Below are 60,000 nucleotides of genomic sequence, written 5' to 3' on the forward strand. Positions count from 1 at the left end.
ATTTTCTGAGGAGGAAGAAGAGGGTGGAATCTCGAGGATTTGCAGCTTTGAAAGCTTGAGCAACTTGGAGGTTAACAAGACTGGTAAAAACTCTCATGATAGGGCAAATAATGTGTATTTCAGGAAAGGTAAGGTTGGAGATTAGAGGATCATCTGACTGATGAAATGGCGAGGAGACTTAATCAAATTGTCCAGGAAAAGTTCAGAGGGACAGGACTCATGTTATGATCAGATCCCATCAATCGGGCTGTTAATATATTACGATGTTCATCTTAAATTTATTATAAGGTAATATCTGTTTTATACTTTTTTACAGAGTCAATATCCCACTAATGGAGTTCGATCCTGAACTTCTCCGGGGAGCTACATGTGTCATCTTAAATTAATATTTTAATGTTTAATATTTGTCTGTTTGCGAGTATTAGTGTATGTGTACTGTTATTTAATTTATATTTACATGTTGTATATATGTTGTTTTTTGGATTAAATAAATTATGTACTGTTTTTTTTTTTTTTTTTGAAAGGGAAATTATATATGTATTGTTATTTATATTGAAGTGCATATTTATTGGATCTACAATGGGAGACATCAAATTTATACACATTTCTTATATGTTACCCAGATACCCATTTAGGTTTAAGGGCTTACCATCCATTGCATAAAAAACTATTGCTAGTAGTGAAGGCGCAATTTTATTTTTGCCTGTATAACTATTTAAGATATAAACCAACAAATTGTAGGGTTTACCCATGGGGATGGACTAAATTAACAGGCAAAACATGTTTAAATTCATGCACTACCGCAATTAAAGTTTATTCATATAAGTTCAACTTAATAATATAATGAATTAATATAATTTCATCCTAAATTATGCATTGCTAAAGACATAATAAAAATGCTTAATTTAAAAACATAATATTATGCTTAGGAAAAATATGCATAAAATTAAACATTAAATTCATGGCACAAGTGTCAAATAGGCCTATCTACTACTCCGAAGTGTTCAATTCCCACCATGAACTAAATTAAGTGTCAAATAGGTCTATTTACCAGCTAAATTTGTTCAATTGACTTTTTTTACAGGTTATCAACAGGTTGCCTATTTAATTATTAAAATAAATAAAATAAAATAATTAAAAAAAAAAAACATAACAGCCACCGGCTGTCCTCGCCGGACAGCCGGTGGCTGCCCTTTCAAAGACAGCCGTTGCCGTCTAATATGAGGTCCAGATCTCTGGACCTCAAAGGCCTGCCACCGCCCTCGTTCCCGGCCTTTGAGGTTCAAACATGAGGCCCAGATCTGGACCTCATATTAGACAGCCACGGCTGTCTTTGACGCCGGACAGCCGGTGGCTGTTCTTTTTTTTATTATTATTATTAAAAAAAAAATTTATTTATTTTAATAATTAAATATTCAACCTGTTGGTAACTTGTAAAAAAAGGTCAATTGAACAAATTTAGCTGGTAGATAGACCTATTTGACATTTAATTTAGCTCAAAGTGGGAATTGAGCACTTCGCAGTAGTAGATGGGCCTATTTAACACTTGTGCCTAAATTCATATATTCTAAACAATAGTTGATGCCTTTTCAGTTGTGTTGCCTCTTAAAATAACGGTAGAACTGCAGATGAAAAGTTAGGCGTTTTGTCCCATATTTCGTATTATTCGTATAAATACCGTAACTATATGTGCTATAGCTTCCATATAGGCATAGTATTTGGTTGAAGAACAACTCCTAGTCATTCAGTCGAACCAAACTACTAACTAAATTTAATCAACCTGCACCGTACCATTTAAATTAAGACAGTTAATATAATATATCTACTATATACTATACTAATATAAGAGCCCAAGAGAGTTAGGCCTATAATGGGTAGAAAAAATTGCGGTCAAATTTTTTAATCAAATGAATGGCTCAGATTGATCAAATTATAATTTTTCCTTAAAATTTCCTAATTTATCCTTAATGAATATGATTATCAGTTAACTTTTCCGTTAAATATTATTTTTTCCGTTAATTTCTGTTAGTTCACCATTAACTCACTCATTGATTTCAATAAAAAAAGGTCTTAGGTTCAAACCTCATCCCAATCAAAGTTGGCATAATTAATACTCTATTTTACTCTTATTAAATTAAATAATAATTTAGTAGCTACAACAAAAAATAATACATATGCATTTCTTTAATTTAGAATTATGTGTCTACAATGTCTTTATTCAAAAAAAAATTATTCATTATCAATAAATTAAATAAAAGAAATAATTTCATTAGTTATATTATCTTTATTTTTCTCCAATATAAAAATTCTTTACATTCAAATTCATCAATTGATTATATTCGTTACATTTCCCCCTACAATGTCTTTATTTAAAAAAAAATTATCCATTATCAATACATTAGTTAAGAGAAATAATTTTATTAGTTATATTGTCTTTATATTTCTCCAATTTAAAAATTCTTTACATTCAAATTCATCAATTGATTATATTCACTACATTGTCTATTATCTTTTTTGTGCACTATTTTTTAATTAAATATCAAAGTTATAATACAAAATAATGTTATATATTTATTTACCAAGTATTTTATTAATACAATGAAAAAATTTAAAAATATAATTATTAAATCCAATCATATTAACTACTTGAGGGATTTGTTGACAAAGAAAGTATTCAAATCACACAACAAATTGAAGTAAAAACTATCTCGCAATGTTCTTGTTTGACAAGAGTTTATGTCTATTATATATGTTAAGAGTTTATTTGTATTCAGTTAAGAGTTTACGTGTATTATGTTATGACTTTATGTGTATCCAGTTAACAGTTTATGTGTATTATGTTATGAGTTTATTTGTACTATGTTAAGAGTTTATGTGTATTCAGTTAAGAGTTTATGTGTATTATTTTATGAGTTTATGTGTATTATTTTATGAGTTTATGTGTATTATGTAAAGAGTTTATGTGTATTCAGTTATGAGTTTATGTGTATTCAGTTAAAAGTTTATGTGTATTATATTAATTGTTTATGTGTATTCAGTTAAGCGTGGGTCTTCTTCCCCGGTAAAGACTAGAGGTCTATGGTTTGAAACTTGTCGGCCAACGTCACGGTTCCCATTCGGTGGTGGCAGAGGGCGTTGCTCAGAGCCTGCGTAATCTGAGTGAGATGCTAAAGGTTCTGAGCTAGCTGTTCGTTCGTGGGCGTATCCGGAGTCTGGGCACGGTGACGAGGTGGTGCCATTGTAGAGTTCTACAGAAGCAACACGGCTACAGCAAGAGAGGAAACGAAAGAACTTAAACTAAGCGAAGACAAGAAAGGAAAGCACAACAACGGTAAAGAAACTCACACCTCACCGCGCGTCCTATGATTCCTAAGTTCTAAGCTCTTAGTCATTTAGAGTTCAACCTTAAAGTCTTAGTTCAAACTTAACTTCTTAGAGTTCAACTATTAGCATCCTAGGCTCAAACCTAGGCTATGATACCAACTGTAACACCCCCGATTTTAAAACATAAAATTTCAAAACTTAACTATAAGGATAAACTAATCATTCATTAAAACCATGCGGAAGCTAAAACCAAGTACGGGCTAGAATCTAAGTCAAAACCAAACCACAGTTAAATATTTATATGTCTATGCGCACAGGCCACAAAACTAGAACTACGGAAAACAAGCTACGCTATCTCAGTCCACATCTAGCGCGCTCTCTTGATCTTACTCAAAACCTGTAAAATATAAACGATAGAACCCGTCAGCAAAAAATGCTGGTAATCCACCAATACGCGTTGAGTAACATATAATATAGATATAGAGAAAAGCATTTGAGACTTTGGGAATTGCACTATATAATCATTTAAAACGAGGAATAGAAACATCATGAGACTCATTATAATTCACTCTTAAATAAAGACCAACATCAAATGGTTACTCAAAAATCGACAAGAACGACAAAAGCAACATGCTCAACAACAAGATATATCAAACGATAATCAATCAAGAGACAATCATAAGTCACTTCTCATGAACCATGGGAAACAAGAATCACATTCAAAGATGAGTACCAAGTTCCAACCTTATGCCCTGTTCCAACAAGTTCTCTCCAGGCCAACCTTATTACAGTTCCAACATTTACCTCCTAGTGTCACCCTGTACACCGTGTCCAACCTTATTCCTCCGGAGCGATCTGCCCCTCGCCTGCATCCGCCAACTTTAACCGCCAAACGGGAACACTCGTAGTGTCAATAGTCATATTGAATATTACTAATCACGTGATAGTCTATGTCTTTTCATTATTGTCTACCAATCGTTCAACATTACATAGCCCTCATCATAGAGGATTGAGGCTCATCAATAGCCCAATCAAGTATCAACAAACGTGTACAACACATGTACAAGATCACATCAAGGAATACAACCAATAGATTTCAATGAAAGGCATGAATAGGCCATCAAAGCAACGATACATCAACGATAGAATTTAATCCAAAGACTACCATGATTGGCAACACAAGTTGCCAATCCTCATTAAGAACAAACGAACAACACATACTAGCATCAACAACATTAGGACTAGCATGTACATCAAAAGGAGAAACATAACGGTTCATCCGAACCTCAATGACTTCACATTAATCCAACGAATCACAAGGTTGGACCATAAGTACGATTTAAGACTCATAACCCTATCATGGATACGTAGGACACAGTTCTAGACGTACAAAACATCAAAGGAGACACACAAATGCACACGATTCAACAAAATAGAGGCCAAAGCATCACGTACCAAAGGGTGGAACCACAAGTGGACAGCCACCCGCCGCCTCCCCCGAACATGTTCCAGCGGGTGGAACCACGGGTGGGCCTCCACCCGCGGCTCTGCCCACTGACACAGCCCACATCCACAGCGGGTGGAACGGCGGTAGGGACCTTACCCGCTGTTCTGCCCGCTACCTCCCCTGAACCAACAATAATTTCCCTTCGGGGAAAAACATCAGCAACACCAAGTTCAAGTCCAAAATACCCAAAACCTCACATTCGACAAGGAAATGACTTGAACACATGAATAGCTCAAAAGAAAGCATTTAAGAACCCTAGATACAAGCCCTAAACATGCACAATATCAAGAATATGAATCAAATCTCACAAGAACATCAAGAATATCAAATAGAATGTCAAGAATCATCATATCAAGTGTAAAATAGGTTTTGTAAAGCATGCGTTACCTTTGTAGACCAAGATACACTTTCTTTTTAGCCCCTAGACTTCTCCTTGAAGTTCCTCCTCAACCAAATCTTCTCAACACAACCAAGCAAACAAGGAAAAACCACAACTTACATAAAGACTAGGTAAAGCTACTCAAAAACACCAACTAAGCTAAGATCTTACCCCTCCTATTGCTTTGATGGTGGAAAGGTGGAATCTTGGAGTGATCCCTTGCAAAGTTGAAGAAGGATTTTACTTGGTTTGGAGAGAAAGCTAGCCTTTCTAGAGAGAAGGTAGAGAAATTGTAAAGAGAAGTGGTAATATTAGAATGAATTTGTTTTCTCTTGGTTGGGGTAGGGTTTTTAGGGCAAAAATCTGAAAAGTAACATAGATAGGTCCCTCTTGAGTCAAATAAATGCTAGGGAGAGGTTAAAGGCTTAGTAGAATGCATAAGCCATCATGTACACTTAGTTAACTAGTGAATTAGTCAACATTTGGTCCCCCAACTATTTAACTAAGGAATTATAAGGGACCATTCACAAAGAGGGCTAGGATTAATTACATAATTAATCCTATTTAGGGAATCGAATTTTCGGGGTATCACAGTGTATTACGTTATGAGTTTATGTGTATTCAGTTAAGAGTTTATGTGTATTATAATAAGAGTTTATGTATATTCAGCTAAGAGTTTATGTGTATTCAGTTAAGATTTTATGTGTATTTAGTTAAGAGTTTATGTGTATTATTTTATGAGTTTATGTGTATTATGTTATGAGTTTATGTGTATTCAGTTAAGAGTTTATGTGTGTTATGTTATGATTTTATGTATATTAAGTTATGAGTTTATGTGTATTCAGTTAAGAGTTTCTGGTATTATGTTATCTGTTTATGTGTATTCATTTAAGAGTTTATGTGTATTCATTTAAGAGTTTATGCGTATTCAGTTAAGAGTTTATGTGTATTCAGTTATGAGTTTATGTGTATTCAGTTAAGAGTTTATGTGTATTGTGTTAAGAGTTTATGTGTATTCAGCTAAGAGTTTATCTGTATTATGTTAAGAATTTATATGTATCATGATAAGAGTTTATGTGTATTTAGTTAAGAGTTTATGTGTATTATATTATAAGTTTATGTGTATTAAGTTAAGAGTTTATGTATATTATGTTGTGAGTTTATGTATATTCAGTTAAGAGTTTATGTGTATTATCACTAGTCCAAAAAAAGGTTTTAGAGTCTCACATAAAACACTTTCCGAGTCACATGTACAGCTCACTCGGATCTTGGACACTGTGAAAGTCCTCTGCTTTCCGAGTCACCCGTAAAGGGTGACTCGGAAAGCGAAGGATGAGTTTTTTTAATTTTTTAATACGGACTTTCCGAGGTACCTGCTCTGCTGCAGGTGCCTCAGATAGTCCTTTATTATTATTTTATTAATTTGTTTTCAAGACACCTACTTACAGGTGGGTGCCTCGGAAAGTTACCATTTAAAAAAAAATTATATATATATATATATATATATATATATATATATATATATATATATATATATATATATATATATGTATGTAGAATTACATTCAGGTAAAAACACTCATTAAAATGCAAACGTGTGGACTTAGTGTGGCCGTTGGATTTTAATTTTGGATGGTTATGATTTGCTCGATCGTGTCTTTGCGCGGATAGTGTTATTTCATTAGTTTTTATGTTAATGGGGGTATTTGTGGTATTTGACTTTATTAGTAACCTAGTCAATGTAGTCTACTACTTCCAGCGACGCGCTCAGTCTTCTGCATTCCTTGATTTCGTTCGCTCGTTCGCTCCCTGCTCACAGGCGGTGTGGAGTTGCGTGTTGATTTCTTCCTTCATTCTTCACTTCCACGTAGCAATTGTCGTCAGTGCGGATCGTGGTACAGCGAAGCGGCGGGAACCATCCATTCCAAGTGTCAGCCGTGGTACGTGCCTCGTCTTTTATTCCCGATTTCTTAATTTTTTGGGGGGGTTCTTGTGTTTTGTGTTTTTTTTTTTTTCATCTTCGTTGGAGGTTAGCTTGTTTGTATGCATCCTAGTCGGTTTGTGGGGTGGCGGGGTTTGTGGGTTGCCGGATTTTGATCGGAATTTCTAGGTAGGGTTTTTCTCTCTCTCTTTTTTTTTTTTTTTTTTGGATTAATTTAAGCCCAGGGTGTTTGTTTGTTTGTTATGCGGGGGTTATTTCTAGGCCAGAGGATGGTGGAGGGCTAGTGGTGTGACTAATTCCGACGGTGGTGGGCGGGTGGGTTCTTTTGCTAGTGTTCTGTTTTTTTTTTGTCCTAATTGTTAGGACGTTCAGGGGTTGTTTGTGGCAATTGCGTGGCTCTTCCATTTTCAAAAGTTGTTGTTTGTATTCTGGCCACGATTTTTTTTTTTAAACTCTGCCATGGGGTTGGTTGCTTGATGTGATGATTTTGTGGGCATAGGTGTGTCTATTCATTATCATTGTTGTCTGTTCGCCTGTTATACTGTAATTTTGTTTTTTTGGTTGTGTGCATTTCCTTTAGACTTCCTATTCTATGTTTAAATTGTAGTTTGGTTAAACCTCATTGGTGTATTAAGTAATGAATTTGACCAATGAGATTACTGTGTTTTGCCAATTTTTCATGGGTTTAGTACTCCCTAAAATGTTTGGCATGAAACTGAATGTTAATGGATGGGGTACTATTACTTATGTGAAGAGGTGTGTGTATTGTTTATTCTGTTTGGGTGCTTGGTAAGTGATGTTATCACATCTTAGCTTGTTTTTATAGTTATTTTGAATCATCTTAGTATTTAAGTTCTTTAATTTTGATTATTTAAAACATGTTTTCCTTGCTATTATCATTTAATTATGGTTCACACTTGTTTTGAATGTTTTACGGTGTTTGTTAGTGTTTTTGAACCATTGTAGGTTAATTCTATGAGCAAGGGAAGTTCAAGGATGAGTTTTGAGCAATTTTGGACAAGTCCGGGACCCAGAGGACTCGACGCGTCGAGCCTTAATTCGACGCGTCGAGAATGACGCGACATGCAAAGCATCCAAATTCCAAATTCCAACTTCAATTTTAAATTAAATACGGCAATTTCTTTATTTAAATATAGGAATTATAATTTGAGTCCAATCTTGTACAAGATTCCTATTTCATCTCAACTTTGTACCCACTATAAAATCTCCCCTTCCTCAACCCTAATAGGAGACACCGAGAGAATTCAGAGATTCGGGGAGACAAGAAGGAGAGAAATCAAGAGCCACAAGTTGTCTTGGAAAGCAAGAAGAAGACTAGGGAGATTTGGGAAAATCGTCTGGTTAATTCTTGTACTCTTTGATGATTTGTAATTCTTTATTTATATTTGCTATGTATAATTTAGTCATGCTTGGCTAAATTCTTTAGAGATTCTTGGGTAAAAGTGTTTATGAACCTATGTGCCTGAGCTCTCAGTTTCTTTAATATATTATTATTTGGGTTTAATATATGTGTTGCAATCGTGATAATATTGTTTGATGCTTGTAATTAATGGCCATAGTTACTAGCTTCATAGCCATGTTTGTGTCACCAATGGGAGTTGGGGCATATATTAGGGTACACACAATTGCACCTAATGGTTGGACCTTGGGAAAGGGGAACTTATTAGGGGAAATTTATTCTAGATTGTTGCCAATCGGGAGATGGTAGTAATTAGGAATAATTGAATGCTGATCTTCGATCTTATTGGGTGTTTAAGTCACGGGAGTGGAAATTCACTAGGAATAGAGATTACGGGAGTAATTCGATTCCACTTTGCATTCCCACACAAATCTTAATTCCAAACTAAATATTGCAAACGATAATTGGCACTAGGTGATTAAATACTTGAATCCCATGAATCTTAACTTCTCTCTAATTGTTTTCAAAATCCTGAACCCTCTGTTTTATTTTATTTATTTTATGCCAATCAATCATCTAAGTAATTGTTAGGATTAGCTCTAATGAATAAGTTAGTAACTAGTGCTTGATACAACCACTTCCCTATGGATCGATAACTCGTACTCCGAGAATTATTTGTTTGCAAATATACTACGCATCAGTAAGTTAATGGAGGGGTAAAATTTCGTATGTTAAGAGGTGTGTGCATTGCTAGATCTGTTTCTATGCTCGATTTGTTACCACTATATGTATTGTCGGGTTCTCATTGTTTCATTGCATTGGGGGGTTGGTGTGTGCATTATTCGGTGTGGCTGTTTGCTCTGTAGTTAATGGAGTGGTACTATTATGTTTGTTAAGTGGTGTGTGCAGTGTTTTGTTCTGCTGGTGTGCTCGGTAAGTTAATAGGGGGGGGGGGGGGGGGGGGTTCTATTACGGATGTTAAGTGGTGTGTGCATTGTTTGCTCTATTTCTGTGCTCGATTGGTTACCGCTATATGTATTCTCGGGTTCTCGTTCTTTTTGGGGTGGGGGTGGTGTGTGCATGGTTTGGTGTAGCTATTTGCTCTATAGTTTCGTAGTACTATGGTGTGGTTAACTTTATTTTTTTTGGGTTTCGTTGTGTGTCCAACATCTGGATGTTATTGTTGTTTTATTTTCCAGTTAAGAAGTCAAATGTGTGTGTTGGTTCGTTTCTGCAACTAAAAAATCCAAGCGCGCCAATTCAGATGCTAGTCCTTCATGAATATCTAAGGATGATAGTGACTTTGTGTCGCCGCCTAGGGTGGTCCTTTCCAACATTCAGCCACCTTGTCCTCGATTATGGATATTAAATAAATAAATTTCGCGGAAGTGGCTAGTTGAGTATTGGCTTATATTGTTTGTAAATGAATACGTGGATGCACATAGGCGTTAATTTGTGTGCACACACATTGTTGATAAAATGTATGCATCGTCAGCTTAATAAATTTCAACCATGTATAGTAACGAAATGATTTTTTCGCAACTGACTATTGAACTATTAGCTTGTAGGCTTAGTTAATAAACACGTGTGTGCACAGTTGCACTGAATTCTGTGCATGGATAAAAAATAGATATATTTCACAAAAGAGACTAATTCAAAAATCTCTTATACGCTTAGTTTTTAATATGTGTGTGCATAACTAAAAAAAATTCCAACCATGGATTAAAACTAAATAAATTTCACATAAGTGAATAGGTCACTATTAGCTTATAGGCTTCGTAACTACAAACTTGTGTGCACAACTGACTATTGAACGATTGGGTTGTAGGCTTAGTTAATAAACATGTGTGTGCACAGTTGCGTTGAATTGTGTGCATGGATACTGAATAGGTAAATTTCATAAAAGAGACTAATTCAAAAATCTCTTATACGCTTAGTTTTTAAATACATGAGTGCACATTGATTTTAATTATGTGCGTGCACAACTAAAAAATTCAAACCATGGGTTAAAACTAAATAAATTCTACATAAGTGAGTAGTTCACTATTAGCTTATAGGCTTCGTAATTACAAACGTGTGTGCACAATGACGTTATATAGTGTCCAAAGCTCTACTAAATAATTACCAACCATGGGTAAAGTTCAAAACAAACTAGTTCAATATTATCGTATACGCTTAGTCTTTAAATACGTGGGTGCACATTTGTGTTAAATAGTGTGCACAGCTCAACAAACTAAATAAATTATGTCCGTGCACAACTAAATACATTTCAACCATGGGTAAAAACTAAATAAATTTAACAATACTGAGTAGTTCACTATTAGCTTATAGACTTAGTAATAAAAAACGTGTGTGCACAACGATGTAAAACAGTGTGCATAGCTCAACAAACTAACTTCCAACGATCAGTAAAATTCAAAAGTTTGACGAGTATTTAATTCCACTTCAAATGAAGTTAGTATTCGTATTGTTTTAAACCATAAGGGGTTATTCGTCTGATAAGTCTATTTGGTCTGAACAATTCCGACAGTCTTGGCATGGCCTGAACGTAACGTACCTCTTATAGTTGTCCACTCCTATAAATGGTATAGAGACAAGCCTGTATCTGCAGAGCCAATATTGTTTGGTTATTAGTGTACACACAGAATAGTAATAAAAGCCAAAATTTTTGTCCCACCGCAGTTATCAGTAAAAATTCAAGAAACTAAGGGATTCATCCATGCACACAGATTTACTTAGGCGTGCACCCAATAACGAAAGACTAAATAAGATCACAATCATAAAAAGTAAGGCTTAATAGCTCATATATATGCATCCAGTATTACCTGCATTGTCATCATTTTTTTTTTGGAGTTAATAGTGCACACATATCTGGTACGTATAACACAAACGTATATAATTAAGAACAGACTGTGAGACTATGTGCGTATTGTATATTCTGGTCAAATGTACACACTTACAATATAAAGAATGCACACACGTTACTACTATTTTAGATCTGCCTAGTTCTACGGTGCGCACACGATAATCAAAACTCGTGCATACACGCGGAATCTAAACAGACCAATAACTCAACCATTCAAAATAATAATTTTACCGTGGGGTGTAGGTCTGTTTGGCTTTGGTCTACTCCTACTATAATTACTATTCTTTAATTTAGATTACATATCAAAATAATAATTTTACCGTAATTAGACTACCATTCAATTGTCTTAATTGCCCTTTTATTCTTAATTAACAATCCTAGTATATATTTTTCCTCTTAAATCTCAAGCATTAATCTAATCTAATCTACTTCTACCCAAACACTAAGGACAAGACAACCAACACAAAACACCACTACCACCACAAAGCTAACTAAGCCACAAGGCTCCAAACAAAGCAAGCACAAAAGCAACGTTAACAAGCAACCAACAACGGCGTCAACGCCTAAAGAAAAGAAACTACAAGGAAGAAGGCGAACAAGGTAACCACAACTACTAGAAAGACTCGCTCTCCGACTCCTCGGACTATTCCTCGTCTTCTCCTCTACGGCTCGAGCTGGCTTCGATCTGGTCTAGCCGATGGTGCACAGCAACAAACTGCGTCCTCAAGAAAGCAAAACCCTCCTCTATCATGCGGTTTTGCTGACGAAGCAAAGCAACAACACGCTCTTCGTGCGACGTGGGGTCGTGCTCCCTCTTGGTACGAGCTTCCCTTCTTCGTCGGTTCTCCTCACTCTCCGAGTCGCTTTCCTCAGCTTCAACGGCTTCTGGCGCTCCCACCTCTTCCTCAAGATCGGCTTCATCCTCGGCTTCTTCATCACCTCCCAAGCTCTGAACAGCGAGGCTCAACTTCCCGGCATGGATTCCAAGCTCAGCTGCCAACTTTGCTCGTTCTTCAGGTGCCTTCCTTGCCACTTCTTCAAGCGTGATGTACTCACCATCATCCAACTGAAACATGTGACAACTCCGAAGGTTGGCGGCATCCAACACTAGCTTTCCCACAGCCTTAGGAAGACAACCATCTACACTGACGCCCTTCCTAACCAAGATCCAGCTCAACACCATCCTATAAGGCAAACTCTTCCGATTGTGATCCCGGAAAAACACCATGTGTTGCAACATCAAAGCAGGCAAGTTGAACTTAACCATATTCTTCAGACAGAAAGCAAAAGTGCACTCCAGCTTACCCAACAACTTGCTCTTGTTATTGTTTGGCAACAAACAGTCCGACACCAACATCACCAAGATCATTTGCTCTGCAGACAACCACTTCTTTTCCGGCCTAGAGGCTTGAGTGAAACCACTCGTACGGCCTAACAAGTAGCTCAAGTAGTCACGGTACCCCATGGTATCCGTACTAATCCAAGAATGACCACTGTACTGAGCCACTCTGGTAGCAGACAAACTCAACAACTGAGCCAACCTCTTCTCAGAAATCACAACCTTTACACCTCTCACCTTAGAGGTGATCTCAAGCCGTTCACCCTCCTTCGTCACAACCATGTGACGGTAAAACTCTTTCACCAAACTCGGGTATGTCTTGGCCCTTATGGTGAGAAACCCATCCAACAAACCTTGATACTTAAGCATATCCAACAAGGAACTAGAAAAAGATTCCGGATCAAAAGCTTTACCATCAAGAACAAGGTAGTGGGCATCCACCCATTCCGCTTTTCTAGCCAAGCTTGACCTTCTAGGCATGGTAGGAGATGATCCAAAACTCAACAAACAAAGCCCACAACTTCTACCTCTTCACACTCGCTGCCTCTCTCTCTCGAGCTCTCTCGAGCTCTCTCTCGCGCTCTCGGCGACGCAGCGACAGCAGACCGGCGACGGTGGCGGCAGCTCCGGCTGTAGCGACGGCGGTGTGGCGGTGGTCCGACGGTGGTGGGGCGACGGGTTGGTGGTGGTGGAGCTACGGGTTGGGAATGGGGTTTAGGGTGTTCACGGGTAGAGAGGAAGAAAAAGAAGAAGGAGAGAAAATTTTGGGGATTTAGGGATTTGGAAGAAATTGGGGAAAAAGATGATTAAATTTGGGGATTTTGAATAAAGTGGGAATTTATGGTTTAGAAGGAATTAAAATTGGATAGATTTTAAGAAAGATAATTAGCTCAAGTGGTTTAAAAGTTGAGTTGAAAAGGAATAGGTTTGGGTTTGAAACTCAAAGGTTACAATTAAACTTTAAGCTTGAGTTTTAAGATACACAAGAAGGAATTTTGGCAAGAATTTTGCTATTTCCAAATTCAAAGAATACTTGGAAAATTTAGGAAGTTCACACGGAATTGTTGTAAGATCAACCAAGTGTAGGGATTGTAGAATTGGTCTAAGCACAAGACATTCCAAAGATAGATGGCTATTTCACAATAAGACTTAGATGCCAACTAAAGAAGTCACTTAGCAAGAAGAGAGTTTACACTAAGCTCCAAAGAATTACTAGCAAGAAAAGCATGCTAAGGATTACCAAGCAAAAGACAACTACGAAACTCAAGATAACACTCAAGGCAACAAAGAACACAACACTCTCGGGAAAACAAGGATAGACTCGAAGACAATGGTTACCTGCCAACTCTTCTTCCACCAAACCCTTCGACTCCGCCTGCGAACGCGCCATCACGAAAACTCTTCCAGGTGGCCTTGCTCCAACTACTCCACGGCCCGAACCAGCTCCCGGTGCTCCTCCGGCTCCTGGGGGTGGCGGTAACGCTCTATGGCCGGCTAACTGGGGACACTCCGCGACTCTGTGACCACGATCTCCGCAACGAAAACACCTGAACGCAAAGCCGTTGCAACTCAGAACCCACATGCATCTTCCCACAACGCTGACAAAGAGATGCCTTAGCTTGGTTCCCGTGCTCCGTCCTGATAGGTCCTTGAGAAGAAGATGACACAACCTTGGCCGGGAAACTCAGTCTTGATTTCTTGAAGGTAGAAGGACTTCCGCCCTCAGATCTCTTCCTAGCTTGCTCAAACGAACCCCTCTGAAGCTGTTGCACGCGATACAGATCAGCGGCACATACGTAAGCGTCCTTAAGAGAACTCGGCCTACTCACAGTCAAAGTTTTTCGCGCCTCATAATTCAAACTGGCCACGATCGACTTTAGCGAGTTCTGAAGGCACAAGCATCCTCGCAAAACGTGCCAGCTCCAAGAACCTCTTGTGGTACCCAACCACAGACATGGAGCCTTCCTGCAGGTGAAGGAACTCTTCATACATGGCTTCACGCACATGTGCTGGGTAGAACCTCTCACGCATCCGGTCCTTAGGCGCTGTCCAGTCGAACTCTGGTTCCTCGAGAAGAGTCGGGCCTTCGTGAACCCACCACAAGTCCGCTTCTTCAGGGCAGCCCACCACGGTGAAGATCTTGTCAAACACCCGTAGCCACTCTTCTAAGACTACAGGGTCTTCCTCGCCGGCAAAGGTTGGCGGCCGATGACCCGACACTAAACGTCCTACGTCACGGTGCCCAGCAGGGGGAGGAGGCGGCACAGCGTGATTGTTGTTCAACAGAGCTTCACTGAGCGTCTGCATGGTCTGGGTCAGCTGATGAAGGTTCTGAGCAAGCTGCTCGTTGGTCGAGGTCTCTGGGGTGCATGCGCGAGGACGAGGAGGCATCGCACTTCTACAACAACAACACGATAAGAGAAGCAACAAACAAGGAACAGAAAACAACACACAGCTCACCGCGCAACCTAGAGTCCTAAGCCTAACACTTAGCTTCTTAAGGTCGCTTAGAGGTCTCAAAACACAGTTAACCACTTAGAAAGTCTAGACTTAACTCTTCCTAGGCTCAAAACCTAGGCTCTGATACCAACTGTAACACCCCCCAAACACGACCTATATAAAAGTCCTTAACACCTGCAGATAATACACAAAACTAGCACAGCGGGAGAAGATAAAAACGAAAACTGGATAAAAGAAATCCAAACCGGGTGTTATGCCACGTCTACCAAACACGGTAAACGCTACGGCGATCAATCTGCAAGTGTATACATCTATCCCAAAAGGTAACAGTCTAACACTACAACGGCACACAGGCCACAAAACAAAGGTAAAGGTACTAGACTACCGGCCACTAACATCGCGCTCGTCTAGACATCACCTGAAAGACACAAAGATAAACATAGGGACGACGCCCGGTCAGCGATAATGCTGGTAACCCACCAATACCTGTTAAGTATCATACATAGGTAGGATATATACAGAAATCATTTCGAAACAGAATATATATATATATATATATATATATATATATATATATATATATATATATATATATATATAAGTGTAAAACCGAGAGTAAACACCAACTCAAGACTCAACACTCATCAATAAACACCACGGGAACACATCCCAAGACCACAATGGATAACGACACCACAAGGATAAAGACACGACAAACGAAAACACATGTCTTTGTGACTACACATGTCACAAGAGAGAAAACACAACCACGGCTACACAAGCCCTCGTGACATCACCCACCACGAGTTGATATGCCTTCCTTATGCCTTGTTCCAACCTTATGGCTACCCCCAACCTTATATCTAGTTCCAACCTTTACCTCCAGGACCCCTGTACATACAGTCCAACCTTATTCCCCCGGGAATAGTCATTCCCCCTCCAACAGACCTCCAACAAAAACCACCGACTCATAGTACACGAGGTACCGATCACACACATGGAACACATGCCCGGATAGCACATGTTATCCCCCAAAAACGTGAACCTTACACAAAGGCCACAACTCCATAATCACCCCACGGCCACCACGAGGACCGCTGCAATACCTTGGTGACTAGTGTCCCATACCACTAATCGTGTAATCCAGGTAAAGCCACACACGCACCACAACTCAACAAGAGTCAAACAACAGATCACAACGAAGGTATGAAACATACTCAATCAAGGAACGGGTCACAGCCCAACAACAACAACGATGAATAACGCAAGTTATCGTCAACCAAACGGAAGGTACAAACCACACACACGCTAGCATTAAGACAATAAACTAGCATGCTTAACAACGGAGAAACTCAAGATAGTTCCGAGGAACACACAAGACACCTCACGGTCCAACGAAACACAATGCTGAACACTTAGCACAATTCAAGACACCAAAGTCCTACATGGATACCTACCATATAGTTCTAGACATACGAAACATCAAGAAGACGCTCAAATAGTTCCACAAAAGAACATCAGGAAGTCAAAAGACCAAGTACCGAGTCAAACGAAACACGGGGAACAAATCCCATCACAACACCAACCATGTACCCGCGGGTAGACCCACGGGTAGTGCCCCACCCGTGGTTCCGCCCGTGGGAACATCATCCCACAAGGCTATGTACCTGCGGGTGGTGCCCTGCCCGCCGTTCCGCCCGCGGGTACACTCTTGTACCACAACAAATCCCTTCGGGGATTTTCTTCTCCAAACACAAATTCAAGTCCAAAACATGCCAAATCTCACCCAATACAACAAAATGACTTGAATCATGTAAAATGCCAAGCAATGGCACAAAGGAACCCTAAACACAAGCTCTAGATATGCATTTTCACAAGACAAATGCATAAACCCTCACATTTCATAGCAAAGCACAAGTAGAATCTAAGAAATCACATATAGGTAAGCAAAATAGGTTTTAGTAGAGCACGGGTTACCTCTTGTAGACCAAAAGACTTCACTTAACACCTCACAAGCTCCTTACAAGGCTTACTTTCCAAACCCACTTCAAGATCAAACCAAAAGATCATAAAGATCCTACCTTTAAGAAAAAGACAACTAAGATGGAACCAAAAACACAAGATGAACTTAGATCTTACCCTCCTAGATGCCCAAATAGGTGAAAGGTTGAATCTTGGAATCTTGACAAGGGTCTCAACTTGGCTTGGAGAAGTCTTCTAGGTTAGGTTACAATACTAACTCTTGGTGAAAAGTCAAGAATACCCTTACTAAGCTTTAGAAAGTGTAAGGAACAAGGGATCTCCCCTCAAAGCTCAAGGTACAACACAACTTAAAGATTGACTAGTCAAATACTAGTCCTTGAGTATTAAAAATCAGGATTTTAGGAATTAATTCCTCAAATGAAATAGGATTAATTACTCAATTAATCCATGGATTGAATGTGGATTTTCGGGGTGTCACATCCTCTCCCCCTTCAAAGAAGCTTCGTCCCCGAAGTTGGGGTACGACGAATTAGAAACAAGCGGTGGTAAGAAACAACATTGTGACAAGAGGTTCAAGAACGAATCCTTTTGCTCAAACTCAAAAGGCTCCACAAGGATTTCAAACAAAGAAAGGGCATAACAATTCAAAAATTGCCAAGAACATAACAAGGAGTAGATTGAGCATCACAAACTCTATTCTTAACACCAACATCTACTTCTACCCAAACACTAAGGACAAGACAACCAACACAAAACACCACTACCACCACAAAGCTAACTAAGCCACAAGGCTCGAAACAAAGCAAGCACAAAAGCAACAACAAGCAACCAACAACGACGTCAACGCCCTGTAGCTTGTCCACAAAAACTAGATACTACTTCAGAGTGTAATCTTTAGAGTTCCCAATTGCAACCTGCATAGCCTGGACCAAAAATAGATCAGATGAGTAATTAGGGAAAAAAAAAATAGTAAAACAAACAGAACAAATATGTTATATTAATTGGTTCAGTTTGGTTCCATAATCATGCTGTTTCTCTTCAAATTATTCCAATCAAACAATCCCATTCTTTTTAAATACTTTGTAAATGCAATTTGCTTTCCCAGTAAAAGTATAAAGTAAACAGGTTAATTATAGAGAATTTGATATAGTATAATTTTAAATGCTATAAATTTTAATATATTTAATTTAAACAGGTCAATAGAGAGTAGCCCATTAGCCTTACCCTTCTCTGTTTCTCAGCTTCTCCACTCTTCCACCGGATTCCGCCCTCGTTTATCGTCTCTCACAAATAGTATAATTTTACTTCATCAGACATGAATGGCGCAATATCAGGGGTGTAAACAGCCAGAACAGTGGTGCCTCCATTTGCCTGAGTTTCTATTGCATGAGCTTGGTGAGGTTCGGATTAGGGTTCCGTTGCCGGAGGAGAAAAGGGAGTTCGTTCTGGTAGAAGGCATCGAGAGAGAAGAGATTAGGCTTTTTCAGGGCCTCGATGCTCTCGGGAAGTCATCACCAGGAAGAAATCAGATCTGGGAGATCAGCACCAGGGTCATTGTCAGCGACGAGGGGTTTGGCAGCACTATCTCCAACACCAGCGGTGGCTGAGGCAGGCGTTGTGTCGACGGTGGCGGTAGAGTGTGGCAGGGGCGTCGACGGTCGGCGGAGGAGACAGATTTAAGAGAGTGAGAGTCAGAGGTTGTGGCAGTGGAGGCGGTGGTTGCGTCGGGTGAGAGTGAGAGAAAAAGGGAGAGGCAGAGTGAGAGCGGAGAAGATGGACAGAGTTTAGTGAAATAATTTAAGTTTTGGTGTGATTTTCCAAAAAAAAAAAAAAAAAAAAAAAAAAAAAGCTAGAGAAACATATCAGAATTGGATAACTTTCCGCGAAACCTTCATTGGAGAAGGTGCCTCGGGAAAATTAAATAATAAAATAATAATAAACTTTCCAAGTCACCCTCTCTAGGAGGGTGACTCGAAAAGTTTATTAAATATTTTATTATTAAATTTCCTGTGGCACCCCTGAGAGAAGGTGCCTCGGAAAGTTAAATAATATTTTATTATTTAATTTTTCGCGGCACCATCTTCCTGGAGGTGCTACGAAAATTCCGAAAATCTTTTTAATTTCTTTTTTTTTTAATTGAAATTATTTTTCACTTCACCTTTAAAATAAAGGTGTAGTGTATTCTTATTTGTTTCAACTATTCACTACACCTTTATTAAGAGGTGTAGTGTAAAGCTATACTTATATGTTCATTTTTGTAGTAGTGTATGTTAAGAGTTTATGTGTATTATGTTATTAGTTTTTATGTATTCAGTTATGAGTTTATGTGTATTCAGTTAAGAGTTTATATGTATTATGTTAATAGTTTATGTGTATTATGTTAAGAGTTTATGTGTATTCAGTTAAGAGTTTATGTGTATTATGTTATGAGTTTATATGTATTCAGTTATGAGTTTATGTGTATTCAGTTAAGAGTTTATATGTATTATGTTAATATTTTATGTGTATTATGTTATGAGTTTATGTACATTCAGTTAAGTGTTTATGTGTATTATATTAAAAGTTTATGAGTATTATGTTAATAGTTTGTGTATTCAGTTAAGAGTTTATGTGTATTATGTTATGAGTTTATGTGTATGCAGTCAAAAGTTTATGTGTATTACGTTATGAGTTTATGTGTATTCAGTTAAGAGTTTATTTGTATTATGTTAAGAGTTTATGTGTATTCAGTTAAAAGTTTATGTGTATTATGTTATGAGTTTATGTTTATTCAGTTAAGAGTTTATGTGTATTATGTTATGAGTTTATGTGTATTCATTTAAGAGTTTATGTGTATTATGTTAAGAGTTTATGTGTATTCAGTTAAGATTTTATATGTATTTAGTTATGAGTTTATGTATATTCAGTTAAGATTTTATATGTATTTAGTTATGAGTTTATGTATATTCAGTTAAGAGTTTATGTGTATTCAGTTAAGAGTTTATGTGTATTCAGTTAAAAGTTTATGTGTATTACGCTATGGGTTTATTTGTATTCAGTTAAGAGTTTAGGAAAATACACAACAATGAAATGTAAAAATACACCAAAAAATACACAACACACCATAAAAATACACCATATAACTCATCACCCCTAATGGTGCATTTCCGAACACTGTGTGATACTTGTATTCATACCTAATTGTGCGTTTTTGGTGTTGCGTACCTAATTTGTGCATTTTTTGTTGAGCATATCTTAACGTTGATGGTGTATATTTGCATAACTATTGGTGCGACTGCACTGACCGCACCTGAACTCAACTATATATATATATATATATATATATATATATATATATATATATATATATATATATATATATATATATATATATATATATATATATAGTAAGGTTCCAATGAGAACACTTGCTTAGGTGAGAACGTGATAACAAATCGTGTGCATCCATCTAATATTTTTTAATGGTCTAGATTAGATTAAGTGTGTGCGAACGCAAATTAAATGTGTTCAAACGTACTTAATCTCGTTTGCACACATTTAATTCTTGTCGCGCACACTTAATCTAATCTAGACCATTAAAAAATATTAAATGGATGCACACGATGGGTTCTCACCTAAGTAAATGTTCTCATATGATCCTAAACTTATACATAAACTCATAACTGAATACACATAAACTCATAACTGAATACACATAACATGATACATAATGCACAGAAACTTTTAATTGAATACACATAAACTTATAACACAATACACATAAATTTTTAACTGAATACATATAATGAAGTTTTGACCGTTTAGACGAATGGAGTTACGTGAATAATTAAAACGCGTGCATTTTGTGCCTAAGCGTACATTGCTATGTGCACCGTGGTGCACGATATAAATTGTCATTGGTTTTCATGAGATAGACCGACGGCCGCAGTTTATGGTCATAATAAGGTGAATAATTAATTTTGTCATTTGCCTCAAAAAAAAAAAAAAAGAATCTAATTTTGTCCTACATGTAACTTGTTTTTTATTTTCATCAAAAGTCGTTATCAATAAAATTCTAATATATCACAAATGTTGTACAGAATAAAATATTTTTGTTGAACATAATGGGCGTCGCACTACGTAAACTAACCAAAAAACTAATCTTTTTAATTTCCCCATGCATGATGCATCTCGATGAAAAATCAGGAAACGAATGGACTGCTTTGGCACATATTATCACAGCAGTGATAGGGTCTGCTTTGGCACATATTATCCCGAAGAAACACGTTTTTGAAATTGACGAACTAATTTTTCGTTTGAATCCCGGAGAAACACGTTCGATTGCTTTGTATCAGGGCTGGTTTTTAAGTTTTTGTGGCCTTGTTCGGGTAAATAAATGAGACCCTATCAAAATCAAAATTTTTGAAACTAATTTCATAATTTTTTTTAATCTATACTATTCTAATGTAAAAACGATCACCCATGTCCGTTTTTGCTCATACAAAAAATTTCAGTAGTGTTCTGCATTGATACGTATTCACACGTATTTGAATGAATATTTAGCAAATTTTGAAAGGTTTAAAGAAATAGTAACAATTTTATTATCTAAATATATAATAAAGAATTTTATCTGTGCATCGCACGTGCATTCACGTGCACTGCACGGAATTAGACAATTATTTGCTCGAATTCAAGCCACGATAATATCAGAAAACATAATCGATACAACCCATTTCATCAATTCCACATATTTTTCAACTGCTCTTCTTCCTTCCTTTGTATAGTTATTCGAACTCCCGACCCAAACAGTCCGTGTCAAGTGGTCAGAGGAAACTAAGGAAGATCCAGACTCAACTGCCTATAATAAAAGTCGGTCCACACACATCCAAACATCATATATGGTTTTGTTTTTGTTTCACTAATTCATGCATATGTATTTGCTCCATGATCATGACATGCAACGATTTGTCAAATAAAAAAATAAAATTACCACCAAATTCTATTTCTTGTAAGTATGTACCACCTATAAACATCTCATTGTTGTTTTTATTCTCTCCTACCTACAACAATCAATTTAGCAATAATACAATATGACCCTAAAGTCTTCCACCTCTATCATCACTTGTTAATCATTTAACAATATATCAACAAGGAGTTGTTTTCTCATGGATCGTCTTTTGATAAGTGGGTCGGGGTTTTGACAAAATTAAGGTTGGTGGTAGCGAGATGTATAAAGAGTGTTGTGAGACGGAGAAAGATGAAGCCAACACGAAAGCTTTGTAACGCATAATGAAAAAGGAATTGTTTATGATAAAGTCAACCTAACATGGTTTTAATCGAGAGGAACGGAAGGATGATGGCTCCATGTACTCGCACAGACTACTGATTCTTCTTCTGTCCTTGAGGTATGTATTACTTACCCTCCTGATTGTATTTTGGCGTTGGATTAATATATTCACGTTTCCTTTCAAAAAAAAAAGTTACGAACTCAACAATTATACTTCGTCTGTTGTTTTCATCAGGGCCGGCGCACAGGGCCCCCAAATATTTAAAAAAAAAATTAGTTATATAGTATATATATATATATATATATATATATATATATATATATATATATATATATATATATATATATATATATATATATATATATATATATATATATATATATATATATATATATATATATATATACACGATCATCGATTGCTTTTGTTATCGAACCGACAATCATTATTAATTTATTACCGTAACGGCCTAACCTAGCGACCTACTGGATGGCGTAGGAACAAACGCGAGACACTGAGACGGCAGACTCGGCAATCGACAAACAAAAGAGAGGGGACAACAATTCAACAAACAGCCAAGGTAATTGAACTAAGTTGTGCGTGTCATCTTAAATTCCTAATCTTCTCTATAAGTTAAATATTTAATTTGTCTATGGTGTAGTATGTGCTCTTTGTGAGATTTGGCAAATCAAATTACTTGAGGAAAATCTCAATTGTATAATTATTAATTTGTATTCTTTGCAAAGACAAACAAGAAATTCAACAATTTACACGGAATTTAGTGAGTTGACGCAAAGACGACAAAGTCAGTTCCTATGCTACGGATCTTAAATTCTTTTTTTTTAATATACAAATTCTCAAGTTCTTCAATTCTCTTAACACATAATTAAAGTTAAAATTACGTATTATTTCACAATTCTTGTTTATTATTTTATTTACATGACTTAATAATTCTGATTTCAGAATAATATATTCAAGAATTCGTTTTAGATTAATTATTTATTTATAGAGTTTCTAAATAAATTCGTAGTTGCTTTAAAAAAAATCTTAGTTTTTTCCTTAGAACTTTATAATTATGTCTTCTAGAAAATATTCATCTAGATTTGAGAAGTGTAAAAAGAAAATAGGATTCAAAAACATTAAAAGAGAGTCAATGGATTAGCTTTAATTTCAATTGAAAATGAGATTTTGGAAAACGTTGATATCAATTCTAACCCACAATTTTACCGTTAACTTTAGGAAAAAAAAAAACTTTTGTTTCATATGTACATAAACTCATAACAGAATACACATAAACTCATAACAGAATACACATAATCTAACATAATACATAATATACATAAACTCTTAACATAATACACATAAGTTCATAACATAATACACAAAAAACTCTTAACATAAATGAGAATACACATAAGATTTTAATATAATACACATAAACTCTTAACAGAATACGCATAAAGTCATAACACAATACACAAACTTTTAGCAGAATACACATAACGGGAATTGGACGGACAGAGTGTACGTCTATCACATCGATCCCCGTCAACAACAATTGAAATGTCGGCGTTTTGTACCTGGACGCACATTGCAATGTGCACCGTGATGCACGATATAAATTGCCGCAAAGCTGCGACTCTAGGTGTGGGCCCTTGGGGTGTTTTCAGTTTCCATGTATACTTTGTCCAGTTTTTTTTTTTTTTTCTAACAGTCACAATGAAAACCATATGAGTAAACTTTACTTCAACGAATTAAATCATACGGAGTATTAAAAATACTTTACAAACTACTCGTTTTGTGGTTACGTTATTTTAGGGATATTTGATAAATAGTTATTAGTTGATTGAGTTAGTGGGTTCGATTAATTCATAACTGAGTATATAAAGATATTTTGGTAAAATAACTGATTACATGTAATTGAAAACCATTTATAATGTACATAATTATATAAGAAAATACACATACACTCTGTCGCGTCAATTTCCCACACAACTTAACAAAACGACGTCATTTTGGGAGGCACATGGCACACGATCTCAATATTTTTTTAAATCATTGAGATCCAAATGAGTGAAATCATTAAAAATAAAAATAATAATAAATTACTGAAATTAATCATTTCCTCATAGTCCCATACACAGGTAATGCAGCAAAGTCAAACTGAACTACCATGCTAGCTAGCCTAGCTATATTAACGTTTGTCTTAGACTATGCCATTTTTAACCACCAGTACACAAAAGTACTGGATGTGGACCACTTCCATCTATGGGAAACTTGATTTGAAATTGTTGTATTCTTTAATGCCCTTTAATTTTATGCTTTTAGTCTAGACATGGTTGTCTGGGTAAGAACTTTCAGATTCTGCAAGCATTTTTGTCACAAAAAATGTTTTGTACCCGTTTTTATTTTGTTCATGTCAGATTATATTTATATATAATAGTTCGATCAAGAATGTTCCCTGTTTTTATGTGTGTTTAGTTTTTGTTTAGATCTTGCTTTCCTGTACTGAAACTGATCTAGAATTTTTCTCATTAATTTGCTTATCCAATAGGACATGTTCCCTAAGAGGAAATTCCCATCTAGTTTAAGGAATCTGTGGGAGGAGTTGTTCCAAAAACAAGGTAATTCTTAGGAATTGTTTTAAGAAAGTTTGGAGCATGGAGATGACAGAAACTAGAGATGGTTTTTGTTTTCAGAATAATTGGGCAAAATTTATGGAAGATAACTCTATCACAAATGGAGATTGCTTGGCTTTCTCCTATTGTGGTTATGGCTTTTTTACTCCCTTATAAGCTGAAGCATTAGCATCTGATTTCACTGGCTTTATACTAGTTTGTAAATGTTGCTCACTTAATCCATATATCCAACAGCTGCTCCTCAATATCTTCTTTCTAAGTCAAAATCCCATTTTGTTTTGGTATGAGACTTTCATAAACCCGCATATAGGAATTCAAATTGTGAGTAGATTGCAAATTCTGTGACTTACTGTCACCATAATGTGGTAACTTACCTGTGTCTATCTCTACATTCTGCACATCTAGCTCAGCTAAGTGTTAGCAGAGGAACCTAGACAATACAAAATTGAGCATTTCCTGGATTCAAGGTCAAAGCCATTGACAACAACAACATACTGAATCTCAGAATCACATGAGAGTTAGATACACTAAAATGAGTATCCTCCAAGTCAATCATAGAAAACAAAAACATCCTAAGCTCTTTTGTTCCTTCTGTATCATCTAAAACATTACATTCTTCCATCATATTCTGCAAATCCTCATCACATGACACAGAAACTAAAGCATCAAGATCCTCTGATCTCCAGGAAGCTGATATTTTATAATATGAGTGTGGTCATAAGCTATAGCCTTGAGCCATAACTCATGCCACATTATATTCTTCCTTACACCGATAAGGCTTGTTTCACCTCCAACATACCTGAGCTTTCCATCGCTTGTCTGAGATAGTATTCTATTTTTCCACCAAAGCTGCAAAGGATTTTAAGTCGTACCACTAAACTATCAGATGCTCGATCGTTTATTTGCATTATGTTAACTAATTCTGTACATTATAAATTTCAATCTCATTCCTCAACCTACAAACTAAATAATGCTTGAAATTATGTTTATACGTATTCTATTATAAGATTCTGTATATTATGATTGTACAACTCTGTACATTATCAATTTCAATTCTGTGCCTCATTGGTCTAATTTATTGTACCTATTGTTATTGCAGGAATGTAAGTCCTAGCACCAGTAATCCTACGATACTACAAATGGCACGGGAGGCTAAACGAGGTAGAAATACTGCATCTATTTCAGCACATGTGTATGAAGAGACTGAGCCTGAAAATGTTGAAGTGAGGACGAAAGCCAGAAATGATGACAACAAGCGCCCTGCCAAGTGATAAAAACAAGCCACATTCTACGCTCTACTCAGCCTAAACAAACCAAGAGGAGAAGACAATTAAATGTTCTAATATCCACATGGGAAACTTAAATTTAAATGGTATACATAAAATTGAAACTTCTATATAGCTTTGTGAATAAATAAATCAAACAGCAGGACAGAATCAGAGTATAAACAAATTATAGTATGAGTGCTACTTTTCCTTTGAAAATCAAGGTAAAAAATAGTTACAACTATAAGTTACAAAGCTTTCACCAAACCTGTGTAGCCAGATCACCAATAGCAAGTCGAGACAAAACAACTTTCGCCCCACTCTTGACACATTTATCCAACTTGTCATAAATGATATTCCACTCTGCATCAACTATTGATTGATACTGTGATGGATCAAAAAGCCTGTTATAAACAAGGTTATGTAAGCTAAGCAGTTTAAATCATGTGACTTGTGAAAATAATAATAACAACAACAACAACAACAATATTCAGAAGAAAATCTAAATATTATTTCCAAAATAATGATACCTTATCTCTGCGTTTTCTTTCTCTGATTTCAGTTCCACTCTATGTTGAGTAAAAGTATCTTGGGATTTACAAACTTTTTAGGCTGTTGTTCAAAACCAGCATATGAAAATGTCTTCTTGAAGGCAACACCATTTACAAGGAATGAATCGCACATAGTACCTCCAGGAACCTACATATTTTATTTTAAAAGAACAAAGTGTAAGCATAGATTCACAGCATTAAAATAAACATTGAAAAAGATACAGAGGCACATAAATATAAAGGATGAGAAAATAAGGTTATATTATATAATGCAACTCTCAAGATGGATTAAATGGGTATCCAGTTTCAATTAAAAAATCCCCGTAATAACCTCAACATCTTCTTTTTTACACTCCCAGGCACACATTACACTTTTTGAGTAAAAGCAACCATGCATGAATATGTTATTAATGTGATGTCACAGTGTCGCATTGTACCATCCACAGATCACAGTAATGTTAATTTTTAGGTTTGTACTCACAAAATAATAGTAGTATACCCTTCCCAATAATATCAAGCTTTTTAAACTCAAAACTTCAACATGAAGGAAGAAGTTTCAGAGCATTAAATAAGTAATGTGTCTAAACAAGCATTAGCATCAGTGAACTCATTCATGTAGCATAAGTTGTCCAGTGTCAGAAAGCATAAATGAGGAGACCCCATGCCAATTAAGCAAACAAATCAAATCACTTCAAAGCCACATCCATCAAAGTCAGCTAAATCTAGTAGGCCTCAAAAATATAAGTTATACCTTCTTGATTCCAATCATATTCAGCCTGTCTTCATTTCCAATTGCAATAACAGCATCAACAACCATGGATGCAAAAAACTCCTTCTCCCCACCAATGAGTTTTGATGATAATGTTGTAGCAGCACATTTAGCTAGCAGATTTTTCTTTTCATCCATGCTCTTTCCCTCTATGCTAATAGTCAATTCGTTCACTTTCTCAGTAGCCTATCATAGCTTAAAGGATGTTAGAAATAAGCACAAGGTATTATGACCCAACCTGTTCTAACTTAAGACTGCAGGCAACAACCCCACCACATTATGGGGGAGGGTGGACAAGAAAACCTACCAAATTACAAGCTGTAGACACAGGAAATTTGAATCCAACAAATGGACTGATAAATGGTCGGTGGACCGACGTTGAGGTTAAATGTTGGGCCAATTTAATTAATTGGATCATATAAATTAATTCAATTTAATTAGCCCAATTAGAATTTGATTTGGGCTATTGAATTAATTAATTAATTGGCCCAAGCCCATTTCATATTTGAATTTGAATTATAAATTATGATTATAATTTAAATATAATATTTTATTATATTTGAATTAGATAATTATAATTTAATTTGAATTTGAATTAGATTATACAATAATGAACCTAGACTTGATTCTGGGCAAGGTTCATTTTCTAGAATAATTAATTAAAGGGGGAGTTTGTTGAGGAATGTTGGTTAGGCTTCTATTATAAATAGAGCCTTCGTTTTCATTCCAAAACACACTTGAAAGCTTGAAGAATTTGAAGACTTGAGGAATTGAGAGCATTTGAAGAGCTTGAAGGCATTGAAGAACGCTTGAAGATTTGAAGGCATTTTTGTTGATTTTGCAGGCAATTGAATCCATTGCAGGTACTTTGGAGCTTTGCAGAATTGATTGTCTCGAAGATCTTGAAGTCTTTTGAAGGCATTTGAGGACCTTAAGGCAGCTTGAATCCATTGCATGTGTTTTGAAACTTTGCAGGGTTGGTTAATTCTAAATTCTTGACGCTCGTTGTTGGAAGTCACGCCGATTGAATCCCGGAAGCTACGCCACTTAAATCCCGGAGGCACGCGCCACTTAAATCCCGGAGGCTATGCTATTTGAATCCCGGAGGCACTTCCATAGATAACGTCAGTGAAGAATCAGAGGACTAGACAGAGATTTTGTACCTGCATATTAAATTATACATACACTGTACAAGGAATTTTGTGGAATATATACAAAGTTTACTTTTTTGTGTTTACAGATTTTGGCACACCTAGTGGGACCACTCTGCCTCTCATCTCTTCACTGTTGATTCGCGGGCTCTATAAGGAAGGAATACAAAAATGGCATCAAGAAATCCCTCTTCCAAGATGACCTACACTCAAGCTACCCGCTCCAAGGCATCATCTGTGGCCGGTTCCGGTGACAGCCAAAACGTAGAAGGAGCAATGACTTGGAGCCGAGTGAGGAACCTAGGAGTGCAGCTACATGGGGCCCAGGACATCTGTGACACCCCAAAAATCCACATTCAATCCATGGATTAATTGAGTAATTAATCCTATTTTTATTTGAGGAATTAATTCCTAAAATCCTGATTTTTAATACTCAAGGACTAGAATTTGACTAGTCAACCTTTAAGTTGTGTTGTACCTTGTGCTCTGAGGGGAGTTCCCTTGTTCCTTACACTTTCTAAGGGTTAGTAAGGGTATTCTTATCTTTTCACCAAGAGTTAGTATTGTAACCTAACCTAGAAGACTTCTTCATTTCATTCCCTACAATTCTTAGAAAATAGTTCTACCTTCTCTCTAGAAAAGAAGTGTAGCTTATTCTCCAAGCCAAGTTGAGACCCTTGTCAAGATTCCAAGATTCAACCTTTCACCTATCTGAGCATCTAGGAGGGTAAGATCTAAGTTCATCTTGTGTTTTTGGTTTCATCTTAGTTGTCTTTTTCTTAAAGGTAGGATCCTTATGATCTTTTGGTTTAATCTTGAAGTGGGTTTGGAAAGTAAGCCTTGTGGAGAGCTTGTTGTGGTGTAAAGTGAAGTCTTTTGGTCTTCAAGAGGTAACCCATGCTCTACAAAACCTATTTTGCTTACCTATATGTGATTTCTTGGATTCTACATGTGTTTTGCTATGAAATGTGAGGGTTTATGCATTTGTCTTGTGATATTGCATATCTAGAGCTTGTGTTTAGGGTTCCTTTGTGCCATTGCTTGGCATTTTCCATGGTTCAAGTCATTTTGTTGTGTTTGATGAGATTTGACATGTTTTGGACTTGAATTTGTGTTTGGAGAAGAAAATCCCCAAAGGGATTTGTTGTGGTACAGGGTTGTTCCCGCGGGCGGAACGGCGGGCAGGGTACCACCCGCCGGCCTACCCGAGGGTACATAGCCTGTGGGATGGTGTTCCCGCGGGCGGAACCACGGGTGGGGCACTACCCGTGGATCCACCGCCGGGGAACACAGTGGAGTTGAGATGGGATTTGTTCCTCGTGTTTTGTTTGGCTCGGTATTTGGTCTTTTGACTTCCCGTTGTTCTCTTATGGAACTATTTGAGTGTCTTCTTGATGTTTCGTATGTCTAGAACTATATGGTAGGTACCCATGTAGGACTTTGGTGTCTTGAATCGTGCTAAGTGTTCAACATTGTGTTTCGTTGGACCAAGAGGTGTCTTGTGTGTTCCTCGGAACTATCTTGAGTTTCCCCGTTGATAAGCATGCTAGTTTGTTGTCTTAATGCTTGCGTGTGTGTTGTTTGTACCTTCCGTTTGGGTGATGATAACTTGTGTTATTCATCTTTGTTGTCGTTGGGCTGTGACCCGTTCCTTGATTGAGTATGTTTCATACCTTCGTTGTGATCCGTTGTTTGACTCTCGTGTGAGTGGTGGTGTGTGTGTGGCTCTACCTGGATTGCACGATTAGTGGTATGGGACACTAGTTACCAAGGTATTGCAGCGGTCCTCGTGGTGGCCGTGACATGATTATGGAGTTGTGGCCTGAGTGATGGATCCACGTTTTTGGGGGATAACATGTGTTATCGGGGCATGTGTTTCCGTGATTGGTGGTGTTTGTTGGTGGTTGTTGGTGGGGGACGACGGTCCCGGGGGAATAAGGTTGGACTAAGAAGTACAGGGGTTCCTGGAGGTAATGGTTGGAAAGAAGGTACAAGGTTGGGGGTAGCCATAAGGTTGGAACAGGGCATAAGGAAGGCATACCAACTCGTGATGAGTGATGTTGCGAGGGCTTGTAAAGCCGGCGTTGTGTGATCTTCTCTCGTGACATGTGTAGTCACGGAGGCTTGTGTTGTTGTGGCATGTGTTGCCGTTGGGTGAGTCTTTATCCTTGTGTGTGGTTAACCTTTGTGGTTTGGGATGTGTTCCCGTGTTATCCTTGAGAGTGATGAGTCTTGTGTTGACAGTTGATCTTGGTTTTGACTTATATATATGTATTTCGTTTCGAAAATGGTTTTTATGACTTATATCTATCTATTTATGATACTTAACGGTATTGGTGGGTTACCAGCATTATTCGCTGACCGGGCGTCGTCCCAATGTTTATCTTTGTATCTTTCAGGTGATGTTTAGACGAGCGCGATGTCTAGAGCCTGGTAGCTTAGCACCTTTATCCTTGCTTTTGTGGCCTGTGCGCCGATGTAGTTAGACTGATGTTTTGGGATAGATGTACACACTTGCAGATTGTTTACCGTGTTTGGTAGACGTGGCGTGACACCCCGTTGGATTTCTTTTTATCCAGTTCCGTTTTTATCTTCCGCTGTGCTAGTTTTGTCGCTTAATCTACATGTGTTAAGGCTTTTATATAGGTCTTGTTTGGGGGGTGTTACAGTTGGTATCAGAGCCTAGGTTTGAGCCTAGGAAGAGTTAAGTCTAGACTTTCTAAGTGGTTAAGTGTGTTTTGAGACCTCTAAGCTACCTTAAGAAGCTAAGTGTTAGGCTTAAGACTCTAGGTTGCGCGGTGAGATGTGTGTTGCTTTCTGTCTTGCTTGCTTGCTCTTTTTGGTAATCTCGTTGTTGTTGTAGAAGTCTGCGATGCCTCCTCGTCCCCGCGCTCGCACCCCGGAGACCCCGACCAATGAGTAGCTCGCTCAGAATCTCCAGCAACTGACGTAGACGATGCAGACGCTCAGTAAAGCCTTGCTGAACAACAATCAAGCTGTGCCGCCTCCTCCCCCTGCTGGACATCGCGATGTAGGTCGTTTGGTGTCAGGGCATCGGCAGCCAACCTTCGCTGGCGAGGAAGACCCTGTAGTCCTAGAAGAGTGGCTACGGGTGTTTGATAAGATCTTCAGGTCGCGGAGCTGTCGGAGCTAGGCCACCCGGAAGAGTTTTTGTGATGGCGCGTTCTCAAGATGAATCGGAGGGCTTGATGGAGGATGAAGTGGCAGGTAACCCCTTTCTTCTAGCCTACCCTTGTTTGTTTCTCCAGAATCATCGTGTTCGTTGTATCTTGAGTGTTACCTTGTGTTTCATAGTTGTCTCTTGCTTGGCAATCCTTGGTATGCTTTCTTTGATAGCATTTCTTTTGAGGCTTAGTATAGACTCTTCTTGCTAAGTAATTTCTTTAGTTGGCATGTGAGCTTCGTTGTGAAGTTAGCAATCAACCCTTCTTTGAATTGGAAAATAGCCAAAAATTCTTACCAAGAACCCTTCCTTGTGTAGCTTAAAAACCAAGCCTAATGTTTAATTGTAACCTTTGAGTTTCAAACCCAAGCCTAATTTTTATCAACCCAACCTCTAAACCACTTGAGCCAATTGTCTTTCTTAAAACCTAACCAATTTTAATTCCATCTAAACTATAAATTCCCACTTTACCCAAATTCCCTAAATTAAATCATCTTTTTCCCCAATTTCACTCAAATCCCTAAAATTCCCTTTCTTTTCTCCTTCCTTTCTTTCTACCCGTGAGACCACCCAGCGCCCACCCCTCCTCGTAGCTTCACCGCCACCACCACCTGCTCGTCGCCCCGCCGTCGCCAAGCCACCGCCGTTCGCTGTCGCAACAGTCGGAGCCTGCCTCGTCGCCGTCGCTGAGAGAGAGAGAGAGCAGCGAGAGTGAGAAGAGAAAGAGGAGAAGCCATGGGTCCTTTTTGTTGACCTTTGGATCATCTTCAATCATGCCTAGAAGGTCAAGTTTGGCAAGGAAAGCGGAATAGGTGGATACCCATTACCTCGTTCTTGAAGGTAAAGCTTTTGATCCGGAATCTTTCCCTAGTTCTTTGTTGGATATGCTTAGATATCCAGGTTTGTTGGATGGGTTTCTCGCCATAAGGGTCAAGACTTACCCGAGTTTGGTGAAAGAGTTTTATCGTCACATGGTTGTGACAAAGGAGGGCGATAAGTTGGAGATCACCTCTAAGGTGAGAGGTGTGAAGGTTGTGTTATCTGAGAAGAGGTTGGCTCAGTTGTTGAGTTTGTCTGCTACCGGAATGGCTCAGTACAGTGGTCATTCTTGGGTTAGTACGGATACCATGGGGTACCGTGACTATTTGAGCTATCTGTTGGGCCGTACGAGTTGTTTCACTCAAGCCTCTAGGCCGGAAAGGAAGTGGTTGTCTGCAGAGCAAAGGATCTTGGTGATGTTGGTGTCAGATTGTTTGTTGCCGAATAACAACAAGAGCAGTTTGTTGGGTAAGTTGGAGGGCACCTTTGCTTTCTGTCTGAAGAATATGGTTAAGTTCAACCTGCCTGCTTTGATGATGCAACACATGGTGTTTTGACGGGATAACAATCGGAAGAACTTGCCGTATGGGATGGTGTTGAGTTGGATCTTGGTTAAGAAAGGTGTTAGTGTGGACGGTTGCCTCCCGAAGGCCATGGGAAAGATGGTGTTGGATACCACCAATCTCCGGAGTTGTAATCTGTTTCGGTTGGATGATGGTGAGTACATCACGCTTGAAGAGGTTGCAAGGAAAGCACCTGATGAGAGGGCGGAGTTAGCTGCTGAGCTTGGGATCCATGCCAGGAAGTTGAGCCTCGCAGTCCAGAGTTTGGGTGGTGGTGAAGAAGTTGAGGAGGAAGCAGACCAAGAAGAAGATGTAGGAGCACCGGAGGTCGCCGAAGCTGAATAAAGTGATTCGGACAGTGAGGAAAGCCGGAGAAGGAAGGAAGCTCGCACAAAGAGGGAGCATGACGTCGTCACCTTGCTTCGTCAGCAGAATAGCATGATCGTCAAGGGCTTTGCGTTTGTAAAGGCGCAGTTCGTTGCAGTGCATCAGAGGCTGGACCAGATTGAAGCCAGTTCTAGCCACAGGGACGAAGACGAAGAGGAGTCCGAAGAGGCCGAGGAGTCGGAGAGGGAGGAGTTTTAGTTTGTGTTGTGGTAACCCCGTTCGCTTTTTTAGGCCGGTGGGTTACCAGCATTATTCGCTGACCGGGCGTCGTCCCAATGTTTATCTTTGTATCTTTCAGGTGATGTTTAGACGAGCGCGATGTCTAGAGCCTGGTAGCTTAGCACCTTTATCCTTGCTTTTGTGGCATGTGCGCCGATGTAGTTAGACTAATATTTTGGGATAGATGTACACACTTGCAGATTGTTTGCCGTAGCGTTTATCGTGTTTGGTAGACGTGGCGTGACACCCCGTTAGATTTCTTTTTATCCAGTTTCGTTTTTATCTTCCGTTGTGCTAGTTCTGTCGCTTAATCTGCATGTGTTAAGGCTTTTATATAGGTCTTGTTTGGGGGGTGTTACAACATCGCTCGCCACATCGTTCGAAGGATTGACAGAAGCTCCACCATGCCACGAAGAGCTATACGTAACAAGGGGTCATCCGCTACAATGGAAGCTGTTGGCGACAAGAATCCTTTAAGCGAAGGAGCTCCCAACAACAAGAATCCTACAAGTGAAGGAGCTCCCAGCAACAAGAGTCCTGCGAGCCCTATTCCCTCGAATAAAACACCAAGCAGTGGAAGTTCATCACAGTCATCACTTTTGCGGAGAACCTCACTGGAATGGAATCACATATACACAATCATGCCCGCTATGACAACAAACGCGGCTTTGGTGGAGGAACAACTCGCAAACATCACTAAATCTCTCGAGGGGATAGCTGCACTCATGCATAACCAAGAAAGGCGGATCAATGAGCTCAACGAAAAGGTTGAAAGCGGAAGAAACGGCGAAACAAGTCGAGCTTCCGGGAAACAGCCTCAAACCCAAGGAGATGAGATTGATGTCGAGTCACTGCGCCATCAAAGTAGGCCATGAATGGAAGAGACAATCTCTCGTCCACCACCCGCCGAGAAGAGTATTCCAATTTCTGAGGGCATGATACCCGTCGAGCAGTTGAACGACTACATCATGGGGGCAATTAAAGGGAAGCTCGAGGGAAGACAATCTTCATATACTTACACTAAGCCATATACTCAGAGAATTGAAGAAATGAAAATGCCGTTGGGCTACCAACCTCCCAAGTTCTAGCAGTTTGATGGAAAAGGCAACCCGAGGCAACACATCGCCCACTTCGTTGAAACTTGTAATGATGCATGAACATACGGAGATCTCCTCGTCAAGCAGTTCGTCCGCTCTTTGAAGGGCACTGCCTTTGATTGGTACACCGACCTGGAGCATGGTTGCATTGATAGCTGGAATGATATGGAGCGCGAGTTCTTGACCCGCTTCTACAGCACAAGGAGGACTGTCAGCTTCTTGGAACTCACCACCACCCACCAATGGAAGGGTGAGCGTGCGGGCGCTTACATCGAGAGATAGAGGGAGTTGTGCCTCAACTGTAAAGAAAGGATATCCCAAAACTTCGCAATTGAAATGTGCATCCAAGGCATGCACTTTGAGCTCTCTTACATCTTGCAGGGAATCAAGCCTAGAACATTTGAAGAACTATCCAGTCGTGCTCATGACATGGAATTGAGTATTGAAGCTAATGGGGGACTAAGTATGTCAAGTATGCCCAGCTCATCAAAGGCACCTGCAAACCAAGATGCCAACAAAGGGAGTAAGTTCTTTCCAAAGCAAGAGAAAAAAGAGACGATGAACGTGATGACAAGACCAATGTGGGTTTTCACCAAAGTGGCTGAGAAGCCCAAGCAAAGATCATTCACTGGCCCATCAAGGGGAGCTAGAAAAACAATTGTTGAAGAGTGGCAGGAGAAACAATATCCATTCTTGGATTCTGACGTTTCTCCTATGTTTGACGAGTTGCTGAAACTCAAATTAATTGAATTGCCTGAGATGAAGCGCCCCGAAGAAGCTGCTAGGGTGGATGACCTCAACTATTGCAAATATCACCGTCTCCTCAGCCACCCGATTGAAAAGTGCTTCATTTTCAAAGATAGAGTCATGTCGCTTGCTCGAAATGGGAAGATAGAGCTTGCGGATGCTAGTGCAAGCACAAACCAAATTTCATGTGGAAAGTTTGCTCCATTACTTATAGAAGATGGGGAGAATAATGGGGGCAAGCAACATAAATGCACACTTCCATTTAGAGTATAGCACGTGGACGTGCAGTACTTAAAACCATCACAAGTCGATCTTGTTAGTCATATTAAACCATTAAAGAAAATGACAAAGCAATGGGTTGAGAAGAAGTCGGCAAGGGACCCCGTCCATGACTTGAAGAAAAAAGGACGTCCCAGCAAGCCACGAGCACCAGTTACACTAGCTCAATACATGCCAAAGGGGTTTCGCCTGAGTAGAACAGACATTCTTGGAACTTGCTTGAATACCAATGAAGAACATGTTGAAGTGGGAGAATCTTCATTCCCCTTGATTGAAGGAAGCAACGAGGTCCAAACTCGCAAAGCCGCGTCTTATACCGCCGAGATAACTTTTAAAGATGAAGATCTATTGCTTGGTAGTACACCACATAATCGTCCGTTGTTTGTTGAAGGTTATGCCCGCGAGCAAAAGATTAAAAGAATTTTGATTGACCAAGGGTCGGCTGTGAACATTCTGTCACTCCGGGCTATGAAGGAACTTGACATCTCCACCGATGAGCTCTCTTAAAGCCGCTTAATGATTCAAGGATTTAGTCAAGGCGGACAAAGAGCACTGGGTACCATCAGACTCGACCTCAGGATCGGAACACTAAACTCAAGTACACTATGCTATGTGATAGATGCAAGGACGTCTTACAATTTGTTGCTAAGACGACCTTGGATACATGAGAATGGAGTAGTCCCCTCATCCTGGCACCAATGCCTCATGTTTGAAAAAGGCGGTGTGATAGAAAAGGTAGTCACCGATGAAACTCCCTTCATCGAAGCAGAGTCGTACTTTGCAGACGCAAAATTTTACTTGAAGAAACAAGTTGTAGAGGAGGCTGACCAAAGCGATGTTGACACACCTCCCGATCCAAAGTAGAAAGGCAAACAAGTCGTAGACCAACCTCATTGCCATAAGGAACTTGTTTTCCTGCTTACAAGAATTGAACCATTGAAAGCTCCCCAAGCCAAACCGCTTGGAGAAGAAACCAAAGATAACGATGCTCGGGATGGAATAGATGAAATGTTGCCTGTTAAGCGCACTAATGGCTTCAACCCCAATGCTTATAAACTTCTAGCTAAAGCTGGCTACAATCCCAAGGAACCGCAGAAGTTGGGGAAGCTTATTCCAGAAGCCGGCGGTAAAGGCAAGTCAAATCAGCGGGGACCGCATGAACGTAAAGGATTAGGCTATAGGCTCCCTAAACCAGTGCGAATCTTCATAAACAAAGCCGCAAGTAATTGCATCACGTCTACCGAAGAGGAGGAACACCACAAGAGGCAATCAGTCTTTGATAGGATTGGCGGGATAGAACCACGACGGTCAGCCTTTCATAGGCTTGGGTCAAATCCCAAACCTGCTAAGAGGAAGTCCGTACATGACAGACTCGGAGCTGCTCGAGTTTTAAAAGAACACACTAACACTTCTATTGAAATAGATTCTTCAAAAAGACTTAGAAGTATAGTTCCCTCTCGTATGAGACAAGAAGTCGATGTCCATGTTTCATGCAGCGAAGTCTTGAAGGTCCAGCCAAAGACCATCATATACACCCATGTGCAAGAAGGAAAAGAAGACCTTGATTCAGGTTATGGAGCGACACCAACTCAAGATGAGGTGCCGTCTTCATCCCACATTAATTGACATGATGAGATCCCGGTTGCGCGGGGCATGTACAACTTGGTTGATGAAAATGATGCGCAAGTTGGCCCTATTAAGTAAACGATACTACTTGATGATCCACCAAAAATGCAGTACGTGGTTAAAATGCTAATGCATCTCGCTTTGTCTATGAGTGGGCCCAAATCATAGATGCTCCTGGCCCGCATGAGTCTAAACTGTGAACAGCTCTCCTTTAAAAAAAAAATTATTGAACTACGTTTGACTTGATCTCCTTCGTGGGAGTACGTAGGCAACTTAGAAATTTTATTGTCTAAGTCCAATCATAACAAAATTTTTATATTTTTGTTTAAGATAGTGATTCTATTCAAGCACATGTTAATTATTGGCATGGAAAGGAGGGGAACAAGTCTAGGAAGTATTGCGAGTCTTGGAATGGAAGAAAATTGTCAAAGCATGCATCCTGCAACAATTGACCAATGTTTAGTATTTTGTTCATATCTCGGTCTACGTTGATCCGATTGGGGTAATCTACGCGTCGTTGGAAAGAGAACTTACAGAGCTACAACTTTCACGAAGACATCAAATCTTGAATATAACTGTAGAAAGGTCAAATTTTGAGGGAAACTGAAGACACGAATCTGTCCAGAATTTCTTGTGTTTAAATTTCATTTAAATCGAGAAGGTTTACGGATTAATTGTTACGATTGTTCCTGCTATGCTGGATATTACCAAGCTCTCTTTTTACCCCACTAAAACGTTGATCTTCAAAGTACATCATTTTGAATCGCGTTAAAGTTACGCCGAGTTTGAGAAAGTCGAGAGGAATAACGATAATAATTAATGTTATTAATTATTGTTATTACTATTATTCTTATTATTATTATAGTTATTATTATTAAAATATTTAAAAGAAAAAAAAAAAGTGAAAAGAATAAACTGGAAAAAAAAACGAAACAAAAAAAAAAAAGATCAGAAAACTATGAAACGGAAAAGAAGAAAATACAAAAGAAAAAAAAAAAAAAAAAAAAAAAAAAAAAAAAACGAAAACAAAAGGGGGAAAATCAGAAATGGTGGGTGCTTGCTGTGTGTGTTGTCACCATCAATCTAACCACATATCACATCTCCATGTGGCTTAAATAAAAGCAGATGGTTGAATTTGCATTTTATGACCATTTTACAACCTTTGTTATCTTCCACCTTCAATTACGCAGCACTGGCGGATCCATATATAATATTAGAGTTAAATAGTTAATTCCACCAATGGTCCTCTGACTATACTGATTTTTCAAATTTAGTCATTGTCTTTTAATTTGGACGAATTAAACCCTCGACTATCAAAATCGTTCCAGCATTAGTCCTTCCGTTAACCTACCGTTAGTTAGATGTTAAAAGTAGGGGTAAAAGTGTCTATTCATATCTTGGGTCTTTTCTTCCCCGCTCCCATCTATTCCAATGGCGTTTATGGCTCTCAAAGCATGATTTTGAGTTCCAAATATTCGAAGGCAGCATAAGAGCTACTTTAAGGAGGTAGTTAATGTCAACAAAGGAACAAAAACTGGCGTTGAATCAACCAAAGGTTTTGGTTCTCAAGACAAAGTATCTCCGGAGACTCCTTCGACGTTGAAGTCACCGACAGGGACAAACCGAAGTCAAGAGTAGCAGCGGTAACCGCAGCACTGAGCTCGTAAACATTCAAATGAGGAAAGCAATGCTCTTAAACATGTGTGATAATAATATAGCAACAATTTGCGTTGATGACAAATTTGTTCTGTATAGGAGCCTGGGGACTGTATTTGAGCAGAGCATAGTAAAAAAGTGTACATGGAAGTGAAAGTTTGAATGGGTGAAACATAAGAAAAGCAAAACCTACCAACAATTTCATCTCAAGATTTTTGGATCCCATTACTGAGACAACATATTGATTTTCTAATTAATAAATCAAAGAGCTGCTTTATTGCTTCTTCTCCAAACAAGGTACTATTATGGAAATTATTACTTCATTCTTCTGTTTGTTGAGCACTTGAACGTTGAAAGGTTGCTTCACCACTTATTCTTGCTTAAATGAAAATTTTATTAGTACGCTGGTTAAACAACGACGGCGAAGCGACTCAACTCTCCCACACGAATCTCTGCCTCGCTTCCATACATGTACGGAGAACAGCCAACCTTAACAATAAAGTCTCTGCTTGAGAGGCAAAAATTACACAAATTAAGATCAAAGGTTAAGAAGAAAACATACAAAAAAAATTGCGAACAGAGACGATGGAAGCGCTTGTGAAACCAGAAGGTTGAGGTACACTTAATTAACAATGCTAGACCCAGTTCATCCCGCCATCGCTAATCATCGGTTTGAGTTGAACCTCTTCTCTCCACCCTCCTCAAGGTGCTGGCAAGAAATCCCCAGACTCAGTTTTGCAAGTACTGTCTCTACCTCATCCCTGCCAATGCTAATTTCATCCTCTGCCTCCGACCTCTTTGAAACTGGGCAGCTTTCGCTTTTGATACAACCCCGAATCTATAGTTTTTTGCTTACTAGTGTTAGTGTAGTTGGAGTGGACCACAAAAAATTGAGATGTTAATACATTGAAAATCTTTCTCCCCCATTCGATGATTATGTAGAGCAAAATGACCCCAAAGAAGCTTTGAATCGGCAACGACGTGACTACTGGAACTGGAGTAGCAGCGATGGGCAACTTCTTGAGGGAGATACGGTTCTGAGAGCTAGAAGTCATGGTGGCGCTCACCGCCACACTTATATTAGCTTCTCACATTTTCGATCCAATTCTCATATATATATATATATATATATATATATATATATATATATATATATATATATATATATATATATATATAATAAAGAGATCAGAATTAATTATCGGAAGCAAATGAAGGAGAGGAGAAATTAAGTTTTTGGTTGTTGGTGTTTGTTCTGATTGGAGCTGATAAGCAGGGAACGAATGAGAAGACGAGACTCAGTATATGAAGACACTTTTACCCCTGATTTTAACATCTAACTAACGGTAGATTCACAGAAGGACTAATGTTGGAACGATTTTGATAGTCAAGGGTTTAATTCGTCCAAATTAAAAGACAAGGACTAAATTTGAAAAATCAGTATAGTCAGAGGACTACTGCTGGAATTAACTCAGCAGGGAACGAATGAGAAGAAAAGACTTAGTATATGAAGACACTTTTACCCCTGATTTTAACATCTAACTAACGGTAGATTCACAGAAGGACTAATGTTGGAACGATTTTGATAGTCAAGGGTTTAATTCGTCCAAATTAAAAGACAAGGACTAAATTTGAAAAATCAGTATAGTCAGAGGACTACTGCTGGTCAAACCCGACATTTTTTTTCCAGTTAAGGGCCTAACATTATTAGCTCTTATTAGATTTGTATTTGTAGATTGTAGAAATAAATTAGTAGCTACAACAAAAAATAATACATATGCATTATTTAGAAGAAAAAAAAATCAGTATTTAATAAAGTAATAGGCAAAATCTGAGGATTTTCAGTATCTTGTTCATGTTTATTGACTTTAATTTGGAGGAATGTATTTGTCAACTAAAGTATAAATCTTTAAGTCTCGACTTTTTTGATAGAAAATTCTTCTAGTGAAATAGAATCTAGCAAATATCATGTTTTCTATATTTATTATATTGTATATGATCTCTTGCTTCATTAGATATAATCCGGTGTAATTGTCTGATTGAGTTGTTATGAGTTCAAAAATAAGGCATAACAATACATTAGGTATTTTTGGGCATTGAGAAAATTAAATGAGATTTTTTCCCTTTGAATTATATATTTATAACATTTTTTTCTCATTGAATTATACATGTATCCGCATTTACCTCCTTAATTATTTTAAAAGTAATAATTTATCTCTCTCCATGTTAAATAAACTTTTGGATTGTTAAAAATAGGCGCAAAATTGATATTTCATTTATATATATATATATATATATATATATATATATATATATATATATATATATATATATATATAGGGTCAGGTTTCTGTGAAGTCAGGTCTTCCCGTGCGGTCAGTGCGACATACACCATTAGGTATGTGAAAATACACTACACTGTGTTCGTAAATACACCATTATGTGTGGTGTATTTTTTTATTTTTTTTTGTGTGATGTATTTTTTGACATTTCATTCTAGTGTATTTTTGAACACTATATGATGCATTTATACATACCTAATGGTGTTTGTCGCACTGATCGCACGGGAAGACATGACCTCACAGGAACCAAAATATATATATATATATATATATATATATATATATATATATATATATATATATATATATATATAACTTTAATAAGAGCCAATATTGTTAGATCATTAATGCGAACTAAAAAAATGTCGGTACAACACATACTGTAAAGAATTATACTTTGTGTCTTTCTAATTATACAATGCCAACTTAAAATCCTAATATAACCTCACTCTTCTTAATTTTACCAAACTGTCAATGTTAAATTTAACATTCCGTCAAATGTAGTTGCGCGGTGGCAACACTAAAATTTACATGAAATTTAATGACAATTAGGAGAAGCATTATCGCCGACCCCAAACAAATTTTAATGGCAATTAGGAGAAGCATTATCGCCGACCGCAAACAAATTAGGGTAGCAGTTCGGAGAAGCATGGCTAAGGAGAATCAAACACCAGCGAAGGGCAATTAAAAGAAGCACAGCCGACCGCCACTAAGGTGAATCCAGCGCATGTGCTCCGCGACCAGACGAGCAAGAAAGCCATTTTCTTGCGGTGTTATGCCCTTTTCATGGTTTGTGGTTTTAATTATAGTTTCAAATTTATTTGCTTTTCTGGCCTATATGCTCTTTATAAATTGCCAGTTACATATAGCATTCATTAACATACATATGATTCATAACTATGAGTGCTGACTTGGTAGGGTTTTAATGCCCCTTAGAAAGTATTTGACTTTTGGTATAATTGCAAATTGCTTAACCTCACCAGAGGAAATTAAGTCTTCTGCTAATTAAATTAGATGAAATTTGATCAGAGGACTGATTGGGTATATGTTGATTTGGAGCAATCTGAGTATGTTGAGTGGTGGCTGGGTGAACTAATGGAATTAATTGAATGAAGAAGATGGTCTTCCTAGCTTGGTGGACCATTGGAATAATTGATTTACATAATGGGATTTTTTGGTAGAGACAATGTAGAGTTCTGGCGTTGCTAATGGGATGAGCTACTGGAAAATTGTTGGCTTTGACTTTAATTTGCTTATTTTCCTTTTTTTTTTAGGCGGTGTGGGTGATGTGTTGGATTTTTAATGTGGATTTTTAATTTTTAATTTATGCTCTTTATAAATTGCCAGTTACATATAACATTCATTAACATACATATGATTCATAACTATCAGTGCTGACTTGGTAGGGTTTTAATGCCCCTTAGAAAGTATTTGACTTTTGGTATAATTGCAAATTGCTTAAGCTCACCAGAGGAAATTAAGTCTTCTGCTAATTAAATTGGATGAAATTTGATCAGAGGACTTATTGGGTGACTCGCGATTTAATTCCTCCCGCGCCCTTGCGTTGTGGTCTGGACGCTTAGGATTAGTCTAGCGTAAGCTGTGAAACTTAATGTATAATAAAAAGCGTGAAATTGGTTTCAAATTATTACCCCTTTTCACCTCTATATGCATTTAAGTCAAACAAATAGTGTTTGCTGTTTCTTGATGGTTACTTTTGTGAGCATTTATGAAATTGGTTGTCTTTTTTCACTCCTTGTATTTGCATCCATAAGTAGTTTATATTAATTGCCAAATAAAGTGTTTTAAAACAAATTAACTTGGATGGAGTTGATTCCGCAACAATGATTGACTTGAATGGGTTACTATTGAGTTTATCTGTTGATTTGGAGCAATCTGAGTATGTTGAGTGGTGGTTGGGTAAGCTAATAGAATTAATTGAATGAAGAAGATGGTCCACCTAGCTTGGTGGACCATTGGAATAATTTATTTACATAATGAGATTGTTTGGTAGAGTTCTGGCATTGCTAATGGGATGAGCTACTGGAAAATTGTTGGCTTTGACTTTAACTTGCTTTGCTGCTCTGACTTTAATTTGTTTTGCTTTCCATTGTGGTGATGTAAATGCACCTTGGTGAGTGCAATGTTAATACTGATTTTGTCATTTTTGTGTATTTGTTCTTCAATCAGTAGTTATGTATTCTAACATGCTTTTTTGGTTTTCATTTTTTTTGTTAATATAGAATATTTATTTATGTTATTGTAGAAAGATCATAATTCAAAATTGTATTCTCATTCATGAGTTTGAATTTATTGTTTATAAACAGCTCTGCTATGGAGTCTAGTCATTTTGAAATCCCTGAATCCAGTCGTGATGAGAGGAATAGAAAACATAGGGAGCGGTATGCTTGTAATGAGACTCGACGGGCAGAGAGAAACTTGAGACACCGAAATGCAATACCACTACCACCAGTAAACAAGATGGAGAAGATGAAGACAATTCCGAGCCTAAAAAACGCGCACTAAGAAAAATTAATTTACTATGCCGAAATTACTCTTTTCATGATAGATAGTTAGCTTTAGTTAGTGGTTTCTTTGTTTTTACTTTAGTTATAATTTAGCTATTTCGAATTTCTTTATCTTTTTATTCAAATATAAGCACAAAGACTATTTCTTTATCTTTTATTAATTTCATATTCATCTCTTTCATTATTATATGAATACTTTAACCAATTAAAGAACACTAATTTATAAATACACATTGGGCATTGGTATAATCGCGCAAAGCGCGTGTACTAACTAGTATATATATATATATACCTCAATTATAATTGGACTCCACGTATATAAAAAGGAGAAATTAAATATAAAATCAACATAGTTCTTACATAAATAAACTTTTTTAAATGAATAAGTTTTACATAATATATTTATACTTAAAAGTTAGTAAGACTAATAGTTCTTAATATCATAACATAACAGCAATACATATAATTTTTAGTCTGTGCATCACACGGGGATCATACTAGTTTTCAAAAAAAAAAAAAAAAAAAAAAAAGAAAAGAAAAGAAAACTCCCCAATTAACTAGGAGTGTGAATTGAATATAAGCTAAGCACTTTTCACCTATTACATGTCATTAGAAATGGTTACACGTGGATGCACATAGTAGAACCCCAAATATTGTGTTCTGGTTCTAAATCATAATCGGAACCATTCGGTTTGGTTGCTACAGTGTATGTTTGGTTTGAACATAATCAAGATACTGCTGGTCTACAACTACTACCGACATTTTTTTTTTCCAGTTAAGGGCCTAACATTATTAGCTCTTATTAGATTTGTATTTGTAGATTGAAGAAATAAATTAGTAGCTACAACAAAAAATAATACATATGCATTTAATTAATTTAGAATTAGATGTCTATAATGCCTTTATTTTTAAAAAGAATATTCATTATAAAAAAAAATTAAAAAGAGATATAATTTCATTAGTTATATTATCTTTATTTTCTACAATTCAAAGATTCATTACCTTCAAATTTATAAATTTATTATATTCACTATATTGTCCATTGTCTTCTTTTTACATTATCTTGTAATTAAATATCAAAGTTATAATACAAAATATGTTATATATATTTATTTACCAAATATTTTATACAAATATAATAAATATTAATATTTTGTTCAATACTTTCAAATGATAACCTACGACACACATCTCACAATGCATGGAACATGTAGGGGGAAAACTACCACTACCAAATATCAATAGGTGTTTGTAAGATAAAGAGTTAATAGTACAACTATCATATACACAATAAGACAAATCTAAAGCTTCCTACACCATTATCTCATTGCACGATGAATTCATATATGCTACCACCAGTAACCCAATTGCACATGACACGCTACCAATAAAAAAAAAAATGTACTGAAGATGAAGTCAATGACAATGCTACCCAAAAGAGAATTAAAAAGAATTAAAGAAATTTAGACCAAAAATAATATTTATTTAGACTATTGCTTTTAGACTAACGTTATTACAAAGTTGCAAACATTTATTTTAGTGACAATATAATCCATCTCTCATATATTATCTAGAATTTATATACTTTAAATTACTGATTTAAATAAACAAATTCAATACTTATTTACCTATGCATGGACATCTCCGATATAATATTACATTGATATACTTTGAAATACTTATTTAAAAATAATAATTGGGCATTATTCTATTCGCGCAAAGCGCGTAAAAGAACTAGTTTTAAATATAAGATCTAAAAATCACTCGAAATTAAACTTGTGTTAATTTTATAACATTAATCTAAAAAAATAAATTTGAAAAAATAAATGTTAGTAAACAAGTTTTCAAAACATAAAACAGATAATGAAAACCGAAATATTAGAGAACAGAGAACAATTTTTTGTTAATAACCAGATCCTTAGTTTTGGAGATCAAATTTTTTTTTTTTTTCTGAAACTAAAATTAGGTTTGGAAATCATAGTTTATTTTGAAAACATAGTTAGAAAAGAGATGAGAGAAACACAAGAGAGAGAAGTGAGGGGAGAGGCAGGAAATTAAAGAAACCAGAAAATGTTTTGCGATTAAAAATTAAAAAAGATACTTCTCATCAAAATTGAGCATTTTTTCGTTTGATCAAAATAAGCATTTTCCTTTGACTTTTTTTTTTAAAAAATAAAAATAAAAAAATCCAAACATTAGAAAATCTGGAAAATAACTTTCACATGTCAAATTCTGGATTTCTAAATAGACACAAAATTATGCAACTTTTCAGTCAAGATTTTTGCATCAACCATGTGTATTGTCTCACACAATAATTTGCCTAGAAGGCATGGTTTCACAAGGGGCAAAAAAAAAATAAATAAATAAATAAATAAAAATTGTTAAATTAAATGGAGAATGTCTTAACATTGTTTAGCCTAGACATGAGCTAATCAACTACAAAAATCTAACAAATGTAGGCTAGGAGAAGTGGAATAGCTGTAACAACTAAGCTCACACCAAATATGACACAAAAGCAACTAGCACAAACATCACTTGGAATATGCTTATACTGCACCTCACACCTCTATTTGGTGAGTTGTCGATGACAGGGATAGGCTGCGACTCTACTGGTGAAGATGCTGGATCAACATAGGGTGGAGGTGGGGGGTGGTTGAGACTTGGAGGAAGTCCAAGCCCATGGTCAACTTTGATTTCAAACGCCATGCCCTTTTGGCACTGGACCCCATCATTAGCGCCTGAAAAATAGTATTGCACGCCCTCTATGGTCAGTGGCACTGCTGCAGTTACTGCTTTGCCAAATTCGTTGCTGCCTCCTAGAAACACGTAGGTGTCATCAGAAGCATCGTCCATGGTGCAGCTCTTATATGTGGTCTCGTTGTATGTTTGGATAACTGTCTGGTTAGTGTTTGTATTGAAAACTGGACATCATGGCAAAAGAAGGCATCTTAGATCAACCATTTGTAAAGAAGTAAATTGATAAACATATGTTATACAGCACCACAGCTTGCTAGTCATTTTAGTAGGTACTATCTATGTGTTAGGATCAAGCAAGCCAGCTGTCCAACCCAAAAGAGGTGCCTACAATTCAGCGAGGGGATTAGTCACTGTGTCCGACGGTGGAAACCCTGGGTATACCAAAAAAAAAAGGATCAAGCAGTCACCACTACGACAAAACGCCAAAAGCTATAGCTCACAGCAAAGGCACAACTTTATTTCCTTATATGCCGCCACATTTTCGAGAGGTAGGGGGTTGGGCTTGACCCATGACCCTTCAACCTCCGCCCGACAATCCCCCTAGCCACCAATTGCTGGACTTGCCGACTTGGCCCTTTACTGGCCTCCACCCAACACTAAGACATCTCATATAAATATTGTTCCGATACTTCCGCATTGGCAAGGCAACAACTTAGAAACTCAGGCCAGTGATATTGAAGACAAGTAAATGACTAATTGTAACGAAAAAGTTGTAAGGGATCAAATAAAAGTTTAAAAAATCAGTAACTATATTGAATGGACAGGAAAAAGAGGAATTTAATCAACTTATACTTTAGCTTTTATGTCTAATTTGTTGAGATATATATGTAGGTTATGCAACATAAAATTTTAATGGAGTTATTTAGATACTTTTCTTGTGAAACTTGAAATGGATCCACAAAACCAGATAGACCCTTTGCATTTTCCTTGTAGGCAAATGAATGTGTACTTATATAGCATCAAAATAGTTATTGAAACAAAACTATACGAGGAACTGCAGCAGTGAAGAAAGCAGGTTCAAGAGCACTTCAGATAACACATTTCGAGTAATTTACTGTAGTAACTAAGAGAAGTTCACATACTAAAATTTAGAAATTTCAAATTCCTTGAAAACCTAGTTTCTTTCCTTTCACTGAAGTTCTCTTTGGCAATTTTTCAAACATTTAAAGCACAAGTTATCTGATCAAAAACCAATGCAGAAAAAATGCCTAACTTGAGCATACATTTATTTTTTACCGGCAATCCGATATTATAAGAAAATCTATCACCATCAAACATCAAACTATTACATTTATTCACTAATGCCCATATCAAAAAAATTGAAGTTTGATCTGAAACAAAGAATGGGTGATCTACAAGATTTGAGCTCTGAAGGGCATTAAACGAGACAAAGAGACATGGGTATTCAAGATTTGAAGTGAGAAATTTTAATTTTTACTTACTGAGGAAGTCCCCAAGATTGAAGGTTTGTTTGGCGGCCCAAGCAGAGTAGTCGGCGGAGGTCTTTCCGGTGGTGACATTGAAGAACCACCCGGCGCCATCCCCGACTGTGTGGTTGGTGTAAGCGTTGGGAGCAGGACTCTGAGATGCGGCACCAATGAAGAGCAGAGCTAATAGAAAGAGAGAGACCATGGCCTTCTCGATTGCCATGGTGGGAAGATGAGCTCCGCTTGGCTTAGGTTAAGAGTTGAGCGTTTGATTTGAAAATCTAAAATGCGAGAAATTGGATGTTTTGACTGTGACCATGGAGCCCTATATATCTCTCTCTATCTTCTTCGAGAATTTGAATCAAGAAAATGGGAGAGTTGGGAAACATGGCAAAACGTGTGCCTTGGTTTTGACTTTGTTAACAGCTAATGCTTCATCATTTTTCTTCATGTTCTGGTCATATTCTAGCCTTCTAGGAACTAGGAAGTTGTTAAAATGCACAAATATTTTTTTTTTTTTATTTTTTTGAGTTAATTCTATTTTTAGTCCTAGATTTAGTTGTTCTATTTTTAGTCCTTTTACTTCAAATCATTCTTCTTTGGTCCTAGTATTATTGTGATATGACTATTTTTTATCATCCATAAACAAAATCGTTTAAATTTCGTAAAATACAAGGACATTTAGGTTTTCGATTATGAATTTTTTTTTTTTTAAAAATAAAACTAAAAATATAGCGGGTTAACCCACTTTGTATAAAATGATTGAAATGGTCTTGTATTTAACGATACTTCAACGATTTTGTTGACGGAGGACCAAAAGTGATCATGCCACAATAATACTAGGACAAAAAATGAATGTTCTGAAAAAAAATAACTAAAAGTGGATTGCCACTTTAAACTATGACCAAAGGATGAAATTGACTCCTTTTTTTAGTACTAAATTGCACAAATAATTTAGTTAAGGCTAATGTGGTTAATACGCAGCTATATCCTACGACCTGTATGTTATAACTAGTTTTTTACGCGCATTACGTGATTGGGATAATGCCTAATATTTTTTTTTAAATAAGTATTTTAAAGTATATCAATGCAAGATTATATTGGAAATGTTCATACATAGATAATTGAATATTAAATTTGCGTATTTAAATAGGCAATTCTACGTTTACAAATGCAAGATAATATAGTCAAGATTGATTATAATTGTCAATAAAATAATTGTATATGTATGGTTGAAACCAAATACGGGACATAAGGGAGAGCAAATAAAACTTAGGGCATAAAATATTAAATATATAGTAATATTGAAGATCTAACTGCTGATTGCCAAACAAAGACATTGTGAGATAGTTTCCCACTCCAATTTGTTGTGTGATTTGAATACTCTTTTTGTCAATAAATCCCCCAAGTAGTTAATATGATTGGCTTAATTATATATATTTTAAAATTGATTACACAACCAATCTTGCCGCTAAAGGTAAGTTTGATGAGGATCCGCTTCCCTGCCTTGCCCATAGAATACTTTGATGAGGATTTTTTGAAGAAAATTGGTAAGGAAATAGGAAACCGGTCAAAATTGATTACACAACCAATCTTGCCGCTAAAGGTAAGTTTGCACGCGTCTGCGTTGAACTTGACATTTCACGACCCCTTCTTCCAAAATTTGTTCTCAATGAAGAGGAATGGTCGATCGAATATGAAGGGATCCATCTCGTATGCTTTGAATGTGGCGTCTACGGACATCGGCAAGAGAACTGCGGAAAAGATGCGGAAAATGAGGCTGCTGCTCACAGTAGTCAAAATGCCTCCGGCACTGGGGAATCAAGACAACCCACCCCAAGCCAAGAATCGCCAAAACGGTACGGATCCTGGATGCTCGTTACTAGAAAGGATCGCCGTAACCGTGGCAGGATTGGAGTCCAGCAGACTAATCCGCCCCAAGGTCCCGCTCATCGAACTGCCACAAATTTGAATATCCCGTCGACAGAAACTCTGGCCAGCCAATCCCGCTTTAATCCCCTTGCAGATTTAGAAGAAGATTCAGCCAACCAACAGCACGTTATGCCCATGAATCCTCCAATGATACAACAACCAGCACTTAATCTCCCAAGAATTAGAACGGGTACATCCAACAATAGCCAAAGAAATCTGAGTTTGCCCACCCCCATCCAGAGACCAAGAGGTCAGGCGGACCTTCCCATTCACTCCCAGCCATTGCGTGGGGGCTTAAGAGGTAGACCAGGAAGAGGTGGTGGCACACCTAACAGAGCTGCTGCAGCATTGGAACACACGGTCGTACGTGGCTCTAACCAAGGCCGTATATCCTCGACTACGGTTGTTCGCCATGACAATCCTCGACCGGATGTCACAGAAGGGTTGAGTTTCATTTTCAAAGAAAACCCTCCCGACCTTAGCCAACTTCCTCTCGAATCAGCTGGAACTACAAATATGGTGCTGACAAATACTCAACCTACACCTTCTGAGGCCATGCAAATCTCACTCAAGGAAAAACCCCCTGACAATGCCTGTACATCCTCAAGACCCCCGGGGCCTTCGGGCATCGCCATGAATGAATTGCCTGAATCTTCAGGCCGCTTTACTTTTGGGACGAATTCTCCTCAGCGTTTTTAAGCGCTCCTGTCCTTCTTTTTTATTTTTCTATGATTAGCATTTTTTGGAATTGTCAGGGAGCTGCCTCGGCATCGTTCAGGCGCACCCTCAAGCAAATTGTTAGAAACCATAAGCCTGACATAATCTGTCTCCTTGAACCCAAAGTATCGGGTAGCCAAGCCAACAAGATCTGTACTGGTTTTGGTTTCGACGAATGGGTTAGGGTAGAAGCCGTAGGATTCTCGGGTGGAATCTGGGTCCTTTGGAAAAACTCTGTTGACATGCTTATTGTTGAAACTAATCCCCAGTTTATAACTGTGCAGATCAACGATCGTATCACCACTCCCTGGCTCCTCTCAGTTGTTTATGGAAGTCCTTGCCGACATCTAAGAAGACAGCTCTTCACTACCTTGAGCCAACATAATCAGACGACTCCTTGGATTATAGCAGGTGACTTCAACGCAGTCCTACATCCAGAGGAAGTCAGCAACAGTGAAAATTTCTCCTTAGCTAGATGCTCAGATTTCAGTGAATGGATATTCCGAGAAGGCTTACTCGATCTAGGTTTCTCAGGCCCAACCTTTACATGGATGAGAGGAACAAAGGCATCCTCCTTCAAGGGTGCCCGACTCGATCGTATACTCTGCAATGTCGACTGGAAAATTAGATTCTCGGAAGCCACTGTGGATCATTTACCTATATTAAGTTCGGATCATGCTGCTTTGCTACTTAAGCCTTCCACGATACCTGATAATAGAAGAGTTAGCAGTTTCAGATATAATTTGGCCTGGGCCTCTCACCCTTCTTTCCAATCACTGATAAGTCGTACTTGGGACGAAAAGCTAGATTTGAAGATGAATCTAATGATCACTGCCAAGGCTTTAACCGCGTGGAACATTTCCGTATTTGGCAATATATTCCATAGGAAAAAACGACTACTGGCGCGGTTAAGTGGGATCCAGAGAAACCTCGCACTACATCCTCAACAGAACCTGATCAAACTAGATAGAAAACTCAGAATGGAACTAGAGGAAACCTTACATCATGAAGAACTTTTGTGGTACCAAAGATCAAGAGAAGAATGGATTACCTCTGGGGATCGTAATACTCGTTTCTATCATGCAGCCACAGCAGCAAAAGGGTCCAAGGTCAAGATTCTCTCACTTGAAAATGAAAATGGGCAAATGATAAATGAGGAAGGACAGATCAGTAACCTTGTCCGAAGCTATTATGTAGAATTATTTTCTGAACGCGAATTGAATCACAGAACCAATCTACCTCAAGGTCGGTTTCCAGTATTAACCAACGAAGACTGGCAGGCTGTCAATGCCCCTTTCAGCCTAGAGGAAATCAAACTTGCGCTATTTGATATGGAAGCTTGTAAGGCCCCGGGCCCGGACGGCTTCAATGCTGATTTTTATCAAAAAACTTGGAACACGGTTGGGCCTTCATTGTTCAAGTTTGCCAAACAATTCTTTGACGAAGGAAAACTACCGGTGGGATGCAATGACACTCTGATCTCGCTTATACCTAAAATCCCTAACCCGACCTCGGCAAAATCATTTCGTCCCATCGGGCTATGTAATGTCTCCTACAAGTTGATCTCAAAAACTATGGTAGCAAGATTGAGGGATATAGTCTCCAAACTCGTTGGCCATCATCAAACAAGTTTCGTCTCTAGTAGATCAATATCAGACAATGTAATAGTATATCAAGAAGTACTACATTCCATGAGAACTAAAAAAGGCTCCATGGGATGGATGTTAATGAAGGTGGACCTTGAAAAGGCATGTGACAGACTTTCATGGTGGTTTGTCGAAGATACACTCAAGGACATTGGGTTCAACCAGGCCTGGCTCTCTTACTTCAAAGAATGCATAACTTCATCTAGGCTCTCGATCCTATGGAATGGAAAACCTTTAGATTACTTCAAACCTGAGCGGGGTGTTAGACAGGGAGACCCTTATCTCCCCTACTTTTTGTCCTATGTATTGAACGTCTTAGCCATTTGATCTCAGATTCTGTAAACCAAGGTAAGTGGAAAGGTATCAAGATCACTAGACATGGTCCTAATGTTTTCCATCTCTTTTTTGCAGACGATTTAGTTCTTTTTGGGGAGGCTACACTGGCCCAGGCTTTGGAAATGAAGCAATGTTTGGAGGCCTTCTGTACAAGTTCCGGACAGAAGGTTAGTTTCCAGAAGTCATCGATTTTCTTTTCTAAAAACACAACAGAGGACACACGCCAAGGCATATCCAGTGTGATGGGTGTTCATACCGCCCCGGACCTAGGAAAATACCTTGGGGTACCGTCGATTCATGGTCGTCTCAAGATCCAAACCTTTGATACCGTGTTATCAAGAATCAAATCCAAGCTAGCAGGTTGGAAATCCAGATCTCTAACTCTGGCCGGCAGACAAGTGTTGATACAATCGGTGTTATCTTCAATCCCTCTCTACATCATGCAAACGACCCTCCTTCCAGCTAGAGTGAACCAAGCAATCGAAAAACTAATCAGAAACTTCTTTTGGGGCAGCAAGGAGGGGGAGAGAAAATGTCATTTGGTTAAATGGGATATCGTCTCCAGAAGCAAATCCTTTGGTGGCCTGGGCATCCGCAGGATGGAAGTCATGAACCTTGCACTTATGGCAAAACTAGGATGGCGCTTCATACACGAAGAACACAGACTATGGGCTCAAATCCTTAGAGCAAAATATGGCGCCTCAACCGACATTTCAATGTGGAAACCCAAAGCTCTCATGTCAAACACTTGGAAAGGAATTCCGAAAGCCATTCCAATTTTGCAGCAGGGTCTTTTGAAACAAGTTACAAATGGGTGTTCTACCTTTTTCTGGCTTGATAAATGGGTTGACAGTTCACCCCTTTTTGAGAAAGCATTAACTACTATACCAGAAGAAGACCTTCACAGCAAAGTGGCAGACTACTGGAACCCAACCAATGGTTGGGACTGGAGTCGTCTGAACTCGCTACTTCCAGATCTTGAGTTGTCCAAGGTGGCTGCTTTTCTGCTCTCAAACGACCCTGAAACACGTGACTCATTACGTTGGTTGGGAGAATCATCAGGCTCCTTCTTAGTGTCTTCTGCCTACGATATAGGTATCGGAGATCAGCAACTATTGAGCCCTGCTAAATGGAACAACATATGGAAAATCAAGGTAACCAGCCGCATACAGACGTTCTTATGGTTAGTATGCCATAGCAGAATCATGACGAATGAGAATAGGGAAAAGCGAGGCATTTCTCACAATGACAAATGTTGGCGATGTCCAACAGAGACTGAAAATGTTGATCATGTCCTGCGTAAATGCCCGGAAGCATGTCAAGTCTGGAGGGCCCTTTTTCCTGAGTTTCAAGCAAACCTGCTACATGACCCTTTTTCCATCTAGTTTTCAAAAGGCATTATGCCCACCAAAGCTACCAGGAACCCATCTAATACGGAAGTACTCTTTGCTCTAACTCTTTGGTGGATCTGGAGATGGAGAAACGACGCGATTTTCAATAATGCAGTGAAACCTTTAGGCTTCAAAATCGCTTGGATCAAAGCACAGGCAGAGGAATCTCTCAATGCATTCTCGAGGGCCAGAGGAAGACAATCAGCATCACACCACTAGACGCAAATGTGTTGGTCGAAACCACAACAAGGCTTTGTGAAAGTTAATGTCGATGGCTCGGTGGCGAATAACATAAATTCAGCTGACTGTGGTGGCACAATTCGGGATGAATATGGGAATTGGCTGCAAGGGTTCTCTTATTCAATAGGATGTTGCACCCCACTTGCTACTGAGGCGTGGTCACTTCTAAAAGGAATACAACTCACTGCCTCCCTGGGTCTCAGAAATGCCATTTTTGAAACGGCTCTAGCCTTATTTGCTCCTATCTAGACGGGAAGGCACCTGAGTCCTCTGTGATTTCAAACATCCTTCAAGCATGTAAGAAAGAGTTGCGAAGTTTCGACAATTGGCAAGTTTCCAAAATCAACCGTGAACAAAATGCAGCAGCCGACGTCCTGGCAAAACTATTCCTAAACCTACGTCGAGGTCTCCACTTGTTCCCCGATCCTCCAAGAGATGTATTAGGAATCTTAGAAGATGACTTACTTGGTTTCCCTCATTGGAGAGCTGTTCCAAACCTTTTCTGATGTTTCTACATGTAATCCCCTATTTGGGTTTTTTACCTCCTAATAACTAAAAAAAAAAATTTATATATATTTTTTATTTTTTTAAAACAATTATTAGATCATTCATCCATATCTTTATTATTATTATTATTATTATTATTATTATTATTATTATTATTATTATTATTATTATTATTATTATTATTATTATTATTATTATTATTATTATAATAATTATTATTATCATCATCATCATCATTATTATTATACCCTTAGGTCATTTTACATGTTAATCTAAACAACTAATTTTTTTAAATATTTTTTTACTAACCGTTGATATAATTCCTTGGTCAAATTCGCTAATATAATCCGCTAGCGCTAACAGCTAACTGCTGATTGTCAAACAAGGACATTGCGGGGTATTTCTCACTTCAATTTGTTGTGTGATTTGAATACTTCTTTGTCAACAATCCATCGAGTAGTTAATATGATTGGCTTTACTAATTATATTTTTTGAATTTTTTCATGGTATTAATAAAATACTTGGTAAATAAATATATAGCATTATTTTGTATTATAAATTTGATATTTAATTAAAAATAGTGCACAAAAATGATATTAGACAATGTAGTGAATATAATCAATTGATGAATTTGAATTTAAAGAATTTTTACATTCGAGAAATATAAAGACAATATAACTAATAAAATTATTTCTCTTAATTAATTTATTGATAATGAATAATTTTTTTTAATAAAGACATTGTAGGGACAATGTTGCGAATATAATCAATTGATTAATTTGAATGTAAAGAATTTTTATATTGGAGAAAAATAAATACAATATAAGTAATGAAATTATTTCTCTTATTTAATTTATTGATAATAAATAAATTTTTTTGAATAAAGACATTGTAGACACATAATTCTAAATTAAAAAAATGCATATGTATTATTTTTTGTTGTAGCTACTAAATTATTATTTAATTTAATAAGAGTAAAATAGATCGAGTACTAATTATGCTAACTTTGATTGGGATGGAGTTCAAACCTAAGACCTTTCTTATTGAAATAAATGAGTAAGTTAACGGTGAACTAATAGAAATTAACGGAAAGATAATATTTAACGGAAAAGTTAACGGATAATCATATTCATTAAGGATAAATTAGGAAATCTCAACGAAAAATTAAAATCTGATCAATCTGAGCAATTCATTTGATTAAAAAAATTTGACCGCCATTTTTTCTACCCATTATAGGCCTAACTCTCTTGGGCTCTTATTAGTATAGTAGATAGTAGAAATAACATAGAGAGAAGGAAAACGTGTCAAATATGTCACTGAACTTTTACACACTGTGTAATTGAATCATCGAACATAAAAAGTGTGTAATTAGATCATTAAACAAATAATATTTTTTACAGGTTACTTCTAAGTATTTGATAAATATGATGTCATAATGTTAAATTATATATAAAATTTATTTTAAATATTATTTTTAAAAATAAAAAAGCAATTTAAAAAAAAATCAAAAGAAGGTGGAGGCAGCATGGCGTTTGTTGTGAATGAAGGGGGAGGGGGAAGCAACCATAGCTGCCCCCACCTTCGTTCTGGACAAGGATTGAGGTAGTCATGGTTGTCCCCTCCTTCGTCCGATCTAGATGAAGGAGGGAGTAGCCATGGTTGCCTCCCCTTCATCAAGATCGGACAAAGGAGGGGCAGCCTTGGGTGCCTCCATCCTCGTCCAGGACAAAGGTGGGGCAGCCATGGCTCATGGTTGCCACCCCCTTCATCTACAATGGACGAAGGTGGATGCCTCCACCTTCTTCTGAAATTAAAAAAGCATTGTTTTTTTAATTTATAAAAATAATAATTAAAATATTTTTTATATATAATTTGACATTATGACATCATATTTAATAAAAATTTGGGAGTAACTTGTAAAAAAAAAAAAATACTATTTGCATAACTTTTTTAAATTTTTAATTGTCCAATTGCACACTTTTTTTGTTCAATAGTTCAATTGCACAAAATATAAAATTTTAGTGACCTATTTAACACTTTTTCCTAGAGAGAATAAATCACTAATACTAATGTTAATAATAATGGTTAAGGTTTCAAGTACAACTGTACTGTACATGTATAGTAACTAGTTATAATTAGTTTGTTAGTATACAAGGTTTTAAGAGTCAAATTTTCTTAATGATAATTTTTTTTTTTTTTTTAATTTATAAACTTGGAGAATGGGACACATGTTAGAGACAAAACTTACATAGCGAACATGCACGTGTTGCTCAAGCAACTCGCAACACGTATTAGGTCATGAAGTAACCGGCTTTCAAGAAATTAACTACGTAGGTTAGCTTCCCGATTTTAGAGATTAGGCCGACTCTAAATTAAAGAGGCCAGTCACATATTCATGTTATGTATGATCTGTATATACGCTTTATATATACCCATCAATAATCCCCACTTTATTGGTGTGAGAATTGTCAACAATATGAAGTAGAAGAGAGGATCAAAGAGCCTCCCGAGATCCAAGTGTCCAAACAGCCTAGTCTCAAGCAGCATAGAGTGTGTGCTTATCGACAAAAGGAAGGGAAATGGTACAAAAAAGTTTACGCGGTAATGGTCCGGCACCCTTGTCATTGATGAAGCTACAAGTGACATGTGGCATCTATCCAACGGTTTGCAGTACTCACACCCATACATTTCAATTTCTTGCTAAAACTCGCTTATGTGTCAATACTAAAATGGTCCTCGATTATAATAATTTTTCTCAATTTTGTCCTAAACGATTTTGGTGACCCAATGTAATCCTAGACTTTTATGTTTTTGCTCAATGTAGTCATTCGTTTATTATTCTATCCATTTAGTGTTAAATAGATGGACAATTGAGTAATTTTAATATTAGCATCTCTTTACTCCTAGACCTGCGAAGTGCGAATTTTTTTTTTTTTTTTTTTTTTTACGAATTACTCACAGAATTACTCCCAAACCTGCGAATATAAAATTTGATTCGCAAGTCTGGGAGTAATTCGTAAAAGAAAGAGGAATTTCGCACTTCGCATGTTTGAGAGTAAAAAGAGGCCAAAATTGAGATTACTAAATTGTCCCTTTATTTAATACCAATTTAACGGAATAACAAACGAAGGACTAAATTGAGCAAAAACACAAAAGTCTATGACTAAATTAGGTCACCAAAGTCGTTTAGGACGAAACTGAAAAAAATAACTATAGTCGAGGATATTTTAGGTATTAACTCGTTTATAAATAGTTGTTTAGTGAAATGTCATTTATCACATTTGTTTACTTCGATATGAGGTCAGCGTTGCCCAACCTCCCCCCCTCCCCTAATCTTTATTCTCGACAATCCTTTCCTTCAAATCCTAGCTCTCAAACCTTCAAATCAGTAACCCTCATCTTCTCCCTACCATTCTAATTTTCTCTCTCTCTCTCTCTCTCTTTTTTTTTTTTTTTTTTTTTTTGCATTTCATTCCTCATACATGCACACACATGTCAAAGTTAAATAGGCAAAATGTATGCATGCACGATTACGACCAGGATAACCATGGGGTCTATTTAGATTCCTTTTCTAGTTACAAACGACAAGGAACTGAGGTTGCATATCAAATAGCAGTTGAAGTAGCCGTATATATTAAATCAAAGGGAAGTGTGATTTGAGCTCAAGTTATTTATGGAAAGAGCTAAGGAAGGAGAAAATATTGAAGATTAAATTCAAAGTGGCGTGAATTTCATTAGATTACCAAGATGATTATTTTGCAAGGATTTGGAGCTCGGATTGCTATTGGACTTTCATTGTCTCACACAACATTATTAAAAGTGAGATAAAATCTATAAAGTTATTTTTATAGACTAAAAAGACTACGAGACTTGCTGACAAGAATTCAAATTTGAGATTGTTTTTCAAACAGACAATTTCTCAAATGTCTATATAAAGATAAAGATCTGAAGATGCAAGAGATAAGTTTTTACGAGAAAGAACACAAGTGACAACAAGTGCAAACAAGAAATATTCAAGTGAAAATCTTCATCTAAAGAGAGAGACTTAACTATTCTAGAAGTGGGTTTTTGACTGAAATGGGCATTGGAAAGTGATTGTGGACAATATTAAGAAGTTTTTTTTGTTGACAATATTAGGAAAACCGAGTTTGGGAAACGCGGTTGTGGTCAAAACCGCATTTCCCAAACTCGGGTGGGGCGCATATATACGCTACTGACAACCGCATTTGGGAAACGCGGTTGTCGTATACACAAAGCCGCATTTCAAAAATGCGGCTTTCGTATATACCTACTGCTGTTGGTGGTGGCTGCAGAATAGAAGTTACCCATGTCCTCATGATTAGCACTTCTGGGGTCACCCACCCATCGGTGGACAGAGTTGTGCGGGATGTTCTCGATGGTCCCCATGCCGGAATTGTCGACCTGCTGATTATCAGCGCGAAGAGGTTTGCCAAAGAAGAGCAACGGACACGGCGCGTTGGTTATCATTTGCCGGTGCATAATCGCAAGATTGTTTTTCACCTTTGTGGGGTCGGGGGCGATGATGTCGTCGCCGGAGTATGCTAGATCCAGCACGTGTCCGTAGCGGTGGTCCTGGTTGCGGTACTGGTCGTACAGCGACGACAACCTCGGCAGTTTTCTTCTACCTCGGTGGTGGTGGCTGCAGTTTTCTTCTACCTCGGCAGCTCATCATCGGACGACCACCATACTCACGGCGGCACAACTATTGGCAATGAAA

At 37.6% G+C, this 60,000-nt stretch overlaps 1 protein-coding gene and 1 long non-coding RNA gene across 2 annotated transcripts; both read right to left on the reverse strand.

The window, feature by feature from the left end:
- Positions 1–26,659: 26,659 nt before the first annotated feature.
- LOC109157576 lies at positions 26,660–28,035 on the reverse strand. The gene is made up of 4 exons (XR_002050250.1): positions 28,019–28,035; positions 27,694–27,897; positions 26,922–27,090; positions 26,660–26,795 (listed from the first exon to the last, which is right to left on the reverse strand). It is a non-coding gene; the product is annotated as an uncharacterized LOC109157576 (long non-coding RNA).
- Positions 28,036–46,656: 18,621 nt separating this feature from the next.
- Positions 46,657–48,936, reverse strand: LOC109157572 (blue copper protein-like). Its single transcript, XM_019305416.1, has 2 exons — positions 48,509–48,936; positions 46,657–47,230 (listed from the first exon to the last, which is right to left on the reverse strand). The coding sequence occupies exons 1-2, from the start codon at positions 48,714–48,716 to the stop codon at positions 46,803–46,805; spliced, it is 636 nt and encodes a 211-aa protein (XP_019160961.1). The 5' UTR covers positions 48,717–48,936; the 3' UTR covers positions 46,657–46,802.
- Positions 48,937–60,000: the final 11,064 nt, after the last annotated feature.

Source organism: Ipomoea nil, unplaced genomic scaffold (genome assembly GCF_001879475.1).
Source record: "Ipomoea nil cultivar Tokyo-kokei standard unplaced genomic scaffold, Asagao_1.1 scaffold2791, whole genome shotgun sequence".
Classification (NCBI taxonomy): Eukaryota; Viridiplantae; Streptophyta; class Magnoliopsida; order Solanales; family Convolvulaceae; genus Ipomoea; species Ipomoea nil.

What these genes read in the sequence shown, in the direction of transcription:
- LOC109157572 (XM_019305416.1), bottom strand. Translation starts at nt 48,716, where the DNA reads ATGGCAATCGAGAAGGCCATGGTCTCTCTCTTTCTATTAGCTCTGCTC. An exon ending in CAATCTTGGGGACTTCCTCA is followed by an intron (nt 47,231 to 48,508) that starts GTAAGTAAAAAT and finishes CATGATGTCCAG; the next exon opens with TTTTCAATACAAACACTAAC.